Source organism: Hevea brasiliensis, chromosome 16, assembly GCF_030052815.1.
Source record: "Hevea brasiliensis isolate MT/VB/25A 57/8 chromosome 16, ASM3005281v1, whole genome shotgun sequence".
NCBI lineage: Eukaryota > Viridiplantae > Streptophyta > Magnoliopsida > Malpighiales > Euphorbiaceae > Hevea > Hevea brasiliensis.
The window spans coordinates 4,241,166-4,313,254 of NC_079508.1; the positions used below are offsets into that span (position 1 = coordinate 4,241,166).

Here is a 72,089-nt window from a genome sequence, read left to right on the forward strand (position 1 = left end):
ACTTGTCCGATCCGTAATTCAAAACACCTTAATCTGCCGCTCTATAGTTAACCGATCTCTTTATGGAATCTCTGGAATATTCATGAGACGTGTCAGAACAGCTGGGGAGTCCCGCTATCCGATGCACTACTTGGAACATCGTGAGAATTAAATGCTCGGACGAGTATAAATACGGGTGGGGTTAGCCAGTTGCTCCTTTATGTCATTTTCAGTCTCTTGCAAACAACTTCCAAATTCTCTCATTTTCTCAAGTTCCTCCGACACCGATCAAGCTCCGGTAAGGGCTTTGATCTTTCTTTTAGTTTAAATTTTCTGTTTCCTTTGAAAATGAGCGGTGCCGAGGGTTAGAGAGCAGTAAGCCCCCCTTCCATTCAGTTCTCGTGGTCGTCCGATGAGGTAGAGGTAGTCGGACCAAGTGCGCAGCCTGAACTTCCTAGGGTCTCTGTTCCAGTTCGGGGACAACCAGCACCATCAAGGCATGTGCCTTCTTTGGGGAGGGAAAATCTTCCCATGGACGAGTTACCATCAATCTTGCAAGAAACCGACCTGCAGTCGTTCAGCCAAGAGTACAACATCCGGCCTGATTCCTACGAATTGATTAAGTGTCACGACGATCTTCGTGCCGATCACTTCTTCGAGGAGAACGATATGATCATGGTCTACGAAGAACAATTAAAGGCCGGTCTGCGGTTCCCTTTGGATGACTTCTTCAAGGAAGTTTTGAAATATCACCAAGTGTGCATCGCTCAAGTTCACCCGAACTCGTGGCGGATCTTAGTAGCCTTCCGAGGCCTATGCCGAGCTAAGGGGCTCCGACCTCTGACTAAAGTGTTCATTTGAGCGCACCAGCTAACTCGTCGAAAGGACGACGAGTATTGGTTCTTCCAGGCGAAACCCCATTGTGGGCTTTTTACAGACCTACCTTCCTCCTTGAAGAATTGGAAGAACCGCTTCTTCATCTTGAGGAGCAAAATTCCGAACGCTTTTGAGGGCTTCCCTCGGAGCTGGCTGCATCAGGGTCCTTTGCTTACGAAGCACATCGCCCTAAATAGGGAAGAGGGTGCAATGGTGATGGAGTTGAAGGAACAGGCGTCCATAGAGAAGTTCTCTTGTTTGGATGCAGTGACGGCCGAGCTACACCATTGGACTATGCAGCTGGTCACTGGTCAAGATCGCGGGCTTCAGCTCTCTGATCTCGGCATCGGTATTTTCCATATCTCAGATCTTTGGACCTTAGCGATCTCACTGACCTCTTCTTTGTGCAGGTATGGCAAGAGGCGAAGCCTTTAAGGAGAGCCGGAAGCGGAAGAGAGAGATCTCCCGGAAGGTATGGGAGATGAAGCGTTCCGAGCTGCTTCAAACGCTTGGTCATGAGCCCGGGGAAATACAGGAAGGCTCGTCTCAACCTTCTGGGCCTCCGGTCATAGAAGTGGTCCGATCTCCTCCTCGCCGAGAAAAGCCGCCTCCACCTCCTCCAGTCTTTCCTAGTGCATAAGGGGGTCCTTCTCAAACTACTGTAAGGCCTCTTTCCCGCGGTGCTCAAGTGCTGATCCACTCACTGGAGAAGAATTGCACGGTTCGAGAAAACCCTGGTTTCGCTAAGGTCTTGGCGTCCTCCATCTATCTTCGAGAAGATCGGGATAGGCTGTCTCCAGATAACCTTGATGACATCTTGACCAGATCTATGAGCCTGAACATGGAGTGTTTGGTGAACCAGCACATGGTCTGAGAGAAGGTTCATCGCCTGGGTAAGGAAGTCGAGAAGATGGGTCATGAAGTGTCTTCTCTCCGATCCCAACTTTCGTCCGCTCAGGACTACATATCTCAAATTGAGGGACGAATGAAGTTCTATGAGGACAAGCTAGCCGAGCAAGCTCATGTTCTGGCCGAGTGAGATCGTGTTCTCGAAGGAGTTCAGGCGCTCCGAGCTAATGAAGCTGCTCAACTCACTCATCTTGCTGAGGAGCTCAAGGCGAAAGAAGAAGAAATGGTGACCGGAGTGGCCGGCGCTTATGTGAATGCTCACAGAGATATCCTGGCTGAGCTCAAGAAGCGTTATCCCGAGGAGGACTTCTCCTGGATGGCCAACCTGGCTCCCGAGGACGAAGGTGAGGATAGCGAAGGGGAGGCTGAAGGTGAGAGAGAAAATGAACATGTAGTTCAGGCTGGGGGCGATCCCCCAGCCGAATGACTTGTATAAATTTTGAAATGAAATGAAATGAAAGTTCCCCTTTTGTTCAATGATTGATTATGATCGGAAAGTTTCTAAATTGCGTAAGCACTTGATTGTTTGAACATATTAGAATGACAACTGAAAGTGATTATTAATCTAAGTATAGGAGATCGGAAAACACAATATGCATGAGATCAGTTACGAAACGAGACTTAATTAAAATTAGAAATTTGGCTTTGAACACTTAAGATCGGGATCATCTTTAAACCGAGTCGAAACCTTTATCATTCTCAAATTTTTAAATGAGAGACCGGCAACAAGACTGGTGGTACGAAGGCCTTATATTGGTTCAATCTTATTTGACAAGAAAGATCGGAAATATAATTAAATGATCAGGGGACTCGAGAATTGGTTTGAGGGATCAGTAAGGCTTTAAATGACCTGGAGACTTTGTATTAATTAAATTCCTTTTGAGGGGAGATCGGAAGTGTGGTCGGTTGGCAAAGGGGACTGTGTTGGGGATCGGCTTCAAAGTTTATTAATTTAGGGGGATCGGCCAAAATATGGTGTCGACAATAAACACAATTAATTCAACTAGAAATTTCAAGTTTAGCTTACTAACCTTTCTTTGAATTTTCAATCTTCAAATCTTTCACTTTCTTCACTTTTCTTTCCTTAGTTCTCCTTTCCAAGTTGCAAGAACAAGGTGTAATCCATAATTTTTGGGGAGTTTGTGGGAAAATTTGGGGTTTTAAATGCTTACACACAAGCTTTAATGGAGGATTTAACTATGGTGAGGGAGAGGGAAATGGGAGGCGGCAAGAATGGGAGAAGAAGAAGAGATTTTTGTTTTATTTTTTTTTCTTTTCTTTTCTTTATTTATTTTAGTTATGGAAGACCACAAAATCCAAATTAATTAATTTATTAATTATACCTTTTATGGCATCATGCATGATGTCATGTATGATGTCATCACCCCTTTTTACTTTTTCATTTTTCTCTTTTTTTTTTCTATTTTTCTATTAGTTCTTTAATTTAATTATCAATTCCAAAATTTTCTTTTCTCCGATTTTATTTGTGATTAGGTCGAGTCACTCTCGGGTCAATTGACCAAATTGCCCTCGCGGCTCATCCGGTTTGCAAGTAATTCCATATTTCTTCCGGCTCCCTGACCTAATTATTTGACTGGCTTAACAGTTCTTTTTCGTGATTTTCTCTTTTCCACTGTGTTCATAAGGGTCCTAAGGACCGCACGTCACTTTTTACGGTTCGAAATTTGAGTTTAAAATGACTTCGCAGTCATTCCCGAGAATGTCACCCATCGCTGTGACTCTCGGCTCGTTTAACTTCTTATGTTATATTTTTCTTGTTTATACTTAACTAATTGGACATTACTAATTATTTGTGTTTATGGCTTCTCCAGTTGTCTTAAGTGTGGTTCTAATTTCCTTAATTGTCCGGACCGACACTGGTCACCGGAACAGTGAAATCTACCAGGCTATGCAAACTGGGGTGTTACAAAACCTGGTGAAGTCTAAGAAAACATTTGAGAAAACTTGATTTTATTTTTCAAGGTTCGAATCTATGCATACTTAGACTTCCTACGTATCTCCTTTTGAAGGAAAATCAGACCTACATAAATGAAAATGATACACACTCACTTGAGTGATCATATCTCTCATATATGCTTAGAAATAATGCTTGCTTAAGTGATTTCAATCCTTATACCTACTTAGGCATTCTTATCTCACTACCTACTTAGGTAGTTTTCTTATTCTCTTATTACTCTTGATTTTTTCTCTAACATTTCTTTTTTCGTCTACTTCTTTTGGTTTTTCATTATAGAGCTTTTCTTTTCTTTTCTTTTCTTTTTTTTATTATTTTCTCTTTCTTCTCATTCTATTAATTGTTTTTTCCTTAAGCATCCTTAATCTCTATGCATGCTTAGGCATATCTTTCTATCACTACCTACTTAGGTAGTTTGCTTACTCGAGTTACTTAGTCTCTCATGCTAGCTTAGAAATTTTGCTTGCTGGCTTGCTTAAGCATTTTCTTACTTTACTACCTGCTCAAGTAGTTTTCTCATTCTCTCATTTTCTTTATTTCCTTTCTGATATACAATTCTAAATGCTTCCATGAAATTATAATCTTGCTATGTAATGCAGATGTGATGTATGTGCTTGTTTATGTTTTTGGAAAGTATCCATTGGGGAGGTGATGTCATGCTATGACTATGCTAGCATTTTTTTTTTAAATTATCCTTTTTAGGGGCCATTTTGTAAAAAGGACTTTTCCGAGGGTGAAAACAAACTTATAAAATCCAATTTGGTTTAAGGGCAATTTTGTAATTTTACACTATTAAAGATGAAACATAATTTTGACTCAATGGGGAATGAAAATATGATGTATGATGTAATTTCATAAAATGAAAGCTCCAAATGCATTCCATAGTGTCATATTTATGTTGTCTTGGCACCATACAAAATCTAATAACTCTGCACTATACTAGGATTTCTATAAATCTATGTGAATCAAGCAGGTATGGGTCCCTTCCTTGCTCCTTGTGCGCTACTCAAGGGAGAGAATTCCCTCGAGATTTGCTTCCTCTTTTATGCTTATTTCTTCCCTTCTTGATTTTCTTTTCTTCTTTTCCAAATTTCTCATTCTTCCTTTTTAGTTTTCTTTTTTCCTTTTTAATTTTTCTTCTTTCTTCCTCTTTAGATTTTCCTAAAATCCTATAAAAGGTTCCACTTCCTCCTTATTTTCTACACCTTGGTTGAAAATATCTATGCTCTCCCTCTCTCTATTTTCTTCTTTTCTTTCACAAAGCCTTCACCAATCAAAACTATGTTAAAGAATTGGATAAAACTAGCTAACCCAACTTGCTGGCAAGAATTTTCGGGACTATTTCTGGAAGGTTTGTGTTTCTTATAACACATCAAGCTTGACATTCCTTTCCTAATAGCTGTTACACAATTCTATGATTCTGTTACTCGTGTTCAAGTTTCAGAACTTTGAGATTTGTCCTACATATGAGGAGTTCAACATTATCTTAGGTAGGAAACCATCTCCTCATGATTCTATCTTTTTTTCTTCTCTTGAAGTAAACCTACTTGGTAAGCTTTAAGCTGCTATAGGGATTTCTATGAAAGAAATTCTCTCTCTCCTGCAAAGGGTTTTGTTTCCTTATTGGGACTTGAGGAGGAATGGAGGAGCTGTTTGCCTTATTTTTACACTCGAAATTCAACTGATAATTCCCCAAATGGTGATCTTTTTGGCAGCCTCGTCGAGTATTTTGGATTAGCAGGTGGTGCCTGGCAATGCCTTTACTCAACAATGCAATATATATATGCTGGCCGGAATTTAGATAATCCTATCAAAATGTGTCTTCTGCCTTCTATTTTTGTGTTTTCTGTGTTTATTTCCAAGTTAGTTAGGGGTAAATAGCTAAGCTTAGATGTTTAGAATAACCAGGTAAATATATAAGAATTTAATTTAATAGATTGTGTTTTTAGTCGATTCTCATTATTGGTGCTTCTGGGGATCAAAAGAAACATAACACTACTACTCTATTCTTTGTCTTTACTGCTTACTACCTTTTGTCACATGAGCCTCTGCATAAAAGCTATTAAATCTTTCATATCTTGAGAGAGTTACAACCTAGAGCTACCTTGATTCCCTTTGTTCGGGCTGAAACACTGAATGGTCTTGACAAGGTGAAATCTGGTACTACTAAACATTTCTCTTATTGCAGGTATTTATTTTCTTTTCCTTTTTATATTTTTTTATTTACTCTAATTTTTCCCTAAGATGCCTTTTGCGGGTTTTTATTACAGCGGGCTTTCTTTTTTGTGCTCTATCTTTTGCTTAAACTGCCCTTTTATGGGTGTTTAGCTTAGCTAGTCTTATTTTTGCCTTAGTTGCCTTATTAAGTTTTCAACTTAGCTATTTTTTTTTCCTCATTTTTTCTCTCTTTTTTTTTCTTCTTTTTCTTTTTTTAGATATGGCTATAAGAGAAATTTAAGCTACGTACACCAATGAAGATCCCTACTTAGCCTAAGAATCTTCAATCAAGGTGGCTGCTTAAGCCAGTTAAGTATGTTTCTTGGACTACTTTGTTATGTATCCAGACTAATACTAACATTCTATGGACTATCCCCTGGTGGGACTTCTCTCACATGATTGCCAAGCTTACTTGCCTAGTTTTGGTTTGACTGGTATGATCGAGTCTTCATTTTATGTTCCTCATCATTTCTCAAAGTCTTATGGGTCATTTCAGATTATCCCTCTTAATGACTGTCATTTCAATGTGGGCCATTGACACCTAGATTTCTGCAGAAAGTGAAGGATACTTGGAATAAGAGAACTATTTATCATGGCTTCAATTTCAATAAGAATCCTAATATTATCTCTAGTCACCATTACAAAGAATGGATAGCTTTATTGAACAAGATAACTAGAGAGAATGAGATGTCTAATAAGAGGCAGAAAGTGTAGTCTCTATTTACTTATTACTTAATGTAGTCTCCTTAAAGACATTATGCAAAACATTCATAATTAAATAAAACGAACTATATTAATGCAAATAAATAGTATTTATTAATTTGGGTATACTATTACCCTTTTCAAATTTTAATTCTAACTACATCTCCAACTTTCAGAAGTTAAATCTAAGCTCCTAATCTGCCAAATGGCTCTTTTGATTAGATCACCCTTCTCCGGTTTTTAGTCAAGCTTTTTTTTTTCCTTCATTTTTTCTCTTTTTCTTTTTTTTCCCCTTTTCTTTTATTTTTATATAGTTTTTATCTAAGTTTTGCCCAGATTGCTCTTTGTGGGTTTTCAGCATAGCAAGCAAATCTCACATAATGTACTTTTGGAGCCTATCTAAGTTGACTAATTCTTAAATCTCATTTCCATCCAAGTAAGTTATTTTGGTTGTACTTCTAGGCAAGATCCGTTTTATAGTGTAGGACCCATCTCAATTGATTTGAACTTACCCTTGAGTTGAATGGCACTAGTCTAGCTTGCTTTTGTACTATGTCTTCTGATCTTTCTTGACTTGACTTTCTTATTAATGGCCTAAACTATCTTCCTTTAGTAGGCCTATATGGGACATAAGGCTCGCATTCTCTTCTTATCAGTGATCGAGTCCAATTCCTTATATCTATTATATGCCTATTAGCTTTCAGGAATTTTTGCTTATAGAGCTACCATTATTGATTCTACTTCCAGTTCAGTTGAGAGTACTGCCTCAGCACATACACTAAAGAGACGGTGTTCTTGTTGTGGTTTGATACCCTTATAAAGCATAAGGCAATTTCTCTGGCTAATCCTGTGGGTTTCAATCATCTTTCTCAAAATAGGTTTCACATTCTTATTTGCTACTTCTATTGCCCCATTCATTCGTGATTGATATGGTAAAGACTTGTGATGCTTAATCTCGTACTCTTCAATGATTTTAAAAATTCTCTTTTTGAACTAGGTTCAATTGTTAGGCACTATCTCATGGTGTACACCAAATATGCACATCGGACTCTTCTTAACAAACTTAGTCATATGCTTAGCTTGTTTTTCTATCTTACATAAAAGTAACAACCTTTTAAAGAATCTCTTATAAAGTTTCTTCCCAGCCAACATGGATTGTGTTGCCCATCTCTGAATGGTGGCTCTATCTTTCTTATCTACTAACTCTGGGTATGTCTTTATAGTACTACTTCTGTGTATTTTTTTAATAAAGTTATGAACTTATCTTTTCTGCTTAAGTTAAATTTGCAACCAGTTTTATTTTTTAGGGTTTTTTGGTGTACCCAAATTAATAGAGATTGAACCTATGACATTTATGGAAATGGATTTTATATGATTATTAACGCCATGCACAAGTCTTTCAAGATAAATATCAAACAAACAAGTGAAAGAGAGAACTCTTATTATTAACTTTAGCCACAAAATCAGCATCCAATAAGAACATTAGACTCAATATTATCCTTTATTTAGGAGTGTAGCTCCAAATGCCTGGCTTCTCGCTAGTCTTCAGGTTGTGACTCTTATCCCTTCTCCATAATGGTATGACATCATTAAAATTAAAATAAGAAAATTTAATAAGAAAAATAAAATAGAAATTGAAAGAAAAACGAAAAAGAAAAAGTTTCACATCTTTTCAAGAATGCTCTTTGATAGGAAAGCAACCCTTTTTTCTTTTGTAATGATTTAAGCATATGATAGTTAATATACTATTATCGGAAAAGTAAATGAAAGTTGTATTCCAAAATAGATAATATTATTTAAAAATACTAATATATTATCACACACACACACACATATATATATATATAAAATAGTTAGTATTTATTTATAATAAAAGGGCTGGGTGGGCATTATTCAGTTTGAACTAAATAAATCAAACCGAATCATCCTACTTTGGTAATTTGGTGGTTTAGTTTTTATGGTGGTTTGATTTGTTTTTATTTTTTAGAATTTTCAATTATTTCGATTTGATTCGGTTTGGAATACAAAAAATTTGATTAAACCGAACTGAATCGAATTGTTAAAATACATCATTTTATACTGGGCCTATATAAACCTTCCTCATCTGCTCCTCATTCAGAGTCACCCTTAGTCCCTCACCATTGCTTCCAAGCCTCACGCCCCATATCTGCTTACTACTCCTTCATTTAGATATTCACTGTTCTTTTATTTATTAGTCTCATTTCTTCTTCTTCTTCTTCTTCTTCTTCTTCTCTTTAACTCCCCATACTTTCTAACAAAGCCACCTCTCACAACCATCTCCCTAGATCTACCCATCTCCCATAACAACAAATTCACTACCATCTCCTATGATCTACACCTAGTAGCCCTTTGTAAACGGTGACCTTGCTTGTGCACTTCTACCCTAAGCCCTTCACTTGCCCCTCACCTACAACCATGCAAGCCTTCATGGCTTCCATCGTGATATCGCCTCGCAAGTGTAGATTCAAATTGTAATTTTGTATGTTGTTGGTATTAGATTTGCATTTTATTGTTCGATTCAATTTATATGTTGATTGTATTATGAAATTGCAAAATTATATTTGTTGTGATTAACTCATTTTTTCACATCTACTTCTTTCTCTTTGTAATTGTGTATATGTATTGTCCTTATTTTTTATTGGGTTTTGTTGAAATTTTTTATTCTTGAAATTGCAAAATTGAGAATGAATAAACAAATGATAGATTTGTTTCTTCATTTTGTTGAAATTTCTTATTCTTGAATTTGTATGAATAAATTTGTTTCTTCCTTTTTGTAATTATTGTTTATGAATTGTTATTATTGTTTAATTGTAATTATTATACAACCTACTATAAGCGATTGTGGATTGATTCAGACCAATTAAATCAAACTGAACCAAACCGAATTAGTATGAATCAATTCAATTTTGTTCCCTTACTTATTTGGCTCGATTCGATTTGTACAAATATTAATTTTGATTTTAATAATTCAGTTCAGTTTGAACTGAATGCTCACACACAACCTTTAAGCCTAAGTTCGAACAGACTAGATTTGAACCCAGCCCACCGGGCTCAATGATCAATGGGCAAATGATGGACTTAGGTTATTTCATAAACGGCGTCGTTTTGACTGAGGCTATTTTTACCCATCCGCCTTCTTCTTCCTTGCGTTTCTCCCAATTTTTTCTCCCTCATCTTGCCATCCTTTCTCTATCACTGAAATCGCAACCCTAATCTCTCTCTCTCTCTCGCTCTCTTATTCTTCAACAAACACTACCCTCAGTTCTAACTAGAAAGCTTCGACTTTTCTACTTATATGCATTTCAACATCGATTTCAAGTGCACAGGTGACAGCCGCAGCATCAGCATCAGCTCCGCCATTTGTAATTCTTTCCTCCTTCATTTCCTTTTTTTTTTTTTTTAAATATGTTTCTTATTTCTATTTTCGTGTCTGTTCATGCTTAATAAATATATAAAAAAATTATTGTAATCTATTTTTCTGTTTAAAATGTATTACGAGAATATTAAAAGGCGGAAAATTTGGCTCAATTTTGCTGCTTGGCGCCTGAATTATGTTTATAATTTTGTTTTACTGTGCTTGCATAAAGTATGAGCAAAAAAGAGAGAAATTTTTATCTGTTTCTTTGATTGAGAAAAGTGGGTTGATTAAGCCTAATGAGTTATATCTCCTTAAGCCAAAAAAAAAATCTTATTAGTAACTTTTAAATATCTGGGCACCATCATATGGTAGAAGTTATTGAATTCCTGTGTTTATACTGTTTATTTGTATTTCTGTTCCAATTCTTTCACAGTTCGCTGACCCGTTCTCAACTTTGAGGTATTGGCCCTGTTCGGCAATATTTGCTGATTTAGTTACTAGCAGGTAAATGTGAACGTAGCGAGAAAATCTTATTAATCCTAGTCAAAATATTCCCTCAAACTCTAAAATCTAAGAGGGATTCCCTAACTTTTAGAGGGATTGCTTTTCATGAACCCTTCTTCTAACCTCTAAAAGCTAGAATAAAGACTATGTTACCGAGAGGAGTAGTGTTTTGACTCTGTTCAAAATACTAAACTCTAAGCTGTTGCCAAACAGGGCTATTGTATCATATGATAATGTGTTGCACAATTCAGCATCCACAAACCAGCCTGTTCTACTTGGGCAAATATACATTGATGTGGTGATCTTGGTGTAATCTTTTAAAAATGCTCTCACTTGTTTCAATGTGTCAGGAACTAGAAGTGAGAAGCTGCAATGTATACAAGTATAATAAAGGGAAGACATCAGAGATGGGGTTCTGTCTTTCTGCCACCCAAACATTATTCTAGGCCAAACCGCCAGGAATATGCTTGTTCTCGATCTTTTAGCCATACAACTAAAGTGGGAGGCCACTCTTCAAATGTTGCTTTTATCAAGAGATACCTATTAGATTCATTTTCATCACAGGGGGTTGCCCGGGGATTTAATTTTTCTTGTTCATGTGTGAGGGGTATTACATATTTGAGTAATAGTCAATTACGCTTCTATAGTTCAGAAGGTGATGGGAGGAATACCAGTGAGGATAAACAGGCATCTGGAAAAGATGGAGTCAACTTTGATAATGGCAAGACTCAGCAGGAAATGGCTAAAGAAGAAGCAGTTCACTCCAATGCACATGCTCAGCTTGCAGAACAGGATCAAAAGGAATGGCTTCACAATGAGAAGCTTGCCATAGAAAGTAAAAAGAAGGAATCTCCTTTTTTGACTAGACGTGAAAGGTTTAAAAATGAAATTTTGCGGAGGGTTATTCCATGGGAGAGAATACATGTTTCTTGGGAGACTTTTCCGTACTACATTAAGTAAATACTGTTTCCATTTATTTCTTATTTTTCCTTTTCATTCTTTACGTTTTCTAGTTTTACTGTTTATCAGTTATTACTTATTTTGAAAAGGATAAAATAATACTGTATACAATCTTCTAGTGAGAATATCAAGAGTGTTTTGGTGGAATGTGTTGCTTCCCATTTGAAACATAAGAAATTCACTGCTTCCTATGGGGCTCGTTTGATGTCTTCAAGTGGGAGAATATTGCTTCAAAGCATTCCAGGTTGATCACATGCCATCCATTGTGAAATATGTTTCACTAATAATGATTCATTCTCCAGTTAATCTTCTGAAATTGGTTTTATAATGATACCATCCACAGGTACTGAGCTTTATCGGGAGAGAATAGTTAGAGCACTTGCACGAGATCTGCAAGTTCCCTTAATCATACTTGATAGCAGTGTCCTTACTCCTTTTGTAAGATTAGGATAATTTAGGAATTTTGATATTTTGTAATATTTTCTGCATTTCTAATATTTGAATTTATTTTCGGATTTTGGTCAATATTCTATTGATTTTGTTGTAGGATTTTGGTGATGATTGCTCTTCAGAGTGTGAATCAGATGATAATACAGGATCTGCAGAGGAGTGTACCTCAGAGTCAGAGGTAGAGGATGAGAATGACACAGTTAACGAAGAGGAGTGGACAAGCAGTGCTGAGGCAAAATCAGACTGCAGTGATGATGATGTAGTTGATGTGCAGGCAACTGCTGAAGCAGCTCTTAAGAAGCTCATTCCTTACAATCTTGAAGAATTTGAGAAGGTATGTTTTCTAATTCATTAGTTCTATGGAATTCGGATTGGATGGATTTCAATCAAGACTGATCTGTTGAAATTTCTACCTTGAGTTTAGAAGGTGAATGCCAATTGGATCGTGTGGTTGTGTTTTCCATGTAAACTTGATTAGCTTTTAAGATTCTGCTCATTATGTTACTTTTCTGTCGGCATCATGATAACCAACAAATTTGTATTTTTAGTGCTCTTCAAAATTTCAAATGCAGGATCACTTCAAAGTTCAATCATGATAGTTTATCCATAGTATTTCAGCAGGCAATGTAGAGCAATCATATTTTCTTTAGTAGGTATTAATAAGTTAGGAGAGGCTTAGGATGTGGCATAGTGAGTTCAAGAGTACTTTAAACCTTCTTTATATTCATTGTTTTTTCAACTAGGAGAATTTGTACCTCATACATTGTTTGTGTTGCAGAGGTTTAAGCTGATAATCAACAGCTATGTTTTGTGACTGTAGCCCAAAGTAATCACTTTAAATATCTCGGCTTAGTCCTTCAAATAGATGGGGGATGTGAGGAGGATGTTAGTCGTAGGATTAAAGCTGGATGGCTGAAGTAGAGACTTGCCACGGGAGTTTTATTTGATCGCAAGATTCGTAATAAGTTGAAAGGAAAATTTTACCGTACAACCATATGACCGGCTGTGTTATATGGTAGTGAGTGTTGGGCACTGAAGGAGTCGTATGCGTCTAAGATAAGAGTTGCAGAGATGAGAATGTTAAGGTGGATGAGTAACCATACTAGACTAGATAAAGTTCGTAATGAGAGTATTAGAGAAAAGGTAGGAGTGGTGCTAATTGAGGATAAGTTGAGAGAAGGGAGATTGAGGTGGTTTGGTCATGTGAAGCGTAGACATACGGAGGCTCCAGTTAGACAAGTAGAGCACATTAGGTTAGAGGATAGAAAGAAAAAAATGGGTAGACCTAAATTGACTTAGAGGAGAGTGGTACAATATGACCTAGAAGCACTACACATTTCTAAAGATTTAACCTAAAATCGTTTAGAGTGGAGAAAGTGAATCCATAAAGCCGATTCCAAATTTTTGGGATAAAGGCTTAGTTGAGTTGAGTTGAGTATATTAAAGGAATTGGTTGATAAATTCCTGGTGGTATAAAATCTGTACGTTAGGCTTAGCATTTGCATGGGCAGTTAGGGATGTAGCCACTGACAAATGGGGCTGTGGTTTGCATAACAAACTTGGAAACTTGTTGATGCGAACCTCAAGAAGAACAATGCCTTGAAACCCACGAATAGGTTTGGTTTATAATCCCAAGAAAGCCAAAATCAAGTTCAAACACCAAAGAATACCTTGACTTATCAATTATATAGAATTGAAAACTAAGATAATTCAAAGGTAGAATTAAAAATTCTTGACCCAAAGTTTATACTTAAACAAGAACCAAGAATATCAAGATTGTTAAACCCTACAAGATTTAATCACTCTTAAAGAATTTAGTTTAGTTCAAGAAAGAACTTAGGAAAAATCCCTCCCTTGTATTAATTTAATCAAAAGTAATGTTTCCTTCAAAAAGTATTAAGTTAACCTTATATATACTGCTGAGACCCTAATTCTCTAAGCTAAAAAAAAAAATGATAAAACCCTAAAAACTAATAAAAAAAGCTGGAGTGGGCTGCACTCCTACCTAAGGCCCAAAAATATATAAATAAGGTCCAAAACACATATTTGACTAAAAATAATTAAATAAAATCTTTCAGACTTGTCCTAAATTAAAAAAAAAAATACTAAATTTGCATAAAAATCCATCAATTTTATACAAATATTTCTTGATCATCTCCTACGCAAACTTGGATCAAATTAAGCCACGTTTTATCTTCTTGGAACCCCAATTTATTGATTGTATCTCCATATTTAGCTTTTTGTTCAACCACTTCCTCAATCTATTCTTGCATCTTTTTTAAATCTAGTCCTTGTGATTGGAGCTTCTTGTGCAATTGCATCTTGAATCCTCTCATGAACATTCCTAGGATCTTGTTGTTCTTGTTGATTTCCATCACTTGTATAACAGACAACTAAAAATCTCATCTCTTTTGTATGTGGTTGATGATGTGGCACTTTTTGAGTTGGTGGTGCACATCTCTATGTATTAGTTTTACTTCACTGCCAAGGCTAGACCACTAGATTTTCAAGCCATGGGCACAGTTATAAGTTGTTGCTGATAACCACTGTCCCTGATCAAATTACCTTGGACCTTTACTCTAGCTATCAGCTATAAGCTATTATGATTTTGCACATAATGTTGTGTTTGAAATCAATGGCTAGGAGTGGAACACTTTGAAATCAATGGCTATTATGATTTTGTGGATTTGCCATCACTCATAAAATCTATCTACAATTCTTGAAGAGCTCCAAGATAATGTTTTGATGATAAAAGAAACTGTGCTAAAAAAAAAAAAAAAAACTTGGTTTGCTAGTTCTCTCCCTGACACACACGCACTAAATGTTTGGAAATTGCTTCTCCCTAAGAATATATGTAGAATGTATGCGCTTATTTATTTATTTATTATTATTTTTTTGTTGTATAATTGAAGATTCCAGTCTTTTGCCTTTTCTATCTAAAAAATTAAAATAATAATTGATCTCACTCTTCCATTCCACTTTGTCATTGTAGGAACTTTATTTTCTAGATTGTATTAAATGTTGGAATTTTTCTTTTCTAGTTGTAATGAACTGTAAAATTATGATCAAGTTTATGACTCTGTAATTACTAATGTGGCAGAGAGTCTCTGGAGAATCAGATAGTTCCCTGGAAAGCTCTAGGTCTGAGGCTGCTGAGCCTTCTGATACCTGCAAACGGCCACTTAAGAAAGGTGACATTTCTTGGCTACCTTTTGCTGACCACCTGTTCTATTTATTTCCATTTTTGAATTTTCATGCTTCACAACATGTTTGATGCTTGCCTGCCCACCGCGGCCCCCCCCCCCCCCCTCCCCTCCTCTGGGCTCGCCCTCTTTTTCTATTGAGTTTTTTTAAGGAGAGTGCTTTATCCTCCTTAGTGTACTTCCCTTCATTCTTTCTCAATAAAATTTATTTTCTTATATATTGAAAAAAGCTTTTCCTCTTTCTCCTCTGCATTTGATAGATTTTGGCCTTGATCAATGGGGCTGGCATTATCTTTCAAGAATGTCTGAGGCTTTCAACAGGCATGACAAATAATTTGATTTTTATTTTTTTTTTAATTTTTTAAATTCAAAGATTTTAGATGGTGCACGTATATCTTTCCGGTGCGTCTTGTTGAAATTTCATGATGGTTTCTTGCATGGACACACTGGCAATGCATTTGATGCAGTCGCAATGTTTTGCTGGTTTGTTTTTGTGTAAAGGCAATCTATATTGTCTGCTTTGAGGAGTTTCATGCTTCTTAGGGTTCCCTTGTTCCATTTGATTGGTTTGGGTTCTTTGGGAAAATAATGTCCTTGGTGATGTTTTGCTTGAGTATGCTTATCTCTTAAACCTCTCTGGCTGTCTTTCTCCTCCCTTTTGTGTGTATTCTTTTTGCATTTGATGTACTTTTGTGTGTAAAAAAAAGTGTTTGCAAATTCTATAGTTGTTACAGCGTTAGTTTTGAGGCGGGGTTGTTGCTACTATAGTGAGTGATTGCATGCTTGAACTGGAGGTAGAAACCTGCCTGTTATTAGAAGGAATTTGTATAATGGCCCTGGTGGAGTTATTTTTATGTTGAAGGTGTTTTTTATGGTGGTTTTGGCATTTTTTCTGTAACAAATCCAAATATCTGCCTTTACCTATAGAACTTTAAGTTGATTCTATTCTTTAAATTCGTGGAAATTTTAAATTTAAACCAATTTGGGGAATTTCTGGTGCACTTATTCAGTTAACTTTAATTTGGGATTTTGTTGTTATCATCATCTGTGCTCATTCAATTACCTTTATTCTTTTTATATTGTCTTTCACCAGGTGATCGGGTGAAGTATATAGGGCCTTCTGTATGCATTGAAGCTAATGACAGGTATTTGTGCTGTCTTTTTATGTGCAAGATATAACATGTAGAAAAAAAAGTAACTAGATTTCAGATTCAGAATCAATTTGTTAACTTTGTGTTGCACAATGTTATATCTAACTCACCTTATCAAATTTGGTTATATGGGATGAGGAGCTTAAAATTTTAGTAAATTTGCAAACTTCTTTCTTCTGTTTTTTACAATATTGAGTTAATCTTCCATAGTGAAGTATTCAAGAAATGCATGCCCAATTTTGTTGCACATGGTTTTGGGGTTCAATGTATTTGGCATTCAGCTTGGGTTGGTTGCTTTCTGGCTTCTTGACTTGAGACAATGCCCACTAGCCAATGAGCTGGACCATTGTGGCATCCATTGCAGGACCTGTTACAGATCATAAATGTTCAACCTGCTGCCTTTTATATGTTAAATTCCTTTTGATACGTACACTCATACACCTGTGTATCTATGCATATATTTTGTTATGTGCTAGTTAACTATTGTTGTAGAATGTTTCTTGTGTTTTAGTTTTTCCTTTTTTTTTTTAATAATTATTTTGCCATTTTTCCATCAATTCATCTTGAATTTTGTATTCATGGTCAGGATACTCCTTTGCTTATGTATTTATTTGCTTTTCCTCCTTTGAAGGAGTGTGATGCCTTATTGGCAAGCTTGAAAATTTTGTCTGACATTTGGAATTAAGAGTGCTAGGCTCTTAATTGGTTTAATATTGTTATTTTGGCTGGCAATCTTGTTATGAGATGGTCTTGTCCGTGGCCTATCTTTTGAAAATCATTTAGCAGAAGCTCATCCACCACATAAACTTTTACATCACAGGATCATATTGGGCAAGATACTGACATCTGATGGTCTGAAAAATGCCTATACTACTATGCGTGGCAGGTGGGTTGGTAAGTTGCTTGATGTTCTGGAGATAAACACACAAATGCCATTCTAGTCTTGGCATTTAGTTGGATCTATATTTTTTCATGGTGTTTTATCTTCAATTTGAGGATCCAAGGTGGCTTCTAGTTTCTTCCATGGTGTTGTCAGTGATGATCTTATGTTGCAGAATTAATGCCCTTTGTGGGTGGGATTATAAAGTTTACAGACAAAAATATTGTTGTTTCTTTTCTTGCCTTGTTATTTGCTTGATTACTTTTAATTAAATGATTTCTCCCTTGGGTCCTCTCCAGGCGATGTATAATTAAAGACTTCTGTACATTGAGAGGAGTACTCATTTGATATATAAAGGTGTTGAAAGATACTTATGAAGGGGCAGTTAATGTTTGAATGGTTGGAATTAACATTAAAGATTTTCCTATCATAGTTAGATTGTACTAAGGAATGACCTGGAGCCCTTATCTTCTTTCCTCTGGTAATAGAGGATTGACAAAGAAATCTAAGTGAATGATTGGTGGTGAATGTTGGGTGTTGGAGTTGGACACAATATGCACACAAGATTACAGTGATAGATAGATGTATGGAATATAAAGATGGACTGGAATGGAATGAATGTGTTTGCAGGGTGGTGTTGTTGCCTGCTGTTACCATCTAAAGATTGTTTGGTTTACTCGAGTGCCATCCATTTGTCGTGATATTGTTTGAATTTTGTTTGGATTATTTTTCCAAATACAAATAATATCACTAGCTCAAATGCACACATATGCAGCAACTTTTAAATAAGTGAAATAACTTTTAACATTTTGCATGGATTTATCTTGGAATGATGAATTATCTATTTTGACCCTGTGCTCTGAATTTTTAGCATCTCTTGTGATTAGTCTTAGATGCTATTGTTTGGTCAATGCTATGTGGACATCCTTGTAAATTATTCTTGTTAATATACCTTTGAAATTGTTCTACTATATTTGAGGAAGTTCTTATATTAGATGCTGTAAAATAACTTTTACCTGAACATTAAACATTGATTCTTGGACTAATATGCCCTAAAGTTTTTGGAGATGAGCTATGTAAGAACACTACACAAACGAAACTATAGTGCATGTACCTTCAACTCTCCTGCATTTATGATGTTATCTTTAGTTTAATAGTAGTTTATTATATTTTCAGGCCTTTGTCAAGTGGTCAGCGTGGGGAGGTTTATGAGGTGAATGGAGATCGAGTTGCTGTTATTTTGGATATTGCTAGTGATAGCATTGCAAATGTAGAAAGGGATGAGAATCTTAAAGAGGGGCCTGCAAAAGCACCAGTTTATTGGATAGATGGTAATTTAATATAATTCTAGTGTAAAATGGGAACAATGTATTACTTTCAACCGCATGAAAAACTGACTTGGACAGTTACTGAACATTTCGACATGTGAACCTGCAAACTTAGAGTTCTGCACAATTTCATGTTACTTCTGCAGTGGTTGAAAAATATGGAGGGAATGCAAATTTTTTTTTTTGCCATTTAGTTTACTGGTTCGTAATTGAATCAATGTCTTTCATTCATCAATGTTGCTTTCTTTGGTGCTGGTTTATGACATTCCCTGGTTTATCAAGGGAGTAAAAGAGATAAAGAGTAAAATGAAAAAGAAAACATTTATATGAAAAAGAAAAATAACTGCTGCAAGATACTGTCTAATTCAAAACTATTCTCCAAAGTCCAAACCTTCCAAATGCAAGTTTAAGAAATTCTTTTGAAAGCTCTAGATGCAGACAACATGCGGAAGTCAAACAAACCACTGTATTTTAATGCAACTGTTCACAAAATAGATGTGCACCGGAATTTTGAAAATGATCTCTTTTTTTTTGCTTATAATTTAAATTGACTATGTTTGGGCTTGTGAAGCTTGTGATATTCTGATTACATTGTCTTTTTTTTTTTTTTTTTTTTTTGGTTCGTTTGATTCTGACTGGGACTCGAACAAGACTTCACAGCCCTAGAGATGACTCCAGTACCATTGTGCTAAAGCTCATTGGTGGTTAAATTGTTAAATTTCATGTTATCTATTCCATTTTTACTTAACTCTATTCAGAAATTTGGTTGAAAGATTGTGAGATCCTTGGTTTTAGTGCATTGCCATTTAGTTCTTATCTTTTATCATTTAGAAAAATGAAAATAAAACAGTAAGGAAAAGTTTCTGGCATTCAAGTTAGAAAGGTTTTTAGTTCTAACTATGATTTTGAAGAGGTTCCTCATTATATCCATTATGAAACATATGAAAGATTAAAATCAGATCTACTATGACTGCATACATGATACATGAGTATTTGTTCGCTTAGATGTAAATAATGTGGAAAGCTTCTATCCTTTGTAGTTAAGGACATTGAGCATGATCCTGACACAGAGGCAGAAGATTGCTACATTGCGATGGAGGCTTTGTGTGAGGTACGCTTGTTAGATAACTTCACATTTCTATCCAACTCGAGCATTCTTGTTTCACCCTTGCATGTTGATGTTCGGTAGTCGCTTTTTTGCAGGTTGTGCATTCCATGCAACCCCTTATTGTGTATTTTCAAGATTCATCTCTATGGTTGTCTAGGGCAGTTCCCAAGTCAAATCACAAGGATTTTGTCCAGAAGGTTCGAGAAATGTTTGACAAAATATCAGGTCCAGTTGTATTGATATGTGGCCAGAACAAAGTTGAAACAGGGTCAAAGGAGAAAGAGAATTTTGTAAGTTTTGAGTGTTTCATATCAAGTTACACATGTTCACAGGATTTATTTTATTTGTTTATAACTTGGGGATAACCCCTTTTTTTTTTTTTTTGCTTCGCACTTTAAACAGACAATGATACTCCCAAATTTCGGTCGTCTAGCTAAGCTGGTAAGGCTTGCTAAATTTTTCTGAGAACATTATGCTTTGAGGCATTAACTATGGCACATTCTTTTCATGCTGTCTTGTTTTTGTCTTCTTTCTAAGAATTTAATTCAAACTGTTATTATCCTCCAGCCTCTCTCTTTGAAGCAACTTACTGAGGGACTCAGGGTGACAAAGAGGTCCAATGACAATGAAATATATAAGCTCTTCACTAATGTTCTGTCCATACATGCTCCAAAGGTAAGTGTGACATCAAGCTTTTCTTAAGATAGAAATAAAAAATGGTTGTTTGCTCTATACTGGGCTTGGTTAGAATCTCTCAGAAAACAAGATTAGTTTGTAAATGTTAGTTTTAATGTTTTTGATGTGCAAATTTCACATGTTGCGTCTCTTTCCTCCCCTGCATTTTGTTTCAGTTGATGCTTGACTTTTATCTAAGAAGGCTGAGATGCAAAATATATTGATCTGGCAAGAAATTACTCAAAGTGCATCAGGTGATAGAAAACATTTTTTATGAGAATGGTAGAAGCTGATTCGCATGATTTGTAAGGTTCCCAAATTAGTGAACTATAACATGAGGGTTAAGGTATTGGAGCCATTATTCAATCGTTTGGAGCTGTTACACAAGGGTTTCACCTGTTATTTCTCACCACATGGACATATCTTGGCAACATTGTTGTTTGTTGTTGCCCATTGTTGCTAGTAGGAAAAGTAGCTCTTTTCTGTGACATTGCAAGTAAAAGCCAATGGAGGTTGAAGCTCTAGGATGAGGTGAGATGAATTCAACTAAAAGATTAATCTAGTCTTTTATGGCAGTTCCTCAGTGGTGCAATAGCGTGTTTAGGTTGTTATAACAAGATTTTTTTTGTGCTTTGCCACATTTGTCCTGATTGAATGAATGATGGGGAATTGTTGGGTGGGAGGCACTAGTTTGATGGTTGTAGAAATAGATGATTCTCCTTGATTTCAATTAATTTGTACATGGGTATATATATACAATTGATTCCTATAATTGTGTTCTACTAATTAGGAAGAAATCCTAAATAGGAATACATAATACAGAATATACAGAGAAATAATATAGTGATCGACTTTCCATAACACTCCCCCTCAAGTTGGAGCATAGATGTTAATCATGCCCAACTTGTTACAAATGTAGTCAATCCTAGCTCCATTCAGAGCTTTTGTGAAAATATCTTCTAACTGCTCTCCAGTTTTGATGTGTCCTGTTGAGATCATCTGTTGTTAAATCTTTTCACAAACAAAATGACAATCAATCTCAATATGTTTGGTCCGCTCATGAAACACCGGATTAGAAGCAATATGGAGAGTAGCTTGATTATCACAACACAATTTCGCAGGCAGAGAGGTCTTAAAACCTGTCTCATCTAGTAATTGAAGTATCCACATTACTTCACATACTAATTGTGCCATGGCTCTGTATTCCGATTAAACACTAGATCAAGAAACTACACTCTGCTTCTTGCTTCTCCAAGACACCAAATTTCCTCCAACAAAATTGCAATATCCAGTAGTTGACCTCCTGTCAACCTTAGATATAGCCCAGTCGGCATCTGAAAAACATTCAACATTCAAATGCCCATAATTACCATATAACAAACCTCTTCTTGGAGCGTCCTTCAGATAACACAAGATTTGTCACAAGGCTTCTCAATGAGCAACAGTTGGGGAATACATAAACTGACTTACCACATTAACAGCATAAGCAATGTCAGGACGAGTGACTGTAAGGTCGTTCAATTTTCCTACTAATCTCCTGTATCTCTTTGAATCTTCAAACAACTCACTATCTCCTGCTAACAGTTGTAAATTTGGAGTCATTGGTGCACTGCAAGGCTTAACACCTAATTTTCCTGTCTCTGTCAATAGATTAAGGACATTTTCATTGAGACAAGAAAATACCCTTCTTACTTCTCATAACTTTAATACCCAAGAAATATTTTAACAATCCTAAGTCTTTGGTCTGAAATTGGGTTTGGAGGAAGGTTTTAAGAGATGAAATACCTGCAGAGTCACTCCCAGTGATGACAATATCATCCACATAGACTACCAGGAGAATTAGACCAGCCTCAGATTGCCTATAAAATATTGAGTGATCACACTTACTCTTTTGCATATCAAATTCCTGTACTGCTTCACTGAATCTCCCAAACCAGGCCCTAGGACTTTACCCAAACCAAGCCATAAAGAAACTTCTGAAGCCTATAAACTTTACCCAACTCCCCCTGAACAACAAACCCAGGTGGTTGCTCCATATACACCTCCCCTAGAGATCACTATGAAGAAAAGCATTCTTGATATCCAATTGGTGCAGGGGCCAATCATATGTAGCTGCTAAAGAGATAAACAAGCGAACAGAAGTAAGTTTAGCTACAGGAGAAAAAGTGTCAAAGTAATCAACCCATATGTCTGAGCATATCCTTTGCCACAAGGCGTGCTTTTAACCTAGCCACAGAACCATCAGGATTTACCTTTACTGTAAATATCCATTTGCAACCAATAGCTTTATTACCAGTGGGCAAAGGCAACAATTCCCATGTACCATTAGCATCTAAAGCCTCCATTTCCTCTTTCATAGCAGCACATTAGCCAGGATGAGACGGTGTCTCACCAACAGTATTAGCGATAGGAACAGAGCCTAAAGAAGTAACAAAACACCGAGAACAAGAAGACAATTGATTATAAGAAACAAAAGTGCATGAACGTTTACCTTTACGAAGAATAATGGGTAAGGCTAGGTCAGAATCATGATCAGTATGAGGTGCAGGATCTCCCAACGAAGTAGCTGGTGGAGGATCTGAGTCAAGAATCTCCAATCTCCTGGAATAAACATGAACAACGAGAGGTCGAGTAGGTCTAGAGACAGAAGGAACAGGTTGTGGGAGAGGACTAGACATTGGTTGAACAGTATATATTAAGAGATCATCCTCCTCCCCCTTACTCTCATATATAGATGATTGAGGAAAGAATGGAGTGGACTAAAAAAATGTGACATCTGCAGAAACAAGATAACGATTAAGAGTAGGAGAGAAATAGCGGTATCCTTTTTAGAGCTGGGAGTACCCAAGGAAGACACATTTGAGAGACTTCGGATCCAATTTAGTAACCTGTGGACGAACATCACGCACAAAACGGATACAACAAAAAATACGGGGTTTAACAGGGAATAAAGATTTTGTAGGAAACAAAGCAGTATAAGGAATATCCCTATTAAGGACAGAAGACGGCATACGATTGATAAAAAAATATGTCGTAGAAATTGCATCCGCTCAAAAGTGTTTAGGAACTTTCATATGAAAAAGAAGAGCATGAGTTACCTCAAGAAGACGTAGATTTTTTCTTTCGGCTACGCCATTTTGGGATGGGGTATCAACACAAGAAAACTGATGAAGAATGCCGTTTGGTGTCATATAAGACTGAAATTGTGCTGAAAAATATTCTTTGGCATTGTCACTTCTTAATATGTGCACAGAAATATTGAGTTTGGATTTCATTACAAAAGGCACAAAAGATAGAAAACAACTCAGAACGATTCTTCATTAAATATAACCAGGTAACACGAGAGTAATCATCAACAAAAGTAACAAAATAATGAAATCCTGTTTTAGAAGTAACAGAATAAGGACCCTAAAGATCAGAATGAACTCACTCAAAAGGGGATGAAGCCCGTTTATTGATTCTAGACATAGAAGGCAAACATGATGTTTTGCAAACTGACACGACTTACATTCTAGTACTGATAAAGACTGAAACTGAGGACACAACTTTTTCACGGTAGACAAAGAAGGATGACCCAATTTACAATGAGCTTCAAGAGGTGTTAAGGTACTGGAGCAAACAAGCGACCACTGTATATGATTTTCCAGAATGTAGAGACCGCCTGACTCACGTCCTCTACTAATAATCTGCTTCGTCGTAAGATCCTGAAACAAATACTGGTCAGAAAAAAATAAAACATAACTATTTAAGGTACGAGTAAGTTTATTAACAGAAAGCAGATTAAAAGAGAATTTTGGTAGACACAAAACAGATGAAAAAGAAATTGATGAAGTCGGGTTCGCAGTTTCAGAACCCATGACACAAGAAGTAGAATCATCAGCTAAAGTAACAGTAGAGGAAGTGGGATTAGACTGAAAAGCAGATAAAAAACTAGAATTACTTGTCATATGATCTGTCGCACTGTAATCAATAACCCATTTGGGTGAGGAAGACACAAGGCATGTAGTGAATTTACCTGACTCAGCGATCGCAGTGACATGGGAACTGGTAGGCTTTAGAGATGCCTGATACTGGGAAAACTGTGCAAAATCTTCTGCAGATACCAAAACAGTTTTCTTAGAGGAAGATACTGTAGAATTTTCAGCTGTCATATTTGCCATTTGTGATCGCTGATTTTTCCTCTGAAGTTGTGGACAATTATATTTTGTATGGCCAGGCTCATGGCAATAATAACAAATGACTCTTCTTGAGTCTTGATTAGAACTAGCCTCCCCATTACGCTGATTACCTCTGTTGCCTGTAATTCCTCCTCTACTTCCTCTTCTATTATCCTGTTGTCCATTTGGATTACGGCTAATAAGAGCACTATTGGCAGGCTGTGAAGATTGAGTACTCTATGTATGAAAGACTCGTGTGAACGTTTCATGCAAAGAGGAAATCTCAGAACTAGAGATAATATGAGATTTAGCAGTCTCATACTCTGAAGGAAGGCCTGCAAGAAACTCATAACAGCCAGTTGCTTCCGTTGGGTCTGCTGAACTTTCATATCAGAACTAAAAGGCAACAATACATTAAGTGCCTCATATACTCGTTTAAAATCCATAAAATAAGCCGTGAGAGACTTATCCTCTTTCTCAGCATGGTAGAATGCCTTACAAACATCCTAAATACGGGAGATATTCCCTTTACCAGAATACAGAAAATCTAATTAATCCATCAATTCTTTAACAAATTTACAGTGATTAATTAAACTAATTACCTCACAAATCAAGCAAATACCAAAATAGGATCTGAGAGTTAAACCTCAGAAGTCTTTTAATGGTATACTGGATCAGGAAACAACACACAGTGGTGGAAAGAGGGGGTTGAGGCGACGCCGGCGATGCTGATTGGAGTCGATACGGCCGGCGGACGCGCCTCCACGCGCCGGCGAGTGAAGAAATGGTGAGAACTTAAGTTGGGCGCGTGAGCCTCGCACTTGGATTCCGGCGACCGGATTAGAGGGGACGGCCGGTAGATGACCTGCTCTGATACCATGTAGAAAGAGATGATTCTCCTTGATTTCAATTAATTTGTACATGGGTATATATATACAATTGATTCCTATAATTGTGTTCTACTAATTAGGAAGAAATTCAAAATAGGAATACAGAATACAGAATATACAGAGAAATAATATAGTGATTGACTTTCCATAACAATAGTGTAACAAGAATGCCTAGTAGGAAGTTATGATGGTTACTTCCCAAGAAACCCTGGATTGTTCAAATTCTAGATTAGTGCTAGAAAGGTGGTAGCTTTCTTGGTTTCCACGTGATGTAAAAACTTAAGTCAATACAGTTGGATTCCTGTCGACTTAGAACAGTATTTTTTGGCATATAAAGAGATCATACTATTACTGAGTGGTTGGATCTTGTGTTGACAACTCTCTCCCCCTTTGTTAGATAAATAGGAATAAATAGGACACTTTGTTATCAGAATAAGAGGTGATCTAGTAATTTGTGCTCTTCTTAAACATTTAATAGAGTTTTAAAAGTGCAACAAAGAAGTGGATGCAAGTAATACTAGTTCTCCTGGATGCATTTTTGCGTTTTCTCCTGTTATACAATTGTTGTCTTAGATGCAAGTATTATTAATTCTACTCCTAATCATGTATAGTTCTATCCTCTTGTTAGTGTCTGAATGTTCCACATGGCTAGAGGAATCCTACTCTAGTCGACTAGTTTCTTTGCTTGCCATCGTACATTATGTGCAAGAACCATGGTTTTAAATAACAACCTTATGTAATGTAACGGTTGTTATTTACAGGTTTTTAAGGCTTCTGTTACAATTTTCCCTGTTATTTATAGGCATAAAAATGCATCTGTAAAGGCTATTCCGCTCTTTACTTAACAATAACAGTCGTTATTTACCATTAATGGTAACGCTCTCTTACTTGTGGCCTACCTTTTTTTTTGGGTCCAGATGGGGGCATCAACTCATTTCATTGTTTTCTTTTTCTCATTTACAAGGGTTTAGGTTTTCATCATTTTTTCAACGTTCCATAAAAAATTTTTATTTTTCTTTAAAATCTTTCACTCCTTGAGCTAAGATCATCAATTAGTGAATGTTTATTTGAAGAGAAGGAGAGCAATCTACATCCATATCGTGCAAAGGGTGCAATATTTGTTTTTGTTTTTGGTGGTAATAGGGTTAGTTCTTTACAATCTACGCAGTTATTTTAGTTTTAAATTGATTAATGCTATTGATGTCTAAGAATGATGATGTATTTATGCTTATTATTTAGCTGTGTATTTATTTATATCTTTAAATATTATTTATTTCATGAACTTTGCAAATTTTTTTTTTTTAAATTGCACGGCCATAGCCAATTACTATTACGTTTCGGCCATTACGTGACTGCTTCCTTTAGCTGCTGCTGCGACGACTATGATGTAAATCCATGGCAAGAATTGGTCTCCATATGTTTTCTGAACTAACTTCTTTACCACACCCATTTGTTAAAATGTGGAAGCCCTTGTTTGTCAAAGTATTCAGGCATTGACAAGTGCCTGGAAGAGACTATTTTTCAGCCCTTATTTGCCACCATGTTCAGCCTTACACCCTTACCTATTTTTTACCACACTTGGGTTCCAATGCAGAATGTCGAATGATGGATGCTGTATCTATTTGGATCCATATCATGAGATGTGAGTATGACAAAGCCTGAGGTTGACTGTCATCTAATGGAACCCTCTTTTGTCTAATGCTTGGGACTGGCTATGCAAGTCTAATTGATGCTATACTCATGCCCAGGGAGAGTTCTTTCTAATCATTAATCCCCCAAAAACAAGACCTAGAAATATGAAAAAAGGTAGTAGGCAAAGTTTTTTTTGAAGTCAACCACTCAAAAAGGAAACTGAGAAAACAAATCAAAATGGGGAGTATCTTCCTATGTGCAAAATAGTCTTCCACTATTGTACAATGGTTGTAACAACAGTTGCGATATCATCTTTTTAATTTTGATAAATTGCAAATGTAACAACGGGACACTATTGTTGGCATATATGGAATCTGAACCGTGAAAAGTGATGTTACATTATACTGGCATGAGTTTTTTATGTTCCTGATGACACATACCTAATTATATGATATTAAATGGTTTTAGATAATGTATAAAGAGATATGAAAGTAGAAAACACTCCGTCTTCTAGGCATTTGAGACCCATAGCTATACATATATTTGTGGATAGTATTGTCTATTACATTTTGGACAGTAATAGAGTTTGTATATGAATTATCAATGGTCAAAGGTCAATTGAAAATAGAGGTTTGGGGCTAAAAACAATAATAAAACATGCTTTTTAAGTCCTGGCTCTTAAAGCAGACGCTATTATTTTGTGCCATGGTAGTACTAGGTGAAGGAGCTTCGCTTTGGGGTCTTTTTGTCCGTCGCTTGGGAGTTGCTCTTAGTGCACCTAAGCATGGCCTTTGCAATAGTATATCAAGCAAAACTACAATTAGAGCTTATCACAGCCATGGAATGTGTATTGTTGGAAGAACTCATTGGCATCTAACCCTAGGGTGTAGATTTCTGTCTTAAGAATGGGACTTCTATGATCTTTATAATGTAACTTGTCCATTTTCTTTTAGAGTCTTTTTAAAGGTAGTTTATCTTTATGAATATGATTGGTATCATATTTCCTCACTTTGCTACTTTTACAGGAGGAAGATCTTCTCAGAACGTTCAATAAACAGATTGAAGAGGACAGGAGAATTGTAATATCTAGAAGCAATTTAAATGAACTGTACAAGGTATGTTTAATTTCAAAAGCCTTTGTAATGATGGTGGTTATTTGTTTTATGGAGTGGATTTGGTAAAATTGCTAATAATTGAAAGCAATTTGTTTCACATGTTGCCATGCGTCATTGAAATTTGATCTAGGGAATTTACTGGTGCTATTATAATGCAGGTTCTTGAAGAAAACGAAATGTCTTGCCTGGACCTATTGCATGTAAATACTGATGGTGTAGTTTTGACAAAGCAAAGTAAGGAACTGTAACATGTTTTGACTAATTCGGACTATGATCCATACAGTTGCTCCATTTTTCAGTATGATGATTGGTACTGATCATGAATTGTGCTCATAATCTATTTATATATGAAATGACAAATTGCACGTTGGAGGAGTCAAAGTTTACATCTCATTTGTGTTGATGTTATTATATTAACCTTAAATACAAAATGGGATGAAGAGGTAGATCTGGACATATTAAATTTTTCTTGTAAATAAAAAGCTTATCTATGTTTGTTTACATGTGGCAATCATGTCTTGAATTGTTTCTTCTCATGTCTTGTTATGTAATTGCAAGGCTAAGTTGTAGTGATCCATTGAAATTATTGTCACCCATTGGCTCAATCACTGCCAGAATCATTTTCCTTGGCAGTTGAATTCTGCATGTAGCTTAACTCAACTCAACTCAACTCAACTAAGCCTTTATCCTAAAAATTTGGGGACGGTTATATGGATTCGCTTTCTCCACTCTAAACGATTTTGGGTTAAGTCCTCAGAAATGTGTAATGCTTCTAGGTCATGTTGTACTACTCTCCTCCAAGTCAATTTAGGTCTACCCCTTTTTTTCTTTCTATCCTCTAACCTAATGTGCTCTACTTGTCTAACTGGAGCCTCCGTATTTCTACGCTTCACATGACCAAACTACCTCAATCTCCCTTCTCTCAACTTATCTTCAATTGGCACCACTCCTACCTTTTCTCTAATACTCTCATTACGGACTTTATCTAGTCTAGTATGGCCACTCATCCACCTTAACATTCTCATCTCTGCAACTCTTATCTTAGACACATACGACTCTTTCAGTGCCCAACACTCGTTACCATACAACATAGCCGGTCGTATGGCTGTACGGTAAAATTTTCCTTTCAACTTATTATAAAACTCTCGTGGCACGTCTCCACTTCAACCATCCGGCTTTAATCCTATGACTAACATCTTCCACACATCCCCCATCTACTTGAAGGACTAAGCCTAGATATTTAAAGTGATTACTTTGGGACAGTACCATTCTATTCAAACTAACTCCTTCCCTATCACCAGTTTGGCCTTCACTGAACTTGCAATGCATGTATTCTGTCTTCGTTCTACTTAACTTAAAACCCTTTGACTCTAGAGCACTTCTCCAAAGCTGTAGCTTTCTATTGACTTCTTCTCGTGTCTCATCTATCAGAACAATATCATCCGCAAGCATCATGCACCAAGGAATACTCTCTTGTATATGTTTCGTCAATTCATCTAAAACTAATGTAAAAAGGTAAGGGCTTATGGTTGATCCTTGGTGTAATCCAATTGAGATCGGAAAATCTCTTGTGTCCCTTCCCACCGTGCGCACAATAGTAGTTGCTCCTTCATACATATCTTTCAACACTTGTATGTACCTAATAGATATCATCTTTTGTTCTAACACATTCCATAAGGCATATCTTGGAACACTATCATAAGCCTTCTCCAACTAAATAAAAACCATGCGCAGATCTTTCTTCACATCTCTATATTTCTCTATCAAGCTTCTAATGAGAAAAATCGCTTTCATAGTTGAACGACCGGGCATGAAAACAAATTGATTGAGAAAGATAGAAGTATCATGACGTAGTCGATGCTCCACAACTCTCTCCCACAACTTAATAGTATGGCTCATGAGTTTAATTCCCCTATAGTTTGAGCAACTCTGTATGTTTCCCTTATTTTTAAAAATAGGTACTAAGATACTCCTCCTCCATTCATCAGTCATTTTTTTTGAGTTTAGAATTTTATTAAATAATTTAGTTAATCATGCCACTCCCATGTCTCCCAAACACTTTCACACTTCAATTGGTATTTGATCAGGTCCACAGGTTTTACCCACTTTCATTATCTTAAGTGCTTCCTTTACTTCTAAAGATCTAATCCTTCTAGTATAATTCACATTCTTTTCAATTGTTCTATAATCTATATTCACGCTATTACGTGACATAATGGCGATTTACATAACATTTTTATGCCATTGTCATTTTACAAGGTATGAACAATTCTAATAAATTACCATGGAGGGTTAATTTTACTCATAGTTCCTCAACTTGATTATATGAGTACTATCACTCAACTCTAATTTATATCATAAAAATCCCTTAATTTTAATTTGAGTATCATTAAAATTCCCTATGACTTGCTATTACAGGTTTCTAGGTTAACTTATGGCTAAATTTCATTTATCATCCCTCAACTTCAATAAATATACCACACACATCCCTCAACTTCTAATTTATCTCATAAAAATCTTTAAACTTTAATTTAATATATAAATAATTTTTAATACAAAATCTACTAAATAATAATTAAGATTGGATATATGATTTTGCTAATTTAAGAAATAAAGACAAAAACTATATACAATATCAACCTAAATTAAAAAAAAAAATTAAATCATTCATACTTGATTAATGTTTAAATATTTTCAAAATAAAGTAAAATAATTATATGTTGTTACTTTTTTTCTTTATATTAAAATAAACCAAAGGAATTAAGATAAATTAGACATAAATCTTTTAGATATTAACCTAAAATCGAATTATAAAAAATAATATATGTAAAAATACTATTTTTATATGATAAATTAAATAAATAATTAATTGTAAATAGTTATAAAATATTAAACTATTTCTAAAAGTATGATTTTATTTTAAAAAAATAAAAAATAAATGAAGATTTAAAATTTTAAGTTGATTATAAAGTTGATGAAGGACTATGATAAACCTATTTAAATTGAGAGATAATGAGTGAAACTTAGCCATAAGTTAACCTGGAAACCTGTAATAGCAGGTTAGAGGGATTTTAGTGATACTTAAAATGAAATTCGGGGATTTTTATGATACAAATTGAAGTTGAGGAATGATATTGATACAATCATGTATGAGAGACTATGAGTAAAATTAACCCCGTAATGGAACTGTTATTTAGTGGTCTTAAAATCACCACAGCTATTGTCTACAATGCCTCGTAATATATTCTGTTAATTTATTGCATTTTTCCAGAATTATTATTGTTCTTATATTTTCTGCAAAAGTAGCTCATCATTCACGCACAATATCATTAATAGAGTAGAGCTGGACATAAATGATGCTCTTACAAAATTCATTCTCCTAATCTTCTTACTTGAAAGGAAATAAAAAACTAGTTGCTTAAGTATTTATAGATTCCAGAAGGCTTCTCATTGTTCTGTTAAGATCAACAATACGAAATGTGAGAATTAATGATACATTATAAACTCTAAACAAATCTGAAAATAAGCAAGCTGAAAAAAAAAATGCTGAAACCATATCTTAGTGAATGAATTTGAAATTACACATGATTATAGCACATGTTTGTGAAGTTTGTCCATTCAATAAATCTATTCAGTTGTGTATAATTGATACATTATAGACACTACAACTTAAATTTCAAGTTAAATCTCTCATGTACCTAGCCAAATGCAATCTATTGGAGTTCCTGAATAGAAAAAGAATCCCTAATTAGTAAGGATACTTTCCTGACCAAAATATCACTTGTATTGATATAGGACTAAAGCCTAAAACTCTAGGTGTTCAAATTGGTATTCCTTTTTATTCATCAATTTCAGAATAACTTTTGTATGCTATCTGAATGGAGTAATGTTTCTTGGTGATATTTCTTGCAACATGTTAAAAACACTTTGCCAATCCATTTTTAGTTCAGGAGAACAAATCTATTGACTATTGGTGAATTTTATTTGTTTATTTATTGATCTGTGTCCATGTATGCTACAAAATCAATTTCACATGTTGCTTATGTGCTAAAAGCATGAAACTCATTATATTTGCTGTCATTTGGGTTAAAAATTTATCTAGTTAACTATTTGGAGAAGTTCAAGTGAACAAATGATGGTTGATACCTTTTCTTTTGCATTAAATTAAATTTCATTGCAGAAGCTGAAAAAGTTGTTGGTTGGGCTAAGAATCATTACTTGTCATCTTGCCTGCTTCCGTCCATAAAAGGAGAGAGATTGATTTTGCCTAGTGAAAGGTATGTATTTATGCTGGAATATTTGCCAATAATTTATCATCTTCATGCTAATTGCTGTCTTTCTGTATGAAGCCTTGAAATTGCAATTATGAGGTTGAAGGAGCAAGAAACCACATCTCAAAAGCCATCATTAAATTTGAAGGCATGTTTTGACATTTACTCTTCTGATTCCTTGTAATTGTTGAAAGCTTTGTATATTATACTTTTTCTAATGGATGGAAATTTCAGCAGAACCTTGCAAAGGATGAGTATGAGAGTAACTTTGTTTCAGCTGTGGTACCTCCTGGTGAAATTGGTGTCAAGTTTGATGATATAGGTGCTCTTGAAGATGTAAAGAAGGCATTGAATGAACTTGTCATTCTTCCTATGAGGAGACCGGAGCTGTTTTCTCGCGGAAATTTGCTGCGGGTAGTGATTTCATTCATAATATCAATATTTAATAAGTTGAGATTGTTTTCAGTGTATGATTTTCTTTTTCCTGCCCCAAGCCATGCAAAGGAATATTACTTTTTGGGCCTCCTGGAACTGGGAAAACCCTTCTTGCCAAAGGACTTGCAACAGAGGCTGGTGCAAACTTTATCAGCATAACTGGTTCAACTCTTACGTCAAAGGTATGCTGACAAATTGAAAGTTGAATTTTACAAAGCTTATCATAGCCATGCTTCATATCCATGTCCTGTTGCTTCCCTGTTTAAACTTTTTTCTTTGTCTGGTTCCTCCTTTATCTTGAATAATTTTAGTAATATCAATGCGGGTAAAACTGTCTTTTTTTTTTTTTTTTTTTTTGGGGGAGGGGGGGGCTGTGGGGGGAGGCGCGTGTGGGTTACATAGCTTTCTCTCTCTTTAGTTAATTAGGTAAATAGTAAGGGGTCAAAATGTGTTTCCATGGTAGAAAATAGAAAAAACACTTCATAAAGCTAAAGGCATTCAACGTTATTTTTGTGTTGCTTGTTACACATCTTTGTAGCATTTATATGTGGATAAGAAAACTCAGTCTAGTAGAAACACTTGCAAACTTAGAGGTGATTTCAAAAAAAAAAAAAATGCTGCTTATGGTCATGACTTCCCAGTTCCCACTCCTTTGAGGTCTTGTTATTCCTCCTAATTATTGCTAAATACAACAATGCTTCTTTTGGACCACTTAGGTTGCTAGTTTTCATGAAATATCAATCTAATGGTGTGTTTGACACCGTGATTGTTTCATTGTTTTTTTGTTTCTTTAAAAAATGAAACTGTTTTTAGTCTTGGCTTATGGTTGGGTAAAACATAGTTTCATTCTTATTCTCTTCTTTTCTTTCCCTTTAAACCATTTCTTCGTTTACCTAATTAAAATGGTCGGTGTATGTTGTCTCCACTAAAAACAATACTGATTTTTTTTTTTCTCCATGCACTTATGGCTTCCAAATCCTTCACACTGCCATCACCTAATCGATTGTCAATAGCTATGGGTAATCAGCACAAATTACCATTAGCATATTATTATATCTAAACACAATACTCGGTATATCCAGAGACAAAGTTGAAAAAATTTCGCAGGAAGACATTGTGCAATTTGATGGTGAAATTCAGTGTAGATTTATCGAAGAATGATGATGAAGGCAACTAACGCTGACTACCAATGGCGTCCGAGAGAGAGAGAGAGAGAGAGTGAGAGGCCAATGATGGTGGGTGAGAGAGTGCAAATGGAAGGTGCCGACAATGGGGGAGAGAGAATAGATGATGTGATAGTTAAGAGCAACAGAAGATTTAGTGTAGATGAGATTGGGAAGAGAGAGATATTGATAGATGAAAAATGGAAAGAAATTTGTTACGGTTTCTTATTTTCAAAATGGTTCTGAGAGAAGCGTAAATAATGAAAATGCAACAAAGTCATTGAACAAAAAACTAAAACATTACAGGATACACTCTAAAGGTCACATAATCGTGCATCCAACATATTTGCATAAATGGTAGCCAAAAAATCCAAACTATTCAGTTTTTAAATCAGTACTCATATGTCATAGTAATTATTAAATTTCTTTATAATTCTTATGAATCAAAATTCTTCATTAGAAGCTTGTAATTTCTAGGACAAATAAGACACCATCATTATATGAAATGATATCATGAACAACCTTCAAATGGTAATAGGAGCTGGGAATATGCTACTATAATTATTAATATTATTTCAGCAGTGGTTTCAAATGAGCATGAGTGTTTCTGCATGATAATTATTTTTGATAACTATGTGTTCTTGAAAAGAATTAATTTATCAGAATCATAAAATTGGAGAAAATGGTAAATTTATTTTCTTTATTATCTTTGATTAATGATAAGGACAAAGCATTTATTTATTTATTGTCTTTATAATGGTTTCAAAACACTCAATTTGCCGTAATTTCTTTGTGTTTGCATATGTGATACTTATTTTTTCCTTCTTCCCCATACAGTGGTTTGGAGATGCTGAAAAGCTTACAAAGGCTTTATTTTCTTTCGCCAGCAAACTGGCTCCTGTCATTATATTTGTTGATGAGGTGTCTCTCTCTCTCTCTCTCTCTCTCTCTCTCTCTCTCTCTCTCTCTCTTTAAGGTTTAGGATTATTTGCCCAATTATTGGACTTATTGAATGGTAAGCAATTCATGCCAAAGTGTAAAATTTTTCTGATGCATTTTAATAAAGTTATAATCCTCCTCAAACCTTCACTTCATTAATGACTGAAAAGTGCAAATGTATAAAAAAAAAATTAGTAATTTTCCTAAATACCCTTGGAACCTGTTGAATGATATTCTACTAACATTATAAGAATGTATTACAACAAATTTACAGCTTATTGCAATCTCTAATTCTATTTCAACTTGACATTTCTTTCAATTTGTTGTACTAAATTGCTTTTATGCATTTGTGTTTTGTGTAATCTAAGGGTTTTAAAGTATTGTTTTTGTGAATGTCACTGAAGTTATTTTATTATATTATATGAGGGCAAGTGAATTGATAAGTTTTGCTCCTTTTGAGAGTAATGTAAACAGCCTCCTTCAGAAAAGTAGGGAAAAGGCTGCATATAATAGATGTCCAGCTGCTGACCCTAACGATATATTGCAAGGTGGGGCGCTTTGTGCACGAAGGGCACCTGAGGTAGAGCCAATAGGTAATTAGGTATTTAGGGGATTTTTGGGGACGAGAAACATATTCTCAGGTTGGGAGAAACAAATTCTCAGATTTGAAGAAACAAATTCTGTACTTTATTGCCCAGAATAATAGTCAATAATCATAATAGTTCTCTAAATTAAAATGGAGAAACTAAGCCCTATTTATCGAGTTTGAAATCCCAATTACATTAGGATTTTAGGAATCCTAATTCAATCTAATTAGGAATATAAATTAAGATAAACTATATTAATAATAATAATAATAAACTTAAATAAAACTCTTTAAATTTTCTAATTCTATAATAAATAAAATTCCTAAGTATAATCCTACTCCAACACCAATATTGAATCATTGTCCCATGGGTGGAGAAAACTCGACCTCGAGTTTTGAAGTGTGGAAGGATCAAGAACTGAGTGAGAAGAACACACAACTATGTTTTCTTCGAAGGTGGCAATGAAATTGAAACAAAGAACTTCATGCTTTCTTTTGCATCTTTGAAAACTTTCAAACCAGTGACAACGACAATGAGAAGACTTTTCAATACATTAGGATTAACTTGATTTTGTCCAATCTCCATTGTAGTCTCCATACTCAATTGGCTTCATCAGCTTCTTGCTCTATAATACACTCTTCAACAAGTGAAGGCTCAACAATTAAATTGGATTCTTCAATTTCTGTTGTTGGCTATGTAGTTTGATCATCTTCAATTTGAAGTTGCTCTTCTTTAATTTTGTCTTCAAGTTACTCTTGTTCTTCAATTTCAAGCTGTTGCCTCTCTTTTTCAAGACTACCAGCTTTTATATCTTCAAAAGGTTTTTTTATCACATTCCACTATGTTTGCAATGGAAACAAATATTCCTTCATGCTTGCTTCCATGCTTCAAGTCTTCTCTTTCTAATTTGTTGATGAGCTTGTTAAATTTGATACTCTTTTCTTCCTTGCTTCAAGTGCTTTCTCCCTTACTTTTAAAAATTGATTGATGGTTCGATACAAATAAGTGAGGAGCATGTATAGCACTGGCATATGAATTCCTAAAATAACAAATTTCATTTAATTGCACTTTATAATCATTGATTTCAACTTGTAGGCTTTAACTGGTAGCCCGTATTTCATCTAATTGTACCTTGTAATCATCGATGTCATCTTGTAACCTTACAATGTCAGTTATGGATTTAAATTGCGGCCATGTTTGTGGTCACGGTTGCAGGTAATAGAAACAGGCTTGTAACAGCCGTAACAGTAACGGTAACAGCCTATCATGCAATTTAAAAAAAAAAAAATTGCAAAGTTCATGAAATTAATACATATTTAAAAATATAAGTAAAACTAAGATACACAACTAAATAATAAGCATAAATAGATCAAATAATGTTTATTAATCAATTTAAAGATAAAATAACTATGTAATAGTAAAAAGCTAACCTTATAAGTATGTAGATCACACAAACTAATGCTTCATAACATAAATTTAATAAAAAACCTAGCATCAAACATAATTTTCCACAACAAAGAAACAAAAAAGTGCAAAAACAAAAATAAATAACTCTCGGCTGTTACTATTAAGTAATGGGTGTGATGGCCATCATAGGAACAATTTTTTTATGCCTTTAAATAATGAGTGTCACTGTAACGGGAGGGCAAAAAACTTACAAATAATGGTTCTTACATAACATAACGGCCTTTATTTGAAACTATGATGTCAGTCCACAACGTGCTATTCAAAATAAAGAAGCATACCTCATTAAAGAAAACTCAAATTTTAGCCGTTTAGAGCCATTTTACCTGGAACGGATGTTGTAAATGGATTCAGGACGTCAAACTGAGCAAAGTAGGGTCACTTGAAAAATTGTTGACGTGGCACTATTGCTGATGTGGCACAGTGACTAGACACTGCCTTACTGTCTCATGATGTGGAAGTGAGTTGGCAGGCTGCTGTTTCAATCTTTGGTCGCCTACAACTGCTACACTGAAATTGAAAGAGAAGGCATTATTTGCTATGAAAATCGATCCACTGTACACTCCTGTAATTCCTTCATATGAGCACTTCTCTTTTGAGATCATCCCAGTCATAAGCATTTGTAAGATAAGAAAGCAGTCAACAAATACGGAATCAGCTGTGGAAAATCTCCCGAAGAAGGCAAGAAGCAAGGGAAGAAGCTGCTGGAGACAATTTAAGCTTTGTCGGTGGGAGTTTCATGGCAAGAACAGCTTTTCATTCTCGATAATTTAGCAAATCTGCTTATCTTATTACGGGTGTTGATAATTTTAGAGACCCCCTCTGTTGCCCAGTGAAATGCTTTGGTTCACCGATTTTTCTCCCTTCCCAGGGCTTTGTCTATCTAGTCGGTCTTCAAATAGTCAGCAATCTGATTTCAGCAAGTGCATGAAATCTGGTAGAAATGAGCCCAATCAGGTATTTCTGGCAGATTTGACCGACTCACTTGTAACTCACTGTAGGAATAGAAGGGAGGTCAGACGGTGGGAACCAAGTCATGGAAAGATGGCTAGGTGCAGAGAAGAGTCAAGCATTGGAAAAATGGATCTCCTGTTGGGTTGGGTTCTGGTTGTCAAACTTGTCAGGTTTGACTTCTAGGAGCATCAGTTTGGTGCTCTGATGTCTGGAAAGTGTAGATCGACTACCAGCGACATTTTTGGGAGGAATGAATGTGGGAAGCAGTGGGATTTGGACCAAGTAGGGGTTTTACCTGAACAGATTTTGGCTTCTGGTCACTTCCAAACAATCAAAGTGGCGGAGTCTCCAAGGTTGCCTCAGGTTGATGAGTGTTGTGGTGGGGTTGTTTGAAGGCCAAGTTTGATTTCTGGGTTGAGATTTTGGGGAAGAGAAACAAATTCTCAGGTTGTGAGATACAAATTCTCAACTTTATTGCTCAGAACAATAGTCTATAATCATAATAAGTCTCTAAATTAAAATGGAGAAACTAAGCCTATTTATAGAGTTTGAATTCCCAGTCACATTAGTTTTGGGGATTTATATAGAATAGCCTATTTACATTAGAGAAATTTAGATAAAATAGGAAATCAATTAAATCCTAGTTGAAGGAAAACTAATAAGTAATCCTAATTGAAATAGGAATGCACAACAACAAATTTGGCAGCCAAAAACTCTCCCAAAACAAGTTGGAACGCATTAGGACTGCTGGACCCATTTGGTGGTTTGTCTTGGATTAAAAAAGGCTGAAAAACTAAGACTTCACGGGATGGGACAGAAAAAAACACCCTTGGAACACACCTAGGGTGTATTCTTCACTCTGTAAAACTTGGCTGCCTCTGCTAGAGCATGGTCTGGGCATGTTCTTTGCTGGAATTTATTTTATTTTATTTTCTTAACCACCCTCTTGCTTCCTTTGCCTTCCCTTGTTGTTTTCCCACTTTCCCAAGAATCCTTCACTAATTTCTTCCATGTCATAAATATTCAAAGAACCTATCAACTTTGGTAATCCAATCCCCTCAATAATTGAATTCCCACGAAATCAAGGAATATAAATCCTAGATAATTGAAATCCCATGAAATCTAGAAATATCTACGTTTAGACAAAATTTGTTGGGTCCTGTATTGCCTGCGTTTCTATCACCACCAGCATTATCAACATAGCCTGCACTGCCACCGTATTCACCATCTGTGTCTTCCATATAAGCACAGTGTCTATGCCAATATGCAGGAATGTTTCTGCTGATGGGCTGACTTCAAGCTAACTCTCCAATATGTGGTATGTTGTCATTCCGCCTTCTGTTAGCATTGATTCCTAAAGCATCAAGTCCACCTGCAATGTCTTCGAAGTGGCTTTCTAAAATTTTGCAGCCCAAGATCCATCATTTGATCTAGGTTTCTTAATGCTGTTCCCATGGTCATGCACAGTGGCCTGGAGGTTCTCCATTCCCTGATCACTTTTCCAAGAGAACAACTGCCACCAACAACTTCATCAATTGCCATCAGATTGAGTGAATTCCTTCTCTGATATTAACTGATGCAGCAGGTAAGCAAAAGAATAACTGGTTGAGCACTTGACTAAAACCAAGAAAAAATAAATTTCAGCAGAATTTTGAACTCCAGTTAAGAGGGAAAAAAATACTTATTTTATTGAATGAAAAGTTGTCTTAACATCACATATTTATAGTGAAACCTACTACATTAAGAATTGCATAAATCCTAGGGATTAAGGTTGGAAGCTCGAAGTCAACAGCCTGCTTTAATTAAAAGTCTTTAACTAACTAGGGTTTGGCTAACTGGAAAATAATTCTAAAGAAATTGTTGAAACAATCACTCTAATTAAGCTTTAGATTAGGAAATTACACTAGATTAGGAACTCACTTTGTAATTAGGAATATTTGTTATATGCCTAGATAGTGCCTGTAAATAGGTTTTCATATTTAGTTTAGGTTTTTGTATTTAGTTTTTCCTGTAATAAGCATTTCAACCCCCAAGGGCTTGGGGAAATAATCAAGCTAATTTTCTCCGATCTTCTTCTCTTTTTTCTAATTTTACAGAAATAGAAGAAGAAAATCACATAAATTCTAAATAGCATATGAATAGGAAAATAAATCTCTACTAGGTTTACAGCCACTGTCTATGTGTTAGTGCTGCAAAAATTGGTATAAATAATCAATATGTTGCTTGTTTTTTATATTTCTGAAACAAGATTGATTATAAGCTACATTCTTGTTTCAGTTGCTCTTATAGTAGGCAAAATAATGTGTTCTGGATTCTGTTTGCGTAGGTGGACAGTTTGCTTGGTGCTCGTGGTGGTGCTTTTGAGCACGAGGCTACTAGAAGAATGAGGAATGAATTCATGGCAGCATGGGATGGATTGAGGACGAAAGACAGCCAAAGGATTCTCATCCTTGGTGCCACGAATCGGCCATTTGATCTTGATGATGCTGTAATTCGCCGCTTACCTAGAAGGTGAGATTGCACAGGAAACTAGAGACTTGTCAGTCTTTTTTATGTGAAATTGATTCATGGATCATTGTGTATTTGTCCTGCTATATTTTACAATAATAATATTTATATACGTATTTTATGTTGGATTTCTGATTATAGAATATATGTGGATCTACCGGATGCTGAAAACCGGAAGAAGATTTTGAAAATATTTCTTGCACAAGAGAATTTAGGACCTGATTTTCAGTTTAACAAACTAGCAAGTGCAACTGAGGGATATTCTGGTAGTGATTTGAAGGTAATGTATCAGTAATTAAGATTCAATTATAGGTTATAGTGCCTAATGCTTTCTCTTATTTTTTGCTTTGTAGAACCTCTGTATTGCTGCAGCATATAGACCTGTCCAGGAACTTCTAGAAGAAGAAAAGAAGGTAAATCTTACATTTAGGAGGGTTTGAAGATCTGAATTCTTCTATCAGTGTTTCTGCATTGGACTTGGCATACTTTCCAAGTTCTTATGTTTGACTGTGCTCTGATAGAATGCTGTAGTGTGAAGTTTAATGGTAAATTTTATGTCTGCTTTCGAATTTTCTCATATTTAATTATGTCAGTCTAAAAGTGGGGCATATATTTCATTAGCCCCCAAAATTAAGTGTCTTCGTGCAGAATAGTATGGTAACTTGAAAATATCATTTTCTATGGAAACATGCGTCAAGTTTCTAGGGGAACAATTTACTTAATTTATCTATCAAAGTGGAAAGGGATTGTTATTGTTCCAAGTTATAATTTTTCCCATTTTTTGTTATGTTTTAATCTTTACATTGTAGGATGGGAAAAAAAATGGTTTGTTGTTCTGCTATCTTTTGATTTTTTTCCCCACAGGGTGGTAAAGGTGATGTTGCTTCAGCTTTAAGGTCGCTTAATTTGGATGATTTCATTCAGTCAAAAGCAAAGGTAATCAATGAATTTAGTTACTAATGTTTGGAAATTATCATAATCTTGTGTCATTATCTTCAACTTACATTGTTTGCTGGTTCTGAAAGAATATCCCTAAGATTTTGTTCGTTCACGAATATTTGTGGAATGGGATTATTCTATTTGCAGCACATGATATGTTGCTGCAGTTGGCACAAACCCTTTTTTTTTTTTTTATAAATTTTAATCCTGGGATTATTTACTGGACCTATTAATCTGGTGCAAAATGCTCTAGTGTTCATCGTTATATCACATCTGTTGTTAGATTGGCATCTGTTTGCTGTACGTAGGTGGGTCCATCCGTTGCCTATGATGCTGCAAGCATGAATGAGCTGAGGAAATGGAACGAGCAATATGGAGAAGGTGGAAGCAGGAGAAGATCACCCTTTGGTTTCTGAAGCTGTCCTGATCAGATCAGGTTGCATTTTCACAATATATGTTCTCATTGGGCGCAAAATTAAGGAAACAAAGAAGGAAAGCTGTTACATAGGCAATGAAGAAATCTCCCGTTTTCAACAGGCTAGGGAGGCTCTGATGATATAATAATATGATTTATAATTTAACGTAATGAAATCATATCCTCTACAACATTTCCTCCAATTTTGTAGGCCAATTTCATGCTTTGTAGCCATTGGACTAGACGAGTAGTACTAGCTTCATAAATTTTCTCTAAATTTTTAATTTTAATTAACTAAATAATTAATTTTTGTTGTGATCTGCTTCTTTGTTATTATAATCTAGTGTAATTAATTATTGTGCTAGAGGGAAGGAGCCTAGTTTTTTTTTTTTTTTTTTCTTTGGCAAATGGTCTATTTTAGTCTAGTTATTTCAAATAGTTAATGTAAATCTTTAAATTGCTTCAAAATCTGAATTTGCTCTTTGAATTTTTAGAAGTCATATAATTCTTTTAAATTTTAAAAATAAATTAAATAAAAAAGATTAAACATGTTTGTTTTAATATAAATTTAGTCAATGTTATGTACGAATATTTTCTAGTGCGTTGGATATTTATCACTAATTTATATATTTTATTTGTAATATTTTGGTAATTATTGCATTTTAGAGCATATAGATTTATAAATTATTTTTTGTCAAATCATTCAAGAAGCTTCAGAAAATTATTTGGTAAAAAATAACTTATCAAATAATTTATTAATATATTTTAGAATTATAGCCATTATTTATTGAGAGATTGTAAATTAAATATGCAAAATTGTTAATAAAGACTCGGATTATTAGAAGATTTTTTTTTCATAATTGGTTAGATTTAATATTAGAGGCAATTTAAAAGTTAAAGGGTTTATTGATATATTTTTAAAAAGTTGAAAAACTTATTTTATTGTTTTAAAAGTTAAGGGTTTAATTGGATTTAGAAACATTTTAAGCACTTATATGACTATTTAGTATGATTTTAAAGATCTAATAACACCTTTAATTTAGGGCTCTAAAATTTGGTATATATAATTTTTTTTTATATTTTTAAAATAAAATAATTCTTTTTAATAAATATACATATTAATTGGTCCATCTAATTTTTCATTTAAATTATTATTATTTTGTAAAATTTATCAAAATGTCTTTATTACATATTTGACGCAAAACAACAAAGTCTTTGATGTTTTATTTTATTAATAAAATAATTCTTAATTTAAATAGTTATTTCCTTATAAAATAATTTGGTTAGCTTATAGTCTAGGAAAGTGTGAGCGTGTCAAAAACTAAGTGTATTTGTTATACATTTTTTTATTTTTATCAAATAGTTGCAGAAACTTAATTATACTGAATATAGTTTCATCAAAATTTCATATAAATTGAACAGTAAATTTAAAAAAAAGAATTATATTGTTTGCTCGAAAAATTGAGTACAAATTTAGAAATTAAATGTAAGGTTTAGAAAATTAAATGACATAAAATAACGATAGATAGATTGATAGATTTTTTTTTTTTTTTGTTAAATTGATTGGAGGTTTCCCCGCTGTATAGTGATAAATATTTATAGCAACCATCCTTAGAAGAATCTGGAATCAACACCTTCTCACGCTGTAGGTCCCACAATTGCTAAATATTCTGTCAATTGTTAGTAACCTCCTCTACAGCAGGTAACCTCTCCATCATGATCCAATAAAAGCACTTGAATTTCTCCCTCTCCTCTGTTCCTTGTAAAAAGACATAGCAAGTTTGTACTTCACTTGATGGGAATTTAAAATTTAGAGAACAACTTTTAATAAACTTTCCTAATTCAAGTCAAATCACCATTTATGTTCTCCATGCCATTAACTACATAATTTAAATAGTCTTCTTCTTTTATCAACCCATTTTCTCTCACTGTTTTACCACCCATTTGTCTACTGCAATTATCTTCTCCGTCTCAAATTTCTCTCAACATCTCATACTCATCTTTCTCTTCCCCTAAACAACCATCGAAACTTATTTCTCCCTTTGGCGTGCCATTATCTCCTTTGCATTTCTTGGGTTCGCCATCATCACGTTGTTGTCGATCGGTCGATTGGCATTTCAACACCACCGTTTGGGTCCCTACCAGCATTACACCTTGTTGTTGACCAAGCTAGCCATTGGTTTGAAAACTCGAATGCCGTCCCAAACGTAACCAATCTTCTTGGTCCATTTCAATGCTAGTTTGGTATTTTTTTCAATCTCATTTTTCTTTGTTTCATGCTTTCCTTGAACCAATCTTTGGCTTGAACAACCATTTGAAGGAATTTGAGGAAATTTTGGGAAAGATTGAAAGATTTTGTAGGTCCTGTAAACTTTCACTCTGAGAATGGAATTGGCAGCTTTGTGCTATTAGGGTTTTGTTTGTACATTAGGATGTAATGGGTAATCTGTTGGTGTTGTGTTTGTCTTTAGATTTTGAATATCATTTATCATATTAAAATAATATAATATTTATTAGTGTCATAGATGAGTTCTAAGAATAAAATAAAATAAATACATAATTAAATAAATAATTAAACATTATAGAAACTACTAAACAATACCCCAACTTGTAAAGAAAAATGTAGGTTGGACTCCTCAAAGAAGAATGCTCGTCCGACAATCTGGGGAAAAATATTAAACATAAATAAGCGTTTGAGTCCAGACCTTCAACCTTTAACTCAGGTTTCTAACTTTCCCTATAGTCTAATTAATTATCTATAATGCTCCAAAAATTATGAAAAATATTCCTAAAGGTCCTCTCCATCATTTTTATATTAACTAAATTTATTTTACTTAATTTCACTCAATTAAGAATATTTTATAGATTAAATAGCTAACATACCCATGGTAAAAAGTACACAACTTGACTTCGGGATTACCTTTGTGATTCTACTGCTTGGAACACGTCCAGAACATTTAAAAACACAAGAAACAGCTGTAAACACAACTATTTTCTAGGACAAGCCATCAAGCATCTGAACCAGGCCAAAATGTTGGTCCCGGGTGCTGATGAGCTATTGTCAATGTGATCGCACCTAAACAAAACTCTTAAATTGTTAATAATTATCATATAATTATATTTAATTTATGAGAATTGAAAAGACTAAAAAATCTCAATGATTAATCTTAGCCAACCAATGATCACCTAATGCAAAGTCCAAAGGACTTTGCCTTGAAACCTACAATCAATTTAGTGTATTCCCAAGATTGCTCCAAAATAGTTTTGAACACCAAAGATTCACTTGACTCAACACCAACTTATGTGGAAAACCAAGCAAAATCAAGATATCTTCTAATGACTAAACTTGACCCAATATCAACAAGTGATAGAAAATTAAGAATAAATCAATAGGAAATCAAGGATTAATAATCCAATACCAGCATTGTGGTAGAAAATTGTGAATATCAAATTAAAACATAACAAGTGAATTAGTCATGCTAAGAGTGTAAATGTAATTCATACAAGAACCAATAATGGATAAATGATAATAATCTCTAAAATCTAAATCTCAAAATCTGCATAAAAGAGGAAGAAAAATACATATTTATAGTGATGGCTACCTAAAACCCTAATAAAATGTAAATAAATTACAAAATGACCAAAAAAATTAGTCTTCCAACAAAACTCACACCCTTTGTGCACCTATAGAGAATTCCCACAACTTACCATGTGATTTGCTGCACAAATAAGCTCCCAAACATGTCTTATGGCCTCTTGTGCACATATTAGAACATCCCATGGCTTTTGGTGAGCATTCCATGGCCAATGGTGCTCCTAGCATCATCTCATGGCTAGATGTGCAACCAAGGTGATTCCCACACGTTCCCATGCGCTTCATGAAGCTCTTTGAGACTTCTCATCACTGGCCATATGCCCTAGCTAAATCTCATGGCTAATGGTGCGCATCGTGGTCTCCTTTAGTGTCTCAAATGTGTCTCATGGCTAGTAATGCACCTAAGGAGAATCCCATGGCTGGTGGGGCACCCAAATGAAGCTCTTCAGTGTGTCTCATGGCTGGTTATGAGTGTCTCATGGCTAGTTATGAGTGTCTCATAGCTGGTTGTGGGATATTTTATCCCCTTTTGTAAATGGAATTATTTTGGGACTTCATTAGCTCTTGTGAATGGAAAGGCTAGCATTGAAGTTTACCAACTCCACCCATGAACATTGCACTAAAATGAGCCATTCAATCTCCTTTGGCATGTCAAGTTTGAGGATCTTCACTTGAATTTCTCCTTGGAGAATTTTCTTGTAGTTTGGTACTCCCATAATTGCATCATTCCCCCTTTCTTAAAAAAAAAAAAAAAAATTTGTCCTCGAGTTTTCTCCTTCATCATAGAAAAGAAGTATAACATCTACCATTTTCCTATACCAAAATTTCTACCATTAATGGGAAATTCTGGTGAAACTTAGGGTTTAAGGATGGTGGAATTTATGGTACATGTTAAATGTGCCACAAGTGTTATGTTGGAGAGTTTTATATATTCGTTTTTACAAGTTAAATTTATGGGTTTTTTTTTTTCCAGGCAGTGTAAACTTTGGCAGCCGAAAGCTGCTAAAGCTAAGTGTATGTATGCCACAACTGACAAAATTTTGAGAAAAACTTTTAAAATTTCCTTCAATAATACCCTTCTTTCCCTGTTTTCTCTCTTTTACTTCTTCCAAAAATTGAGTTTAAAACTTTAGATATCTTCTTAATATGGCATTGCATGTTAGAGTTTGGGGCTAGTAAGGGTTTAAAGGAGGAATTTATAAGAAGAATTAAGTAGATCCTTCAAGTTTTCTCTTTGGGAAGGGAGGAATTGGAGCTACAAGAGGTATGCTCACCTTATTAACTCCAATCCTAAGTTCTAATAGGTTGCATGCAAGAGAATTTGTTGTTTAGGTTGTAATTCTCTTTTCTTTATAATGATTTTTGACTTGAGGATTCTTAAAAGCTAAGGGTTTAAGGATGCTTGTTGTTTTTCTAGGGTTAAAAGAGTTAGTTGATCAGTTTAATGTATGAATATATGTTTGAGTTGAGTTTTTTAGAGCTTTAGACTTTTTAAATGTGTTTTAGGAATGTGAGGTTTCTGCAATTTGAACTGGAAATTTTGGAAATTTTCAAGTTCAGATGTCGAAAACATTGCTTCGACAGCCAGAGTAGCTACTACTTCTTGAGAGCTTTTGAAGCGCAGGACTTTGATAGTCGAAGTTCCCTACTTTTGTATCTAAAGTAACTACTACCTGTTAAGGGCATTTAAGGTTTAGGACTTTGGCAGCTGAAGTTGTTTCTGCCTACCTTATTTTCATTTTTTGTTTTAAGGCTCCAAAACTTGTTTTTAGACCCTAAATAAACCTAGAAAAAGTTTTATGATGTATGTATAAATTTGTAGAGATCTAGATTAGTCATTAGGGTCCATCTTTTATGGGACTCAGAAAGCCAAGGTTGAAAGGAATAGCGACTGATCATGTTTGGTGTTTGATAGGTTACAAAAGATGAGTAACTTTAACCTAATGAATGCTAATTAACTATAATGAGACTCATGGACATTCACATGCATCATTTCATGATATTATTAGGTTATATATATCTAGAACATGAATATGTTGCATTAATATATAATTAATTATTGATGCTCGATGGATATTGTTTGACCCACTAATTTCCCTTATACTATGGATATGTTATGGATATGTTATGATCATGCAGGATATGATGTGGTAAGACCAGGTAAGGCCTAATAAGCTCCTGGCTCACTATTTATGATAAATGAAGTCCTGAGGAGCATGTTTATGAGCCGGACACATTGGTTATGTTATGTATTAAGAGGAAGTCCTGAGGAACATCTTTATGAGTCGAGCAAAGTGGTTACGAAAAATCATTGGTGACAAGTCTATCTTATGTGAATTGTTTGTGTTGTATAAACTCATGTGATTGATGCATTGCATATGTATGAATTGAATTATATGAAAAATGAATATTTGCTAGTTTGCTTACTAAGCTTCCCAAAGCTTACCCCTTGCCCTTAAACCTAGGCGCGGAATAGTAGGAATAAAAGAATTTGTGGAGAAGATTTTGCAGTGGTTTAGCACTATTAAAGTATGTTATAAAGTTTTCTTGGACATGTAAAATAACACTTTAGTATTGTGCTTTGGCTGTAGATTGTTGCGAGTTATGTAATGTAAAAGGTATGTATGAACTTTATGTTCTTGTATTCTAAGCACTCTGTCATGTTTATGCAGGATTAAAGGGACTGTACTTTAGCTTTCTTAAATGTTTATGTAAAGGCTCAATTGTAGAGCTATCTTCAAAGGAAAAGATGAATGTTTAAATATGGATTGTCATACCTTACCCCTCTGTAAGGTATAACATGATCTCGTAGAATACTTAATGAACTACCGAACTTCACCTACCGATAACTCATTAAGCACCCTACAAGGGATTTTAAAACAAATTTCTTATTTTTGATAAGTGGTGAGCATTTCTAATAAGTATTTAAAACATGTAATTAAGTGGAAAGCTAGTTGGAAAATTTGGCCCATTTTATTTTTCCGCAAATTTTATAAAAGTTTTGACAGAGTTCTGTCTGTATTTTGAGAAACTAGTTCTTCAAATACCTGTAAAAAGCACTTCTAAAAATTTTTCTCAACAACTGCTTCAATTTCATACTCAATCTCAATCAATTTCACAATCATTTCAATAAATTTCTCAAGTTCAAAATTCAATAATCCTCAGCATACTAGCAATACATTTCATTTAAATTAAATAAAATAGTTGTACTCATATTTCATTAGAGACAAAACAATTTATATACATTCTTACAAAATTTATATTAAAAAAATACAAACTAAACTTTATTACAAACTTCATACAAATTTTTGTACAAGCTGCTCAAGACCCATTTGCATGTTCATACATTTATATGCAATACATACATGAAAAGAAATATTTACAATTAGGGTATAAATTATACCCGATGACTTTAAGCTGATAGCTCCTCACACCTCAGCAGCTCAGTCTGCTGCTCCTCTAGTCTCTGTATCTGCGACAGCAATAGAAGCCATCGCTGAGTACTAGGACTCAGTGGTGCACAACATACTAAAATAATCTTTATGCAAAATATAAATTACATTTATTCAAAAATTTGACTAAACATGAGCATTAAACACAAAACATGAATTATGAGGTTTTAATGCAAACCAAGTTCATTTCAAAGAATCAAAACACATTTCATAAAATCAAAACACATTTCATAAAATCCACAGTTAGATCATGCCATTCGAAACAAATAGAATCTCAATAGCCAGAGGCTAAAGAGAAATCACATCACAAGACTAGCTAGCTCAAATATATGGATATCCATTCACATCCTCTTCTACTGGCACACCTCAACACTTCTCCAGATAAGGAATCAAAATTCAAAACTAATTACCCCCACTAGTCGTGCTAGTGAGGTGTTCAAATATATGGTCATGACACTGTGGTTTCAAAACTTATCTTAACAATTTGCTAAACATTGTCATTTCAATATACATAATAACTTTCAACAATTTAAATCAAAACATCATAAGAATGCCATAATCCAATATTTCACATTATTCAAAACAGTATGCAAAAGATGATTACAAAAAGTATACGTTGTGCACAAACCTCAAGCGAGTCGCCTCTTGGCCTTGACTCGGTTCCTCGGGTTCTTTCTCGGTATTCCTTTCAACTGAAACACACAATTTTACAGTGTTTCAGTACCATAATTTAACATAAATCCAAAAATAAATTTAACTTCACTTTTACCTAGCTCTAACATGCTAAATTCGACGTTCTTGAAATTTTGTGTTTCGGGTTACTATTCACTGCACTATTCAAGTCAAATTATTGACTTTCTAAGGCTTAATAGGTATGGGAATTCCAACTTTACCCACATATCACATTTTGGTCACCAAACTTGTTGGTTTTGGTCATTTTTTCAAAACTTAGGTCTTTTAGGCAAAATTACTAAATTTTCAGTTTTGGTGTCCCTACTTGTACTGTTTCATTGGTCAGTTTACTGTTGGAATTTGGCAAAACTTTCTTCATAGAAAATGTTCCTTATTGTCTTGAGTTTATTGTCCTTTTTGAATCACTCCAATTGGAGTTTTGTAGCTCAAGTTATGCCCAAATTACGGTTACTGTTCATGCTACAGAGTTTTGTTCTGGCAGATTATTGATCCCAACTTCGTTCAGCAATTTGATTAAGTTAAGTCCATAATTTGGTCTGACTTTCTTCATATGAAATGTTCCACTATACCTTAGGTTTCCATCGGTTCAAGAATCACCTAAATCGGAGTTTTCTAGAGAGAGTTATAGCCATTGAAACTTTACTGCTCATATGCAATTCTGCAGTTTTGCAGATTCAATAACTCAACTTTGCTCAATAATTTGATTGGGTAAATGGCATAATTTGGGTTTGTGTTCTTCATAAAAGTTTTAGGTCTATATCTCATCTAACTACTGGTAAAATTTCAGGTCATTTTGACCTGCCTAGCTCGAGTTATGACCCAAACACGATTACTGTTTATGTGTACTGTTCATACTGCAGATTTTCAAGTTTGGGCAGTTTATTCACTAGGTTTTGGTCACTTTTTGGGCATGCTTCCTAAATGAAAATTGTGTCATTTAGTGCCTATTTTCAGTCACAATTGGTCCCATACCAATTGGACTTGTAAAATTTCATTTTTGGTCCCTCAAAGTTGATTTTTGGTCATGCTTCATAGCCAATCCGAATTGGCTTTTGATTCCAACATTTCTAACACATTTAATTAGGTCACAAATGACCATTTCTCACTTTACATTAGGTCAAAAACACCATTTACAAGTTTCTCACTTTTTTGGTCTTCAAACCCTAATGTCCAAAACCCTAAGTTTGTCCAATCTTCACAATTCATGTAATCTAATTATACAATTCACATATCTAACATCTACTCACCAAGATTTCATGTTTAACCTAACTAAATACCATCAAAACCTTAAGGTTCCATGGCTGCCTCATTCTCTCTTCCCTTATTTAAGCATGATTTCCTTTATTTCTAATGCAATTTCATCACACATAAACTTAAATTCATGAATTCAATAAAAATCTAAACTTGAAATTGCACTTACCTCAATTTATAGATTTCCTAATTCTTCAATTCTCCAAGTTTTCTTTTCCTTCTTGCTCCCAAAGTGTTTATCTAGGTCTAGGGGTAAGATTTACTTAAGGACTTTAGGGGAATTTATGATTAAATTGTGGTGTATGAAGCTTGAGAATAAGCTTCCATAGAGTTTTAACAATGGAGAGGGAGAGAGAAATGGGAGACGTCCTTTGAGAAGAAGAAGGACTTTTGATTATTTTTTTTTCTTTTCTTTTCTTTTATTTATCCTTATGGAAGACTCAAAAATCCCAATTAAATAAATATTTTAAGTATTTTCTTTATGGCATCATGCATGAGGTCATGCATGATGTCATCACCTTTTGACTTTTTTATTTTTTTTTTCTATTTATTTTTCTATTACTTCTTTAATTTAATTCTCGACTCTAAAATTTTTTTTTCTTCGATTTTATTTGACAGTTAAGTCAGGAGTCAGCTCTCGGGGTCAATTGACCAAATCGCCCATCGCCGGTTCATCCCGGTTTATAATTAATTCCATATTTCTTCCGGCTCCCTGACCTAATTATTTGACTGGCTTAACAGTTCTTTTTCATGATTTTCTCTTTTCCACTGTGTTCATAAGGGTCCTAAGGACCGCAGCGTCACTTTTTACGGTTCAAAATTTGAGTTTAAAACGACTTCGCAGTCATTCCTGAGAAGGTCACCCATCGCTGTGACTCTGGGCTCGTTTAACTTCTTCTGTTCTGTTTTTCTTATTTATACTTAACTAATTGAACATTACTAATTATTTGTGTTTGTGGCTTATCTAGTTGTCTTAAGTGTGGTTCTAATCCCCTTAATTGTCGACACCAGGTCACGAATGATGAAATCTACCAGGCTATGCAAACGGGGGTGTTACAATTCTCCCCCCCCTTAAAATAAATTTCGTCTCGAAATTTTACCTGGTACTAATCTCTGAATAGCTGTGGGTGCTGTCTCCTCATGTCCTCTTCTCGTTCCCAAGTAGCCTCCTGGCCCGAATGATGGTTCCACAGCACTTTTACCAACGGTATTTGCTTGTTCTGTAGCTGCTTCACCTCATAAGCCAGAATCTCTATGGGTTCTTCTTCATATTTGAGGTCTGGATTCACTTCAATTTCCTCTACTGGTAGTACATGAGATGGGTCTGATCGATACCTCCTCAACATAGACACATGGAAGACATTATGTATCTTCTCCAACTCTGGAGGTAGTGCCAAACGATATGCCAAAGGAACCACTCTTTCCAGAACCTCATATGGCCTAATGAAACGAGGACTCAGTTTCCCCTTTCTGTCGAATCTCATAATTCTCTTCCAAGGAGAAACCTTGAGGAAAAATTTCTCACCCACTGCATACTCAATATCCCTTCTCTTCAGATCAATGTAGGACTTCTGACGGTCTGATGCAGTCTTAAGTCGATCTCGGATCACCTTGATTTTCTCCTCAGTCTGCTGAACAATTTCAGGTCCAATCATCTTTCTTTCACCCACGTCATCCCAACACAACGGGGTTCTACATTTTCTGCCATACAAAGCTTCATATGGAGACATCCAAATGCTTGATTGGTAGCTGTTGTTGTAAGCAAACTCAATCAAAGGCAAGTGTGTATCCCAACTGCCCTAACAAGTAATCGGGTATAAAAGCCATGAGTGTGGGCATAAAGCCATGAATACAGGCATAAAGCCTTATGCAGTACTGCTAAAACAATACCTTATTGGCATTCCAATCTATCCAATCTGATACACGTATCTAGGCAATACATGGGTACATTAGTACCATTAAGCATTAACATGTATTATTATGTCATTATTTCATTATAAGGTTCAATTACAATTGATAAAATTTTATTCTATTTCCAGTGAAAACATAAATTCCTAAATCACAATTTCACATAATTCATGCATTTCTCGTAATTTATACATTCATTATTCAATTCATGATAATTACGATTTACATCGATCAGTTTTTGTGTACTATTTGTACATCGAAATGTTTTCCTAAAGCCCTCCATATGGATTATTCCTTTATGTCCTAGAATCACTAAAGTTCAAGAATTTTTTTAATTTACTAATTACACTATATATATTAGTACTCATAATGGCTTCTTTAATTCCTTTTATTATTCCTTATGTTTTTGGGGTTACTGTTCACACAATACTATTCACTTAATTTGTTGACTTTTTCATACATAATAGTTACATGAGTTCTAACCACATGAGATTACCACATTTTGGTTCACCAAAGTGTTAGCATTGGTTGCTAATCAATACTTCAAGCCAATAGGAAATAAATCAAAAATTTTAGTTTTGGGTGCTAGAGTTTACTATTCCATTAGGCAATTATACAGTGAGAATTTGGCCACATGTTCTGAATCAAAGTTGTTCCTTTATGTTTCTTCTTTAATTCTCTTTTTGAATCACTCCATTTAAAGTTTTGTAGCTCAAGTTATGCTAATTTCTTTAGGGCTGGCCGGATTGCTTTCCACCTAGAAATTCTGGGCAAAACTGGTTCTAGCAGATTGAGTATCCTAATTTTGGCTAGCATTTCAAATGGGTTAAGTTTAGAATCTAAGTTGGTGTTCTTCATGAAAGTTGTTCTAAATCATCTAAGCTTTCTATTGATATAAACTTTAGGTCATTTGGACATTTTTACACTGAGTTATGGCCAAATGAACAAATACTGTTTATTTGGTCAATTTCCTGGACCAACAGGTTGGTTACCCAGATTTGGTCAATTTTTAGGGTACTCTAAGTTTGTTTTCTGGGCAAGGGTTCTTCATCAAAGTTATGCCATTATGTATCTAGTTTCATGTCCAATTAGCCTTGCACTAATTGAACCTACATCTCTCAAGTTACAGCTGCCCAAACTTGCTAGACTCACATCTAGTCCTGTAGGTCACCTAAGGCAGCATACCTAACCTCAATTCCAAATCCACAATTTACTTCAATTCCTCATTAAACACAACCAAATGGTCACTAATTGACCATTAGGACTTCCATTCACCAACACATGAGCAAAACCCAAATTTTGCCCCAAACCCTAACTCCACAATTCCAATTCATGGCATAAACACACCAAATTCATAACAATCACTTTATCCATCATCTATACTCATCAATAACAAAAATAACCACTTAATTTCAGTAAAAACCAATAATTCTTAAACTTTCTCATGGCTGCCAACATTTAGAGGTTCCATTTACTCATGGTTTTCTTTTGATTTCATGCAATTTCTACTTGATTTAGCATGCTTACAAAGATTAAAGAAGGAAGAGAACTTATTTTATGCACTAACCTTGTGTGAGCAGAATTTTCTCTTAGTTAATCCTCAATTTTCCTTCACTTTCTTCCCACTTTCCTTGGGTTTAATGGCTTGCTATGGAGGTTCATCAAGGCTGCCAACAATTTTGCTGAAGGAAGGTAGGTGTTTGGAAGCTTGGTGATGGTGGTTTAATGGTGGAAAGAAGGAAAAATAAAGGAAATGGAGAGGAGGCATTGGGATGGCAGATTTTTGCTAGAGAAGAAGATGGATTTTTCCCATTTTTAACTCATTTATCTCTTATAAGAAAGCTTGTCTAATTTTGATTGGCCAAGCATTTTTTAATTGCATCATTATTATGTCATTATTGAATTTAAATTTTGTTTTTCTTTCTTTTCTTTTTTCTTTCTTTTCTTCTCATTTTTAATTTAATTTTTATAAAATTTTATTCATATTTTATGTCATATAATTCACTTACTTAAATAGACAAGTTGGTCAAAAATCGTCTCTGAAGGCGAAATGACCAAAATGCCCTTCGTTTAGCTTAAGAAGCCAAAATCATCTATACCTATTGTTAAAATTTGCCTAACCTTTTCTTGGCATTCTAATGCTACCTAGGGCTCCATAACTCTTCTCTGGGATCCCAAAAATTATTTCACGGGATCCCTTCGGGTTTAGAGCCACTAGCTATGAGGACAGCAACTTCCCGTTAGGACCACCCATCGCTAGGGCACCGGCTCATTTAAATTTATTGTATTTTATTTCTTAAATTTTTCTAAATTTTTCCTTACTATTATTTGGGTTATTTATGACTCCTCACTCTATTTTTCATATAGTTCCAGACATTCTAGCTGTCCGGTCAGACATTGGTCACCAAAACAATCGAATGTACGGACTAGCTAAAGTGAGGGTATTACAATTCTTTCCCTCTAACAAAAATTTCGTCCTCGAAATTTACCGTGTATAGGTATCTGAGATACTTCTTTTATATATATGGTATTATTTAGTTTTTTTGAATCTATCATTCTACACTTAGGCATATCATAAAGGAATGATACTTCACCTTAAATTCACATTTGGGGCATCTTGCTCCTCTCCGGCTTGGGTGACATTTGTAAGTGGTGTTACTGTTGTACCTGGTCCTTCCACAACCTCTATCTGGGTCCGTGGTAAATTCCTCTTAGGACAATCTTTCAGACGATGCTCCATGGCCCCACATCTATAATAGGCTCTAGTCAATCCCCTATATTCACCTTTATGCCACTTGTTACAATGGCCATATTTTCTTGCTAGTCTTGGTGCACTCACTACTAGTATCTCTGGTTGACCTCTTCTAGGTATAGGCCTGGGTCTAGGTCTCTTATTTTGATCAGATATCTGACTTAACTGTTCTCTCGGGCTCTTATTACTAGACTGTCCAAATTTCCTCTTTTGCTGATCACCACTCCTCTTCTGCTCCTCTTCATGAACACAACTAATATATTTTTTTTTTGAACTCTATCAGAAAGAATTCCCAAGTCACCTCGACTGGTGGCACTACCTTGGTTAGGACATCCCACCACCGATATGCAGCTTCTTGTAGCAATGAAACTGCACACTCTAAACTCTGTTCTGGTGTGCAATGGAGCTGCTGTAGGACTCTTTCAGCACTTTCTAACCAATACTCGACAACTGAAGAATCGTCTTCCTTTCTACCATTGAAATCTACAGCTTCATACTTTCTAATTTTTCCCAAAGGTGATTTTTGCTAAGGTGGTGGTGGAATAGCCCCAGTCATCTGTCAAAAGAATTCAATCATTTGCTCAAACAAGGCCTGTTGGGGTTGTACAGGCACCTCTTGCATTGGTGGAGCAGGATCTCCTCGATTTCCAACATCACTCCCAATCGGGACACGGTTTACTACTTCTTCCTCTACTGCCCTCTGCGATTCTGGGTCCATACCTTAACATAAAATAACCAAAGAAAATAGATCTGCATTAGTGTCATCTCGACTCACATGAATGCAATGCATGTTATGCACACAATCTTATTCTATCTATCGATGCCTAGGAACGCCTCAACCGTGCTCTGATACCACTAAATGTGACACCCCTCACCTGTCTATATGTAGTCGAGTGAGGCATGTCACACTCGGTGCCTGAGCACCCTATCTTATCTTACTTTATTCCTTTAATAATTTGTTCTTGTTATATTTTAATATCAATTATTTTTCTAAGGAGAAACCAGCGGAGTTTCCCCTATTTTATTTCCAATTGGCGTATTTCACTATTCACCTGCTTGAAATTTTTGATAATATATTTTAAATGAAAATATCATTCATACTCATCATAGTTATCTCACATTCAACTCTTGCAATTTACATACTCATTTGTACAAATCCATTCATTTCCATACATATTCATTAATGCACGATTTATATATACAAATTCTCATAATTTCATTAATTTACATCCCATACATATTAAATACAATTTCCTCGATTGCATTATAACATATGAAATAATTACAATACATAAAATACATAATATGACCTATATGGGCCCTATTTACATGTATTACTGAGGAGGTGACCACCTTGAACACTCTGCAGATCCGAACTCCAAAATCCCAGTCTAATGTCCACTGGGTTTTAGCTTCAGTACCTGCGCGAGAGAAACAAATCCATCGCGCTAAGCATTTCTGCTTAGTGGTGCAATAATATAACAAAGAACATAATATACAAAATACAAATGGAAATAAATATGGTTCGGATAATTTAGATCTAATTATGCTTCAATAAGGTTTCTAAATTTAATATCCTTTTTTTTCCTAATTTAGTCTTCTTTGGAGGTGCTTAGTTCATAAGGTTACAGTAAGAATATACAATATACAAATATTCTAATAGCATTATTCTTAACTTAATATTATTATGAAAGGTACATTTGTAACATTTATTTAAATTATATTTCTATTATTAATCTTTTTGTATCATTTAATTCAATACCTTTTAGGTTATCTTAAATTATTTCATAATAATTAAAGTTCCCAGCGCATTCAATAATAGATAATTTTTTTTATCATTAGTCTAGTTCATTTCAATTCTTTATACTAAATAACTATTCTAATTTATTTTAGGTCGTTTTACTAATTTATTTAATTTCTAATATTCTTAACTTATTTCAATAAATTTCACTGCTCAAGTAACCTATGACAGACTGACTAAACTGTATAACGGGTCGTTGGCACTGGACATTACGATGCTTTAGGCCGTCATACCATGGGACGTGTAAACTCAATACGTCAACCATGTATACAGTCAGTATGGCTAAAAAGCCATGATAACATATCAGTATGACTAAAAGCCATGATAACAAGTAATCGGGCATAAAGCCATGAGTGTGGGCATAAAGCCATGAATACATGCATAAAGCCTTACTGCTAAAACAATACCCTATTGGCATGCCAATCTATCCAATCTGATACATGTGTCTAGGCAATACATGGGCACATTAGTACTATTAAGCATTAACATGTATTATTATGTCATTATTTCATTATAAGGTTCAATTACAATTGATAAAATTTTATTCTATTTCTAGTGAAAACATAAAATCCTAAATCACAATTTTACATAATTCATGTATTTCTCGTAATTTATACATTCATTATTCCATTCATGATAATTATGATTCACATCAATCAATTTTCGTGTACTATTTGTACATCGAAATGTTTTTCTAAGGCCCTCCATATGGGTTATTCCTTTTATGTCCTAGAATCACTAAAGTTCAAGAATTTTTTTAATTCACTAATTATGTCACACCTTATCCCTGGTAAGGCATGACATATTCCTGTAGCATACCTAATGAATTACCAAACTCCACTTACCGATAACTCATTAGTTATGCTACAAAGGATTTTAAAACAAATCATAGCTTTTTATCTTATCAATTCTTTTGCAGAAAACTGCATGAGAATAGTTAAAATTCCATGTAAACATTTATTGGAAATAATGATAGACTGAATATTGCAAAAGTTACATTTTCATAAGTCTCAAACTAAAATATAAAATAGTTACAAACTCAAAATGTGATAGCAATGCAATGCTTTTAAATACAAATTCAAAATACTTTAGTAATGCAGTACTTTTTAATACAAACTGCTCAATGTCTGTACATCCATATATATAGGTACAAAATACATCCAAAAGAATCATAAGGGTATACCTAATGTAAATACCCACAATCAATACCAAAATGCTGCTTCCAAGTCTCTCACTCGGCAACCTTCTCCTTTCCCTTACTTGCGACAGCATAAAGAAGCTATCGCTGAGTATATCACTCAGTGGTGCACAACTAATAACTTTAAAACTTAAGATAAAATACAATTTGTCAAAGCATAATAAATCACATCCTTCTTAAGCATAAAAACATGACAATAGTTCATAAGAGCCATTTATTGGAATAACGTTTCAAAAGAGAAATCACACTTCATAAATCACAATTCACAAAGCATTAGTGTTGCAAACATCAACACACAGTTTAGGCCATGACACAGAATTTCACAATTAGTGTTGTGTTGTACACCACGACAAAGCAATCTCAACCTCACTAATCGTTATTAATGAGGGAAAGGCTAGCTAGCTAATGAGTACTTATGTAGTCTTACCCCACTAACCTTTATTAATGGGAGACATAATCAATATCAATTATCAACCCCAAGTAGCCGTTACTACTAGGGAATTCCGAAAGGGACTGTCATGCTAACTGTGGTTTCAAAACAGTTTCCAAAACTTTCCCACTCAATAATCACATTTATAAACCAATAAACACATTTAAATTCATCATCATATCCATATAAAGGTGGTAATACCCAAATTTATTAAATATAAGAGAAAAACTACATTTCAGTCAAAGTAAACTTGTTCAAAGCAAACTCATTCAAATAAACACATTCTAAGCAATTTATAAGTTTAAAAACGAAGAAAAGGTTAGTTGTGCACAAACCTTCAAAAATTCTCTTTCCTTGTTACCTACTTCTCCTTGTTTATTCCAACTTCTTTTTCTACTGAAAACAAACAAATAGAATACCTCAATACTAATCTCAATTGCTGCCAAGAACTCATTACATGAATGTCTAATGCATCCCAAGTTAGCTTTGCAAATTTTAGAAAATTTTGGTTTTGGACAACTTGGTGCCCCAATCTTTGAACCCAATTTTTACCTAGTTTCGATCATAATTTAGTGAGGTGTTCTTCATGAAAATTATTTATCTAGGTCTTAACTTTATTTTCCTTTTTGAATCGCCTAATTCAGAGCTGTGTAGCTCAAGTTATGACCAAAATATTGTTACTATTTACCCACTATTCATCCTATAGATTTAGTTCTGACAGAGTTATCGATCTAATTTCATTTAGCAATTTGATCAAGTTAAGTCCATAATTTGGTCTAATGTTCTTCATACAAAATGTTCTACTATGTCTTAGGTTTCTATCGGTTCAAGAATCACCTAAATTAGAGTTTTTTAGAGAGAGTTATGGCTATGCAATGTTTACTATTCATATGATAAATCTGCAGATTTTCAGATTTCTGTAGATTTGGTGATTCAAATTTGCTTAGCAATTTGAATGGGATAAGTCCATAATTTGGCCTTAAGTTCTGCATATGAAATGTTCTACTGTGTTTTAAGTTTCTATCGGTTCAAGAATCATCTAAATCGGAGTTTTGTCGAGAGAGTTATGACCATACAAAGTTTACTGTTCATATGACCAAATTCTGCAGGTTCCAGAATTTTGTCTCTAAGTTCAAGGCTCATTTTAGATAGCTTAAGGTCATTTTTGGGGCAAGGTATCTTTACAAAAATTCTAGCCCTATGTCTTAAGTTTCGTTTTCAATTAGTTTCACACCAATTGGAGTTGTGTAGTTTAAGTTATGGGCTTCCAAACACACTGAATTCAGTGTGCAAAAATCTGCCCTAAGTTCAAATTTTCATTTCTTCAATTACTTCCATTAACCAATCTCAATTCACATTTAATTTACCCAAAATGACTATAATTTAGCATTGACACATCAATGGCACTTCCTAGCACAAAATTCACAATTTTCAAATACCAAAATTTACAATTTTCCCTAATCCTACTATTTTATTACTTCCATTCATCAACCCAATGTCAATTCAAACTAAATATACCTCAAATGATCATAATTTAACACTACACACTTCAATTTCACTCTCTAGCACCAAAGCTCTAATTTTCCCATGAGCTCTAATCTCCCATAATTAAATTTATACACATTTCATGCAATTTCTTTGCCCCAATCATGTATACTACTTCAACTAAGCTTAATCTTATCATCAATTTCATTCAAAGACATCAAACCCTAACTTTTCTCCAATTTGGCCAAAACCCTAGTTTAGATTTCATACATGTTTTCTTTCATTTTCTTATGAAATTTCATGCTTTCTAATGTAAATTCATCACACCCAAACTTGATTCAAAGCATATTTGGTTAATCAAGCATGAAAGGGAGAGCTTACCTCACTTGATGATTTTTCTCACTTCCAATCTCTTCCAAATCTTGTTCTTCTTATTTCAATCTCTCAATCAAAGATCTCTTTGATATTTTTTTAGTGGGCTATAGAATTTATGAATGGAATTTAAGGGAATTAAAACTTGGGAGTGGAAATTAAAGAGGGGAAGAAGTGGAAGAAGAAGAGAAAAAGAAATAGAGAGGAAGAGAGAGGAGAGGGTGGTGGCACCTTATGAAAAAAAAATAAAGAAGACATTTGTCTTCATATATATATATCTTTCCCTAAAATTAGTTTATTAAAATTATAAATTTTAATTGTGTCATAAGAATAATTAAACTTAAATTTTTATTCCCTTTTTTTTTTTACATTTACACTTAATTTTTTCTTTTAATTAAATAATTAAATTTAATTATCAAAAGCCCATAAGTCCTTCATTTTAATTTTGTCATAATGAAAATGAAAGTTTAAGTTTTCATTTCTTAAATTTTCCCTTATATATTTTTACTTGAATTTTTCTTCAATTTTTATCTCATAATTCAATTCATTAATTTCATTTAATTTAATTGACATTTTGGTCAAAAGTCAACTATTGAGGTGAATTGACCAAAATGCACCTCATCGGGTCATAATCCTTCTTTTTATAACACCCGATGAGTCCTTAGATTTTTTTTATTCACTTAAATTTTTATTGTGTCTATCTCTATTAATCTTCCATTTATTTTTGGTCCTCAAGTTGTCTTTGAATAGTACTAGTCACGGACCAAAAATGGTACTATTCATAACTCGGAGGTTTGGGGTGTTACAATTCTCCCCTCCTTAACAATAAAATTTCATCCTCAAAATTTACCTGGGCTCATTCTCTGAATAGCTGTGGGTGCTGCCTTCTCATATCCTCCTCACGCTCCCATATAGCCTCCTAGCCTGAATGATGGTTCCACAGCACTTTCACTAGAGGTATTTGCTTGTTCCTCAGCTGCTTCACCTCATATGCCAAGATCTTTATGGGCTCTTCGTCATATGTCAGGTCTGGATTCACCTCAATCTCCTCTACTGGCAAAATGTGAGAGGGGTCTGATTTATACCTCCTCAACATGGAGACATGTAGGACATTGTGAATCTTTTCTAACTCTGGAGGTAATGCAAGTCTATATGCCAATGGACCCACTCTTTCCAGAACCTCATATGGCCCAATGAAGTGAGGACTTAGTTTCCCCTTTCTACCAAACCTCATGATCCTCTTCCATGGAGAAACTTTCAGGAGCACCTTGTCACCCACACTGTACCGAATATCTCTTCTCCTTAGGTTAATGTAGGACTTCTGTCTATCCGTTGTAATTTTGAGTCTGTCTCTAATGAGCTTAACCTTTTCTTTCATCTATTGCACTAATTTTGGGCCAATCAACTTCCTCTCGCCCACTTCATCCCAACACAAGGGAGTTCTACACTTTCTGCCATAAAGTGCTTCGTATGGAGGCATCCCGATGCTTGACTAATAACTGTTGTTGTAGGCAAATTCAATTAAAGGCAAGTGTGTGTCCCAACTCCCTTCAAACTCAATCACACAAGCTCGAAGCATATCCTCTATAATCTGAATGATCCTTTCATATTGGCCGTCTGTCTATGGATGGAATACTGTACTAAAGTTTAATCTAGTTCCTAGGGCTTTTTGTAGACTACTCCAGAGTCTAGAAGTGAACCTTGGGTCTTTGTCTAACACAATAGACACTCGCACTCCATGTAACCTCGCCACATCATCAATGTACAGTTTGACCAATCTTTCTAGGTTGTAATCCATCCTCACTGGCAAAAAGTATGCAGACTTGGTCAATCTATCAATAATAACCCAAACTGCATCATGATTCTTTTGTGTACGTGGAAGTCCTGTCACGAAATCCATAGTGATTCTTTTCCATTTCCACTCGAAAATTGGCAATGGCTGTAGCAACCCTGCAGGCACTTGGTGCTCTGCCTTTACTTGTTGACAAGTTAGGCATTTGGCAACATATTCTGCAATGTCTTTCTTTATTCCTCTCCACCAATAGTGCTCTTTCACACTTCCATACATTTTGGTTCTCCCAGGGTGCATTGCAAAAGGTGAATCATGTGCTTCTTTTAAAATGGTCTGCCTCAGTTCAATATTTTTAGGAATGCACATTCTGCCCTTATACAACAACAAGCCCTCATCATTTACTGATAATTCTGGTTTCTTGCCATCCCGAGCCTCTTCCATTAACTTCACATACTTATCATCCTTCTATGTAACTCTTTTAATTTGTTTTGCCAGCATTGGCTTCACTTGCTAAGTAGCTACCATCTGCTCATCTTTATTAATCTCCAAATTAGCATGCAATGCCCTTAACTCATGCACCATGGACAATGGAGAAACCCTCAAACCAGCCATAGTCTTGTGACTTAAAGCATCAGCTATAACATTAGCTTTTCTAGGCTGATAGTTTATTAAACAATCATAATCTTTTATCAGCTCTAACCATCTCCTCTGCCTCAAATTTAACTCTTTTTGTGTGCTCAAGTATTTCAAACTTTTATGATCTGTGTATATATAACATCACTCTCCATACAAGTAATGTCTCCAGATCTTCGAGGCAAAGACAATGGCTTTTAGCTCCAAGTCTTGTGTAGGATAATTCCTCTCATGTGGTTTAAGATGGCGTGAAGCATAGGCAATGACGTTTCTATCTTGCATCAACACACAGCCTAATTTGTTATGAGAAGCATCACTGTATATGGTGTACTCTTTATCCAAAGTGGGCAAGGTTAAGATTGGAGCTTCAGTTAAATGCTTCTTCAACTCATCAAAACTTTCCTGGCACCGATCAGTCCACTGAAATTTCACATCCTTCCTAAGTAGCTTGGCAGTGGAGATGCTAGCATGGAGAATCCCTTCACAAACCTTCGGTAATACCTGGCTAAACCAAGGAAACTCTGAACTTTCGTGACATTTCTAGGCGGCTTCCAATTAAGAATGGCTTCTACTTTGCTAGGATCCACCTGGATACCCTCTGCAGATACAATATGCCCAAAAAATGTAATCTCCTTTATCCAAAACTCACATTTCGATAGTTTGGCATACAACTGTTTCTCCCTCAAAGTTTGCAATACTATCCTCAAGTGCTTATCGTGTTCCTCTGCATTCTTTGAGTACACCAAAATATCATCAATGAACACCACAACAAACTGGTCCAAATATGGCCTGAAGATAGTGTTCATCAGGCCCATAAAAGCAGTTGGAGCATATTAGTCAACCCGAATGGCATTACCAAGAACTCATAGTGGCCATACCGAGTCCTAAAGGCAGTTTTAGGAATACTTTGCTCCTACACCCTCAACTGGTAGTAGCCCGATCTCAAGTCAATTTTAGAGAATACAGTTGCATCCTTCAACTGATAAAACAAATCCTCGATCCATGGCAGAGCATATCTATTCTTTATGGTCACCTTATTCAACTGTATGTAGTCTATGCATAGGCGGAGAGTACCATCTTTCTTCTTCACAAATAATATTGGTGCTCCCCAAGGTGACTCGTTAGGGCAGATGAAACCCTTATCTAACAATTCCTGCAATTGCACCTTCAACTCTTTCAACTCAGCAGATGCCATCCTATAAGGAGTGATGGAAATTGGCTCAACACCAGGCATAGTCTCAATTTCAAACTGCACCTCTCTTTCCGAAGGTAATCCTGGTAATTCTTTCTGAAAGACATTTGGAAAATCCCATACTGTAGGAATATCTTTAAGATCTGGACTCCCCACCTGGGTTTCTATCACATGAGCTAGATAAGCTTCACATTCCTTTCTAATCATCTTTCTAGCAAGTGCAGCTGAAATGATGTTGGATGGCAATAATTGCCTCTCCCTGTGTATCACTATGTCTGTATACTCGAGAAGACCAAAAGTGACTGTCTTCAGTCTATAGTCAATCATGGTGTGATGCCTGGCTAGCCAATCCATGCCCAAGATGATATCATAATCTCAGAAGGGCATGTCAATTAAGTCTGAAAGGAATGTATGTCCTTGGATCACCAAAGGACAATCCTTATACAATTTGTTCGCCCTAACCTCTTACCCTAAGGGACTAGTCACTAGCAAGCTCAAATATATGGATATCCATTCACATCCTCTTCTACTGGCACACCTCAACACGTCTCCAGAGAAGGAATCAAAATTCGAAACTAATTACCCCCACTAGTCGTGCTAGTGAGGTGTTCAAATATATGGTCATGGCACTGTGGTTTCAAAACTTATCTTAACAATTTGCTAAATATTGTCATTTCAAATATACACAATAACTTTCAATAATTTAAGTCAAAACATCATAACTAATGTCACAAATAAATTTTCAACAATTCAAAGCAAATGTAAAATGTAACACTCTCCCGGTAGCAATTCCGTACATTCTACTGTTCCGGTGACCAGTGTCGGTCCGGACAGTTAGAACGTCCGGAAAAAAATATTTAAACTAAAGTGAGGAACCATAATTAACTCAAATATTAATAAGAAAAATTTAGTAAAAATTTTAGAAATAAGATACAACCAAGTTAAACGAGCCGGTGCCCTAGCGAGGGGTAACCCAGAGGGAAGTTGCGGTTCTCGCAACTAGGAGCCCTAGACCCGGGGGAAAAATTATAAAATAATTTTTGAGACTCCAAAGAAGGGTTATTGAGGTTCCCATGGAATTAGAATGCCAAGAAAATACTTAGGAAAATTTTTCAATCGGTACAGACAATTTGGACCCGTTAAGCCAAACGGAGGGCATTTTGGTCATTTCGCCTTCAGAGGTGATTTTTGGTCGACTTGTCCAGTTGAGTAAATAATTAATATGACACAAAATATGAATTAATGTTGATGAAAAATTAATTTGAAGTTAGTAGAAAAGAAAAGAAAAGAAAAATCAATAAAAAAGCCAAATATGACATCATTAGGATGTCATTTAAAAACTTCCACCAATCAAAATTAAACAACCCTTTAAACTAACCAATAAAAAAGACAAACCAAGACAAAAGAATTAAAAATGCAGCTGCCTTCTTCTTCTCCAATTTCAGCCGAAACTTTGCTTGCCCTAAACCTCCATTAATCCTTCAACCAAAGCTCAAGTTCTCTCCTTATTTCACCATAAATTTTCCTACTTCATTCACTAAAACTTATCCCCACATCAAAAGGTAACTCTAGGCAGCCACAAAGAGGAGGAATTCTAGAGTTTTCACAAGCTCAATAAGTTGAGCAAAGAGGTTAGTGCTTTATTTCCTCTCTCATTCTTTTAATCTTTGTTAGAGCATCAAATTAAGTTAAGAAATTGTAATAATTTGAAGTAAATTATATATGTTAGAGTATCTTCAATTTTCGGCAGCCCTAAGGAAGGAATTATTTTGATTGTTTTGATGGACTTAGAGTGAACTAGAGCCTATGTTTAAAGTATATGCATATGCACATACAAAGAATGAAAGAATTAACTAAGGAAATTTGTGAAAACTCATATGGAACTAGGGTTTTGAGAAGTGAAAATTTGACTTGGCTTAGGAAATTGTTAGAGAACATTTTAATGGTCAATTAGTGACCTTTTTAGGTAAGTAGATCACAATTTGGACTGAAATATAGCATGGCAAAGTGAATATATAGGCTGCCTAAGGACAGCAGCAGAGTGGCTGAGATTCTAGCCCACTTGGACAGCCATATCTTTGGCTGTGTAGGTCCAATTGGTGTTTGGCCAATTGGACATGAAACTAGGCTTATAATGGCACATTTTTGCTGAAGAAACCATGCCCAAAAGACCAAAGCAAGTGTACCAAAAGTTGGCCCCAATCCGGACACCTGCAACAAAGACTGCAGAAATGACCAAATGAACAGTAACTGTTCATTTGGCCATAACTCACTGTAGATATGGTCAATTGACCTGAAATATTTACAGCAATAAGTTAAGACATAGACAAACAACTTTAATGAAGGAACCTACCCCAAATTATGACCAGAACCAATTCAAAAATGCAATCACAGTCACTGTTCATGGTACTGTAGATTTGGTAACTCTGCAGTTTTGGCAATCCGGCCAGTTGTGGCTTTTGGACCATCTATGGAGCTACAAAACTCCAAATGGAGTGATTCAAAAAAGGAAATTCAACTAGACAAAATAAGGAACAACTTTCATGTTTACCATTTCCTCAAATTCCCACTGCAACAGTGCTCAATGAAACAGTAAAGTCAAGCTTCAAAATCTGAAAATTCTGCCCTTTTGATTTAAGCCTAGAAATGGTAATGGTGACTAATTCCAACAAGTTTTAAATACAAAATGTGGTATGTTGGGAGTGCCAAAACCAATGTACCTAATTTTTACCTAAAAGTCAACATTTTAGTTAACCAAAGAGGTGAATAGTGACACCGAAACTTGAAATTTAAAGATTGAAGAATTTTAAAGTATCAAATGCCCTAGTATACCTAACAAGATTGGTTTGGATAGTTTGGCATGCCAATAGGGTTCAGTTAGCAGTACTGCACATGGCAATATGCCATTCTGTGATTTCATGGCTTTTAGCCATTCTGACCTTGCATTGAGATTTGGCCTTGTGCCTGAGATTATTTACAGCTTGGTAGCTGTTCTGTTGCACACCGGGAGATGCATATGTGACCGATGGTGTGACGGCCCGAGGTACTAGATACCCAGTGCCAGTTTACCCATTATCCAGTCCAGTTGTCTAGTGTAGGTTACTTGGGGCAACTAAATGAATAAAAGTGGACAAAGTAAATGATATACAAATACCAAACAAATAAAACATATACATTCGTTACATATTTATTTCTTGCTATTTCTTTTATTTTATTATTGCACCACTAAGCATTATTGCTTAGCGCGTTGCTTTTGCCACGCGTAGGTACTGGAGATACTGATCGTGAGCCCAGTAGACCGCAGACTGGGTGAGTCCATCCTGCAGTTCTGCACAGTGTTCGTGTCACCTCAACTTCTGCAGTGCATTGGTAGGACACTGTCACACCCTACTCCTCTGTAAGGCATAACATGATCCCGTAGTATACCTAATGAATTACTAACTCCGTCTACTGATAACCCATTAAATACACTACAAGGGATTTTCAAAACTTTTCTTACTTCTTTTACAGTGGTGAGCACTATTTACAGGTGTTAAAACCTTTTTGAACTAAAGTGATAGAATTGACACATTTGAATTATTTGGAATTTCTGTAAAAATTTTGGCAGAGTGCCCTCTGTATTTTGGATAAAACAGTTCTTTAGAAAACCTGTAAAAAGCACTTCAATATGTATTTGCAAATCTCAACTCCAACATATTTCTCAACACAACATTTTTCTCAACTCAAATCCGCAGTGATTTTTCAAAGATTGAGATACAAGAAATATAATACAAAACTATTCAAGTAAATGAAATCTCAAATTTACATTTACAATAATTTACATTTAATTACATACCAAAATATTTTACAAGAGTTTCTATACAACTGCTCAAATAATTTACATACATATTATTACATGCATACATCAAAACCTATGTACATGGGTATACCTATGATATACCTGGAGCTGATCTGAATATATCTTCTAGGAAATTTACTTACTGCTCTATGCTCTTCTTACCTGCGACAGCATACAAAGCTATCGCTTAGTGGTGAACTCAGTGGTGCACAACTATAATTTAAAACATAGTACAATATACATTGATAAAATTTACAGTAAATAAATTGGGAATCTGAATACTCATCAAATTTCAAAACTCAAAATATTCGTTGCCAATAATGTAAATCATTTGTATAAATGACTTTGATCAGAAAATTCAATTTATCAAACCTCATATGACTAACCATTTAAGTAATTCAACAAAATCAATTATACATAAACCATAATTGAAATCACAATTTCTTACCATTCAAAAGCCATTCTGTATCTCAAAAATCAATCTTTATCTCACTAATATGCAAGACTAATTCGAAAGGGCCATATTCGATGTGATTCTAACTCCCTATGGTCGGGGAGGTCGAATCAGATTCTAACTCCCTAGGGTCGGGGAGGTCGAATCATCGTGCACAGTACCATCACAATAATGAATCTTCCGCAAGGGCCATAACGATAAAATAAACTTAGATCTAACCTCAAATCAGAGGAAAATCTAAGCCTGTGCACGTACCATGGTAATCAAAACACAACTAACTCCATTGTCTTCTCAACAAATGAGAGAGACGGGTAATAACCTAGTCAAGCATCTATAGTGAGATATAAAACAATATTACAATCCATTTAGTGAGCATAAATCACAATATAATTCGATTCAAAGTCAATTCTAATATCCAATAATTTTTATGCTCATCACAATTCAAATCATAAATTTGCATTTTTCCATGAAAATTACCTTCACAATTCAAAACATGTTCTATCACAATTTTCCAAAACATAATTTATTCAATCCATAACAATGCTTAATACTTGTGGAAATACCATTTCACAAAGCTGAATTCATACATACTATAACAATTTTCAATAATCATTGAATTAAATCCAATGCTTGTTAAACATAATACATAAGAAAAATATGTCATTTAATCATATGAAATATTCAAAGTAAAATCAGTTAAAAACTAGTTGTGCACAAACCTCTGATAATTGTCTCCTGGTCTGGACTCAGTGTTTCCTTCCCTTTTCCTGAGTCTTTGGTAACTGAGAAACACAATTTGAAGTGTTTCAAGATTAAATTAAACTGCTCTAACGATAATGTTCGATAAGTAATTCACTGAAGGCTATTATTTGCTCAATTACCTAATATACCGACCCTCGATGCGTTTAAGGTAAATTAGGTTTTGGTGTCCTTAATATGTCACATTCGATAGGGTTTTAGGGTTGGTACGTTTTACCAAACTCATTTCCTTGTTTAGTGCATTTTCTTGCAATTTGCTGGATTCCGGGATACTAGTTTGACCTAACCGGACGACCTAGTTCCCTCAGTTTTCGGGTTTCGGTCAAAACTACAAACTTGTAGATCTATGTCTTATTGCACGCGGGGCAAAATTTTAGGTCAATCCGAGTTAAGTAGACCAAGTTATGGTCATTATACTATTGCTGGTCAATTAATATCAAATTAGGTCAATTTTAGGTCAATTTGGTCAACTTTGGTTCGGCCAGTTTTTGGACCCGAACTTGTGCAAGCTTTTTGACTTGCTTATGGTCATTTCTGGGCTTTGGTGTCTTCATAAGACTTGTAGGTATGGGTCTTAACTATTCATGGTTAAAATTTCAGGTCAATTGGACCTGTTTTGAGTGAGTTATGGCCTAAACACTCACTGCTGCCCAATTGGTCATTTTTCAGGTCCTAATTGCACCTAATCCGAATTGGTCATTTTCTTAGGTCACCTTGCAAGCAGAATTTTGGTATGTTTTCTCAATGAAAGTTGGCACATTTTGTGCCTAGTTCCACCTCCAATTGGTCTCATACCAATTGAGGTTACACATTTAAACTTATTGGCTAAAATGTACACTGCCCTTGGTTACTTTGCTTAACACACATCAATTACACACATTTACCTTGCAATATGTTTACTTCCCTACCAAATCTGTTTTGGTACATTACCAAAACTATATATTACTTTACATTAACATCACTTTGGGCAGATTACAATTATCCTCAACATACCAAATATAACTCTAATTCCCAAAGTTCAAATACCATTACACATACACATAAACATCACTAGTTTTTACATACTCTTTACACAACAATTTCATACACATATCCTTCAATCCTTAATGCCACAATTCTGCCCATATCTTCATGAACACATACACTTATCCAAGAGTTTCAAGGCTGCCGAAATTGTCCTTCAACACCAAAGTGTCCTACAATTCATTAAGTCCCATTCCAAGTGCAAAATTCACCATATACTTGTGAAGTAATTCACTAGGTTATTAAATCATCATGATCAACATCATTTCTCATCAAATATATGCACAATTATTTCATCAATTACATGACTCCATGGCTGTCCAAAATGAACACAACAATAACTCTTCAAACTCAAAAATTTTCTTCACAAATCCAACACCCATAACATGCACACCAAACTTAACAAAGCTATCTTCAAAAATACTAACTTACCATATGGTTGAAACTTGCCAAACCTTGATTAAACTTCTTAAAATTGGTATCAAACTCTTCCTTGTGATGTGTAGACAATTTTTCATGAAGCTACTTAAGGGATTGGAGTTGAAATGAGAGAGTGGACCAAGCTTTAAGGAAACGTCAATGGAGGTTTCTCCTCCCCTTCAATTCGGCTAGGTTTAGTACAATGGAGAAGATGAAGTTTCTGCCTTGGATAATGGATGTACACCTGCCCCACTTAGTATATATTAATCCATTAATGGTCCACTAACTCCAAATAATCATATAATAAGCTAATTGTTCATTTATTCCACATTAACCCATGATTTTAGCTATTTACTTTAGGTACCACCAAATTAATTTTTCATTTTATTTTCTAAGTGTAATACTATTTATTTTTAATGGACATTTAGGTCAAAAGACAATTCGGGATGTCAAATGACCATAATGCCCTGTCGGGTTGCATTCCGATTTTTCAAGAACACCGGTTTTGTCTGTTTTTCGATTTCTCACTTTTCTTTGTACTAATTATTTAATTTTTCTTTGATCTTTCTAATGATATTTATTCTTCTATAAGGGTCTATTTAAGTCCTAAAAATGTTTTCCAGGGTTCCCCGCAGTCCAGGGCTAGTCAACGGTCCACGACGTGACTTCCCGGTGCGGTCACCCATCGCTAGGTTTCCCGGCTCGCTTAACTTGATCACATTTCTTTGCTATTATTTTTCCTTTGTTTTTCTTGTATTTCATTATTTTATGTCTCCTCACTCATATTGAAGTGTAGTTCTAGGCATCCTAGCTGTCCGGACAGCACTGGTCACCGGAACAGCAGAACGCACTACCGAACTTAAGGGTGTTACAGACACTAGGTGTCATTTTGGCATTCTGTAATTAATTTTGATTTTCTCATATATAATTAAACTTGTGTAATGTATATTGAGGTTCATGTAAATTATGAAAATTGTATTTGTGAATGGAAAAGTAAATATCTATTTGTGATTTATACTTGATCATCACATGTGATGGATGATTGAGAATTGAAATTGAGAAATGTTGTTGAGATCTTGATATTGAGACTTTGTTGATCAATTGAAGTTGGGATTGTTTGGAAATTATTTGGAAGTGTTTTTAACAGGTTCCGAAGAACTGTTTTCTCTATTTTTAGCCGGTATTCTGCCGATTTTCTATAAAATTTTCGGAACCTCAAATAAATTATAATTTCAATAAATGACTTAAATAAATTATATTTCACAAGTTATATTCA

At 35.0% G+C, this 72,089-nt stretch overlaps 1 protein-coding gene and 1 long non-coding RNA gene across 6 annotated transcripts; both read left to right on the plus strand.

Moving 5' to 3' along the window:
• Positions 1 to 9,809: 9,809 nt before the first annotated feature.
• LOC110655180 (uncharacterized) lies at positions 9,810 to 42,129 on the plus strand. 5 transcript variants are annotated; one of them, XM_058138186.1, is made up of 26 exons: positions 9,812 to 10,041; positions 10,471 to 10,541; positions 10,892 to 11,497; positions 11,621 to 11,745; positions 11,845 to 11,939; positions 12,049 to 12,285; positions 15,052 to 15,142; positions 16,248 to 16,299; positions 17,126 to 17,191; positions 18,362 to 18,516; positions 19,554 to 19,624; positions 19,717 to 19,911; positions 20,024 to 20,062; positions 20,189 to 20,296; positions 28,001 to 28,090; positions 28,249 to 28,324; positions 32,271 to 32,367; positions 32,440 to 32,509; positions 32,599 to 32,775; positions 32,856 to 32,978; positions 34,797 to 34,880; positions 40,230 to 40,414; positions 40,553 to 40,691; positions 40,765 to 40,824; positions 41,276 to 41,347; positions 41,659 to 42,129. In XM_058138186.1, the coding sequence occupies exons 3-26, from the start codon at positions 10,914 to 10,916 to the stop codon at positions 41,764 to 41,766; spliced, it is 3,099 nt and encodes a 1,032-aa protein (XP_057994169.1). In that variant the 5' UTR covers positions 9,812 to 10,041; positions 10,471 to 10,541; positions 10,892 to 10,913; the 3' UTR covers positions 41,767 to 42,129. The 5 variants fall into 5 exon arrangements, with proteins under 5 accessions (XP_057994171.1, XP_057994172.1, XP_057994169.1 ...); XM_058138185.1 differs by lacking the exon at positions 10,471 to 10,541; XM_058138187.1 differs by lacking the exons at positions 10,471 to 10,541; positions 17,126 to 17,191.
• Positions 42,130 to 43,644: 1,515 nt separating this feature from the next.
• On the plus strand, positions 43,645 to 47,994 carry LOC110655161 (uncharacterized). The gene is made up of 2 exons (XR_002494865.2): positions 43,645 to 44,009; positions 47,500 to 47,994. It is a non-coding gene; the product is annotated as an uncharacterized LOC110655161 (long non-coding RNA).
• Positions 47,995 to 72,089: the final 24,095 nt, after the last annotated feature.

Coding starts and splice junctions, on each gene's coding strand:
- LOC110655180 (XM_058138186.1), top strand. CDS start 10,914: ATGTATACAAGTATAATAAAGGGAAGACATCAGAGATGGGGTTCTGTC. Junction 19,912..20,023: donor CAAAGGAGAAAGAGAATTTT/GTAAGTTTTGAG, acceptor CACTTTAAACAG/ACAATGATACTCCCAAATTT. Junction 40,692..40,764: donor ATTCTGGTAGTGATTTGAAG/GTAATGTATCAG, acceptor TTTGCTTTGTAG/AACCTCTGTATTGCTGCAGC.